The sequence below is a fragment of the Homalodisca vitripennis genome, unplaced genomic scaffold, assembly GCF_021130785.1.
Source record: "Homalodisca vitripennis isolate AUS2020 unplaced genomic scaffold, UT_GWSS_2.1 ScUCBcl_4091;HRSCAF=10035, whole genome shotgun sequence".
Classification (NCBI taxonomy): Eukaryota; Metazoa; Arthropoda; class Insecta; order Hemiptera; family Cicadellidae; genus Homalodisca; species Homalodisca vitripennis.
Window position 1 is genome coordinate 439 of NW_025780265.1, and position 72,089 is coordinate 72,527.

A 72,089-nucleotide genomic window follows, 5' to 3' on the forward strand; every position below is an offset into this window, starting at 1 on the left:
CTACACTCGACAAAACCTCTTTGCTTATTTATCATACAAACTGTGTTTTATTTTATATTGAGTTGAATTCATTTTTATTTTTTTAAGAAATCAATGTATTGCATATAAAATGATTTATTTTTTATTTTTACATTTGTCTCAGGGTAGCAGCCATAAGGACATTATGAAATTTTTCAGTAAGTTACAAACAAACGTGACCAAGGTTTTGTGACAGGTAAAAAAGGTTGGTTTCATTCATAGAAAGATAGAAAATTGTAATTAACTTGTAATATAGTCTTCATAATAAGGTAAGTAGCAAAAGAAGACTCATTTTTCTTTATTTTGGATTTTTCACTCAGATTACTGATTAAAATTAAATGTTCCGAGCACAGACCGTATGTGCAGTAGTTCTAAGGCAAAAATTTTATTACATCGAATTTGTGAAGAACTAGACTGGGACGACACCAAAGGTCTGGAATAAAATTAAATACACTTATGGCTGTAAGTAAGACTTAGTTCACTAAATCAGTTCAAATCAATGTTGCAAAGTGTATTTTTCAGCTTTGATACATGCAAACAATGTAGATATATACTATAAATTATTAATTAAAAATTGCACTGAATAAAATAATGTTGTGAAAATGTAATTAATATCAAACTAAATTATATAAAAATAAATTGACAAACAATTCTATATCACTTTTTTGGATATCATTTTTTATAGTGAAATAAAACTTCATTCTACTACAAATTGTAAGTGCCTGTCTTTAACAAACTTAGAACTATAACACACTTAATGGAAATTGATTTGTTTGTTCTCCCTGTTAACCAATGTTTGTTTGTATGGGTGTATTGTAGGCTTATACTAAAAATATAAAATATTACCACCTCTGTCTGCAGACTGGTCTGGTCAACCAGAAGAGACAGGAGAGTGTTGACATGAGTCAACGCCAGTCTTCGCAAACTGCTGACTCCACCGGTCTCCATCCTCTCTCCTCCACTGCGGCCGATATCACGCCAAACAGCTGGTTCGTAGAGTGTACCAGTTCCTCTCCTCCTCACACAGTTTGGATTTAAAATCTACATACATAAAAAATTAAAGCTTTATGAATTTATTCCTACAAATACAACCATTGAAAAAATTCTTTCTTTAATTCCATACCTGAAGTCCCATAATTAGTATAATCTATCCAAACAAGTGTGTAAACTAATCTAATGTTCTTATGTGACAAATAGCCATATTCTTTGACTTATGAACTCACCCACTAATGGACTGTTTCAAATTATGATAGTTTTTCTTAATTCTTATAAGGTTTCTCTTAGACTTAAATGTCATCACTACTAAAACCTAAAATTTATGTAACTGTTTAATATTTGTTTAACTGAAGATGGATATCCACAGTGAGACAAAAGTATTTTATAGAATTTAACTGTGTCTCAACATGGTGTAAACTGGCAAAGTAAGAGAATACATTAGTTTATGATAGTAGAGATGTACCTGATACCTACTCTATAATATGTATTTTCACAAGTTGTATATCCTAACAGGATATTTTGCTATGGTGTTTGTGTATTTGTTTGTGTCATGAGTGGAGAGAAGCAGGTGTTCACACATGTCCACTCACACACATATGTATTTGTGTAAGAAGACAAAGACAAAATTAATTTTGCACAAATTTGACATTTTTTATTGTTTTATAATACCCAATAAAAGTTACTTCAAGTATTTTAATTGTTTTATTTATTTTACTAAAGGCTTTGAAAAAAATGTACAATGACTTGATAAGACATTTCAAATTCAAAAATCAATTTCTAGAGAAAAAACTGCTTTGATAGTTTTAATTAAATTTTCAACAGCAAAATATATATATATGTATATATATATATATACTAATCACTGTGTTAAATAGAAGAAAACAAAATAACTATTTTTTCACTTCTATATTTCGGGGGATTTAATACCCCCGTCTTCAGGAAGTTTTAAATAAAAATGAATACAGAACTATAACATGTAAACAAACTGTCCCAGTTTGCTCAGTCTAGGGGGTGGGGAAGGGTAGGTGTGGGTTTTCACAAGTTAACGGCGTAGTAGAGTTAACTGTTAACGGTACTATCCGAGGGCGCCACCTTGTTTCCAGTAGTAGTGTGGTAGGAGAACGGAGTCATATGAGAAAATGTGCCTCAGATACAACGACAACATATGCTGTGTGGTGCCGCTGCTCCCCTGTGGAGATGCAATAGCTTTTACAAAATCTAATTCAATCTGAATGTCACTTCGAGATCTCTCTGTTGTTGGTTGATGTAGATGTGTGTCAATTACAACCATAGGTGAGTTATCAATAAATTCTTTCAGGTTTACTAACACGTTATTTGGTCTCCGAAGTTTATTTTTCGGAACCCTAGGTACTGATCGTACATGATCCTGTATATACCATTAGTAATATCAAAAATTCTGCAATTCCTGAGGGTACCTTTCTCCATTAATTTTCACAGACACATTTTTGATGTTGCAGCTGTCAAATCTACTAGGATCTTTTGCCTGGGTGTTTGTTCTGTTTGTCTGAAGTGCGATTAATAACAAATCTAGGATTGTACACATTTCTGTAAACACTTGTAATATCGAAGCTGAACGATGAACCGAACACCCCTCTTTTGTCGATGCATTGCCATTGAAAGAAGTTGTAGACTAAAGCATCCTTGTCACTCAGATGTTTCAAACCATCAATTAACTGGATTTTGGAAGTGCTGGTATAATCGACTATGGGGACTCGTAACACAAACGACTCTATCACAATTTTTCCATCACCAGGATCCGTTGCTGTGGACCCTGCCCCTTTCCAGTGAAACAACGCATCATTATCTTCATTCCTAGTAAATGTGATTTTCAAAAACCTCCCTTGTACATCGGGTAACGTAGGTGGTCAAAGAACCCTAATCCTAAATGCCCGAGTGTGCCGAGTGCTTCAAACTTCCCACCTCCTGTAAACGATGATGAGAAACCACTACTTGAGAGTGTTTGTTTTTCAGTGTTACTGTAACTTAACAACCCCCTTTATAGTGCTGGTGATGCCGGGGAGTTCTACTGTGTCGATCAATGTATTGTGTTTCCTCAGCTCTATTCTTGAAAACAAGAAGGCCGCGAAGTTGTCTACCAGTTTGACAGTAGAGTTAGTTTGATAATCAGATCCATTCAGATTTTTGCACATACTTTCCTTGAATGTGGTACATTATGCGTGAATCATAAAATGCGTCTCCATGATCCAGTTTGAATGTTGTATTGTTGTTGGGTGCATTGAAGTTGAGCTCTGAAACTGGCATTGCAGTTCTATACTCACTTCTTGCTATATACCGCTCGAAAGTTCAATATACAGTTTCTCCATCACTGGTTTTACCACTGATCACTGTTCTATTATATCCTCTATCTTATATATAGGGTAAAAAATATTTGCTTTCATTGCTTTATATATCTGATGGGTATGATACATCCTGAAGTTCCTAACCCCATACCGAGTTTACGTTTCAACCACATTCCTCCTGTTGTTGCTAGGCCGACCATACGCTCATTCAAGTCAGCATCATCTGAGGTAACCCTCTCCCAAGCTTTCTTTTGTAATATTTTGTCCGCCTCCCACCTGTCTTCTGTGTTTTTTATGATCCCTATACCATATATCATGCTTCTTACAAGCTTCATCGAGGGGATTAATTCCCTTATCTCCCCTAGCAAGTCCTCTTGTCAAGCTGGGTGCCGGGCCCACAGTAGTTGTTACGTATCAAGATTTCCAGTTCTTGGGCGCATGTAACTCGAATGGTAACTTGTTAATGATGTCGTTCAAAAGCCCTTTACCTTCTATAACATGTTCAGCAAAAACAGACAAACATCTGACTAGGTACTTCAACCCTTTAGGTGTAGCAATTAGGTCTTCCATTTCATCGTGAAGGAAATCAACCACAGACAGTTTTTTCATTATGAAAGTTGTTGTTCCCAGCTTCTTCCTGAGCTTGAATGTAGTGTAACCTGTCAATGAGGTCTTTGAAGTTCTTTATGTACTTATATTCGACCGGACTTTCATTGTAAACCTTTAACCCTGAACCAATTGTTGCCACTTTTCCATTCACCAACTCATCCCAAATAGGTTTTTATCATATGTTTCCACTTTTAGTCCTTGACTTGATTTGGGACGATTACTTTTGGGATTGTTTCTTTGGAAAAGCGAGTTTGTCCTCACCACAAATGTCCTTGTAAGAGTTCCAGTCTTCATCGGTGTACAGATCCTTCTCTACTATATTTGTTTTTCGTCAACAATCTCCAAAGACCCTCAGTCCCTTTGTATTTCTTTTGAGAGCTGACTAATATAATGTCATCATAATCAAATGTAAATCGGTTCGGAACCGATCATCGGCTGCTCTAGATTTTCATCGTACCAAATACCAAACTGTTTGTCGTTGGATTTTGGAAGGTATCGGGCTCCTAGAGAACCAAGTGTTACTACTTTAGAATCCATCAACTGTTTCATCGATTGCTCTTGAGGTTGTACTTCTGGCTCATCATCGTAATCTACATCCTCAAACGTTCGACGATCTGATGCTTGAGGTTGAAATCTTACCAACTGTTTCATACGGTTTTGACTACGTATCTTTTTGTGTTTCAAATTCTCTATGTTGTTGTTCCCTAATGGCTCTGGTGATTGGTTCGTACTTTTTCCCTCATTTTCACGAACATCTTCTAACTCTTTAAAATGGGTCTGAGCAAACTCACTTTGTAATTTCCGTCCGGTTTAAACTCATCCAACTTTCTAGCTTTAGAAACAGTGAGCGGTCGATCATGTGTTATTGATATGTTACATTTGGCAGACGTCTCATTAGCATTTGATGATATAGTATTTTTGTTTGAGAAAGTTTTTTTAATTCATCCTGTTCAGCACGTTTGAACTTTGCAGCCAAGACAGTCTGAATTTTTTCAAGTCGCCTTGCTTCTTTTGCATCTAGTTTATTCGCCATGTTGTATACTTATAGTAATAGATACAGCATTATTCTTCAAATCTTTCAAGTCACGTTTACACTGGAACGTCAAATTACGTTTATGAACGTCAAATTACGTTTTATACTTAAACGATCAAATTACGTTTATACTTAAACGTCAAATTACGTTTATGAACGTTAAATAACGTTTATACTTAAACGTCAAATTACGTTTATGAACGTTAAATTACGTTTTATGAACGTCAAATTACGTTTATGAACGTTTAAAATTACGTTTATGAACGTCAAATTACGTTTATACTTAAACGTCAAATTACGTTTTATACTTAAACGTTAAATTACGTTTATGAACGTTAAATAACGTTTATACTTAAACGTCAAATTAAGTTTATGAACGTTAAATTACGTTTATGAAACGTCAAATTACGTTTATGAACGTCAAATTACGTTTATACTGGTACGTTTTACAACGAAGTATTATTCAACACTTAGTTTCCTTTTTTAAATTGCACATGTATTTCCTTTTTTGTGGTTTAGCTGTTGTATTAATAGATATGAACCCATGAGGTGTTTTTCCAGCACTCAAAACAGAGAGCCTCAAACTGGTTGAAAGTCATGTCAGAACCTACAAAGTCCTGGAACACTCTCTTTGTATAGTACTTGTTCATTGTAAACAGACACAACAGATTAACATTGTTTCGTATGACCTGCATATCAACTCGACCATAGCTCTGACTCAGGTAGACACAAGAAATCCCTTTATGACGTCCTCTAATGAAATAGTCTTTTGATTTTAGTTTGCTCTTCTAGGGAGGCAGTCATCAAATACCACAAATGAGTTTGGTTTGCAGTCATCGATAGAAATGAGATCTTGACAGGGACGAATAGAAAAACGCTATTTGTCTTCTAAGGTTTTTTTCTAATCTACTGTATTGTTCACGCAGATCTACATATGCAGGTTGTTCTATTGAACGACTGAACACGTATAGATTCTTGAACGGAACTCCATCTTTGTTGTAAATGAAATTCAATAACAAGTTCGTTTTAACCACTCCCAGACGGTCCTACAATAAGACCACCGTAACGGTCATAGGTAAAAATTGGTCTTCGAATTTATCTTTGCAATACACTTGAATTTCCATAGTATGTTCTCTTACATACATTTACAATTTAACAGTTTCGCATATTCTATAATGAACCCCATGCTAGGGTTCGGATATTGTCTTCGAGTACGAAACGCTTGTCGTCCTTTGATGAAAAGTACCACTTTATGGTGTTCTACGCTGTAGCGGATTGTGTGCTTGACTCCGAATTGTATTCATCGTTTTGTAGTGCTCGATGTTACTAAAACAAACAGTCTTTATAGTTGCTAAAGGTAATTTCATTTTCAACTACAGCTTTTTTCACACCCTTAGACCTCTTTATGAAATGGTTGTCTTCTATATTGCTCGCATACATCTTGGATCGTAAGTCCTACAAACTCCTCGCATGATTCGACCATTAAGTTCATCTTTCATTTTACCCAGAACTTTTTTGTTTACGTGGGGAAGCCCATATTGGTTGGGGTTTGGGGTAGTCACTTGTATCAAATAATCCAATTAAATGTTTCATGTCTTCATAGAAGTTTTTCGTTTTTGATGTCATATATCAGGGAATCGGTATCAGTGTACACCATTTTTATGTTAGATCCATACTTCTCTTTCATTACATTGTAGTGGAAATCATACATCAGTGTCTTTGATTATGTCTAGAATACTCATACTACGTAAATAGGTTTATTTAACAAAAGTTTTTTCTTACTAAAATGTACAGCAACTAGGTTTTCTGTAAAGATGGTTCGACTCTTAAAGTTCGGTTTGCTAACCCATCTTTCCACTAAATTGGATTTAGTACCCAAACGAATGTCCACACGATTTCTCATATTTTCCATAGTTTTTCCAAAAACTGAGTTGTTCATTAATTTGAAAAAGTCTTTCTCAAAAATCATTTTTCGCCTTTGTACGCTCCATGGTATTCAGATTAAATGAACGCGTTTGCAACCAATTTGCTTTTGACAGAAACTAAGAACTCTATGAACATGTATTTTAGTTTCATAACCACAGACTCAAATAAAGCTTTAAATTTTTGTAGTGTACGACATACTTTTCTTTGCTGTAGAGAGTTGTCAGAAGCTTTGCCATTTTCGATCCTGGTGGGACTCTACGTTCTGGAGCGAGAGGTAGATCAGAGTGTACGTCGTGTAGTTTCTTCAGGATATTCCAAATCAACTTCTAATATGTAGCCTGTGGGTGAATCGTCCACTAACTTTCATTACATCGATGTCTGTACTGCTCCACTGAAAGTTTTGCATATATGGTAGTTTTACAGACATTGCCCACCCATACAGGTTGTTTGCATCCAAGTATACATGAGGTAAGTTATTTGGTTTCGATTTGTCCGTAGTCTTTCATGTAGGGATTGTTTTGCCTTCGCATATCGATGAGAACACTGTGAAATACCACCACGAATACCCTTTTCAACCATGAGTACCATATCGATGTCAGTCAATAGAGACAGTTCGACTTTTGTAATTTTTTAGCATTGCGTTTCCAAGCCAACCCAGGTGCTGTGAAATACCATGCAGGATCTAATTTGTATGTATTGAGACATACATCCCTGAAGTTTCCATAACATCTGCAAGCAGCAAGACATCGGTTTTCGTTATATAGCATTGTATATTCTTTCATGTTCTGAATGTTAAAGGCGGTCCATACATCGCGCACGCATGTTTGTAATCTTCATTTGTTATGTGTTGTTTATTTCAGTCTATTGTAAAATTCTTCTTGACTAGGTAGTGATGTTTCACTATATTTTTCTATACTGTCCATGTAGTCGTAAGGGTACACTCCTTTTCGTAGCAATAAATTGAGGTCCTTACCATTGTAATATGTTGAGATGGTGTTTGAATTGAGATCTAGTCAGATTCTTTGCCAACCTATCGAGACTTCTGTGACATGAACTTGAATGAATCGATGAATCGTAGTTCAATTCCACCTTCCACACTGACCGTAAAGGAAATGTACCGCTCCTCGTTGTTGGGTATCAATGATATGCGATTTTCGAACTTACCAAACTCTTTAATGAATAGGTGAGTGTCGTAACCTGCTAAATTATGAATGAAAACAGGAATGAACCTAGGTTTTTTGAAATTGATGTTACACTTGTTGTAGAGCTGCTCCTCTAAACAAACCCGTCAAATGGTTATGGTCTCTAACACGATCATCACCAAGATAATTTCCACAGATATGACACGTAGTTGTAGATTCAAACATTTCCTGTTGCTCTTTTGTCATCAACTGCATGGGGACTATTGCTTCACTCTTGTAAAGTTTCATTAATCCTTATCGACTCCTCAATCAATGATTTTACAAATACATGTGCAGCATCGTCTCCAAAGTATTTAATCGGTGGTTTGGAAAAGCCGTCCTCTGACAACACCCCCCATACATACAGAAGGAAATGGCATTATGTTTCTGATATATTTGATAGTGAACGACTGATGATTACCATTACAATCCACTTTACACGGTTGACATGTTGAAAATAGGTGCTAGACAGCATTCAAAGTCTGCGTAATACACAAAGGGCACTCTCATTGAGCAATTGAAATCTTTAAATCTAATTACAGTTCCTGGCTCTGGTAGTTCCAATTTCACAGCATCGTGTGTGTTACAGTCTTCTCTATGCTTGATGAGTAAATCCTCTCTCGTAAAGTGTTGCAAACACCTATTGCATATCCACATCTTATGTCCATTTCGTGAGATCTGTGAACTAACCAAACGGGACATATCTTTGATCCAGCAGTAGTGAGTGTTTTGTTTTTTCTCTGATAAACAGTAGATTAACGTGTTTTTCCATCTCGTTATCAGTTATTCTCAGCGGGAATATATCGAACTTGTCATCATAAGCATAGACATTAACAGAAATGCCACTAAGTCTTTCAAACTTTGCTATATCATCAAGTTTCATGGGGCATTCGCAATTTGCTAGTGCATGAAGCAGCTCTCGTTTGAAAGGTTCGTAATTGCTGATTCTTTCTGGATGAACCTTAACTGGATGTAAAAGCTGCCAGAATAGACCACATAAAACATTTCTGATCTTTGTTTTTTACATTAATAACAGCCTTTTTGGATTGAATCTGTTTTGGTAGAACCACATAGCTGGATCCGTGAAAAAGGAACGTATCGGTTGACTCTGATCTCCAAGTCTTTCACACTTTTTAAGTGACCATTGAGAACCGTTTTGCCTCAAACTCCTCCATCTCAACCAACATCTTAAGTTTTGCTGAGTTATAATAGTCAGACAGAGACGTTGTCGAGTAAAGAATTTCATTTTTCGTTTTTAAAAGTTCATGACTTGAGTCACCTCCACATCGTTTATTATTTTCTTGAATTCAGCATGATAAACCATGTTTACCTTAAGATTCTTTTCTTTTACAGCTTCCTGAAGTTTGTCAACAACGAGTGGTTTGCATATCTCAAGAAACATTTTTTGGATCTTTGATCCCACGTTTGTTCATAATCACATACGTTTCAATCTTCCCGTGAATGCCGACTGGACTTCTGATATTTCATCAAGTATTGTCTGTGACTCCTTTGGAGTACGTACCGGAACCAGATGAGGTGTTGAAGGTGATTCTGTTTCAGACAGAAGCTGTCTCTCTTCCATGGTAGGACTAATCGAATTCTCACTATTAATTGTACTAGTCGGTGTCTCACTAATAATCTTTTTCACACCTGTAGTAATCTTTTGCGGTCCTAGTCGGTTTTCGGATCATCGCTTCAAGAGCTATATCGTTTGTATTGACCTTCGGTTACTTGTTTGACTTCCCTTGGTCGTTTTGGGTATTTCTTTACCAGCATGTTGATGTCTGGAGTAGGTGACGGCAGTCTTGGTGTCAGTCTCGTAATGGGTAATACTTCACTCCTGTATCGAGGACCTTCATGAAGTGCTGACAAACGGATATGACGTTTCGATTGTTTGTGACGGTTCCAGTTGGATGACTCTATTGGTGTTTCACAAATCCAACACATTTTTACTTTTTAGGAGCTGGTTTGATTTCCATCTTTTTCAGACGTTCGTTATATATGGTCATACCATGCTGGTTTTTGGCACATTTCTGAGATTTTTGGTGCCGAGCCATGTTGGAAACCGTTATTTCCTTACTGCATTTTGGACATGGTTTCTTCTGGGGTTTTATTTGAGCACGTACATCGGTCGGACTAAGCACGTTGTATGTTGGGACTCTCTGGGATATGTAGTGGTGAATGGTATACAGGACTATATGGTATATGCAGTGAATAGTCTGACTTATCCGGAACTTCAAATGGTGGTGGACCAAGTATTGATATAATTTTCGATGAATCGGGGTGTATCCTTTTTTACTGGTGGTTTCAAACTTTGGAGCGTCAGCTGTAGATGGACCAATTATAGCTCTAATTTTGGAATAGAAATCTGGAGTGTCTAACATAGACAAATCAAAATCAGCAATCGCGTCTTGTTCTTCAGGTCTGAGATTTGAATAGGACTCTGGCAACATAGACATATCAAAATCAGCAATCACGTTCTGGAATTGATTGTCACTCACAGCATCAGCGTAGTTTTCCAACATAGACATATCAAAATCCAGAGTTTGTCTGTCTAACGTGGACATGCATTTCTTTGTTTTTTTTATGGCGGGACATGGAGGAGTTCCTGACTTCAGCACCACACCTTGAACATACTTGTTTCATCGAAGGAGGTTTTTCATTGAATCCGTTGGAAGAAGCATAAGCTGGTGGATTTGACGCTGACATACACTTCTTTGTTTTTTGGTGGCGGGATAGGTTAGATGCAGTAACCTCAGCTCCACAATTCGGACATTTCTTGACTGATGATCTTCGAAGACCGTCCGTAGCATTGAGAAATGCTGTTTTGCTTGCTAGCAGGAGAAAACGCCATTATTACAGAGCTGGCTACTCTCTTACTGTATGGGCGATTGACGATGGAAAAGGATGAGGTATGGATGCACTTCTTTGTTTTTTGGTGGCGGGATAGGTTAGATGCAGTAACCTCTTCTCCACAATTCAGACATTTCTTGACTGATGATCTTCGAAGACCGTCCGTAGCATTGAGAAATGCTGTTTGCTTGCTAGCAGGAGAAAACACCATTATTATAGAGCTGGCTACTCTCTTATTGTATGGGCGATTGACGATGGAAAAGGATGAGGTTATGGATGGATGAGAATAGGAAGAGGAGTAGGAAGAGGGTGGGTGTGTGGGATGAGTGGAAGGAAGGATGAGAGCATTATTAATACATTTGACTCTAAACTAGAAACATAGTTTTTTGTAACTCTTTTTCATAAAACGATCCTATTATTTCCTCACCAGACTGGTCTGCGATTTTGTAGGTAACAGGGCAAGTTTTGTTGATGGCCACAATCCGAAAAATTTCTCTTGTCCAATTTCTGCGGTATTTATTTCCAAATACATCTTTCTTTATAGTAATTCTTACACGGTCTCCAACCGAAAGTCTGGGTCTGAATACTAGACATCGTCCAGTGTTTGCGTATATGTTTCTTAAAGTTTGTTCATTGCTTGAATTCACTTCTGATGGGCTCATCTTTATAGTGCTATGAAATTTACTGTTATATTGACGTAGAAGCTTCTGTAAATGTGACACCCATCTAAAAGAGTTTTGAATTTCAAAGTGCACTTTCATTTTTTCATTGAGAGTTCTATGGAAACGCTCTATAATGGCACTTTTTTCCTCATTTTCAGTATGGTATAACTTTATTTGATTTTTGTGTAAAAACTCTCTAAATTCCTTATTAACAAATTCTCGTCCTTTATCCGTGTGAAGAAGGTTCGGGGGTTTGTGACCAACCAATTTCGCTCTTCTTAATATTTTACCAAACGATTTAGTAACCTCTTGTGAGCTTTTAGTTTTTAATGGTTCTGACCACGCATATTTTGAAAACGTATCAATTACATTAAGTATGTATCTGAATCCATCATTTTCCTTTGAAAACCTAATCATTACAACAAGGTCTGCAGCCCACAAATCATCAATACCCAAAGTTACAATTTTTCTCTTAGGGAATCGCTTAACCACAGGTTTATGAACCTCTAATGCTCGAAGCAGGATTTCTTTCCAACTTTTCTGCTTCATTAATTCCTGATAATATCCACAATACACTTACATTATACCAAACTAGTAATTTATAAGGTGCGGTGTCCTCGCGCGGCGCGGCGGTGACTGGACAGTGACGAGGCGCGTACCGATTGTTTGTATACTTATAGAAACAACACGCGGTGTCTCACACGGCGCGGTGGTGGTGACGGTTTCAGCAGTCCGCGCGGCGCGGTGATGACGAGGCGCGTGCCAATTGCTTGCATACTTACAGTAACAACGCGTTGGTGGCGGTGGTGGCGGGACAGCGATGACATGCGTGGTGATTCGCGCGGCGCGGTTCTGACCACCCGTACTCACACTCTTGGTCGCTCTCTAAACAATTTTCTGTCCCAGATTCGGTCTCACACGGTTTGTCCCAGAACCGGTCTCGGGTGCGTTGTCCCAGCAACGGCCAAAGTATACTACTTATATATATATACATATAAATACAAATAAATATAAGCAACCTATTTTTTTTAAACTTCTATCATGTTGTTCCTTAAAATATTTGGTTGTATTATTTTAAAACTTAACTACAATAATTTTAAAGTGATTATTTGGGTTGACTTTGTATAAAAACTTGTTATGAATGGATTGATTCCAATACATGATACCTGAATACCTTGCTACTTAGCAGTATGGAGATATCAATGGTTCTTGATATCACAGTTCTTTTCACTTGATTTCTAATACCAATAACTCCAAAAAACCTTTTATGACAAAATAATGATTGAAATCAACAGCAACTGTTTTCAGAGGACATGTGCATAAAAAGTATTTTCCTCTTAATTTTTTGTATTTGACAAAAAGATTCTTAATTTTATTTTAAAAAACTTATACCAAAATACAAATATAGTTACATGGTTATCATTACACACACAAAAAAGAGTACAAAAGAAGCTTAAACTCTCTTCAATAAGGCAGTTTCACATAGTTCAGTCTATATTATTAATCTTATTAATTTCAATTAAATCATACTTTGTATTTCTTTGTTGTGTTGATTTTTTTTTTTTTTTTTTTTTTGCAAGTGTTTATTTACTTATTGATATCAAGTGTAAATTTATTTATTTCTGACTACATGTTCAGTTTCGATGGTTTGACCAAGTGATTGACAATGGGACAGCACTTCCTAAACTAGTAATAAAAATAAAAATATTGGATTGAAGACAGAAAGGTATGTAACATTATTTATTCATAGACACATTGTAGCTAGTTTATCTTTATGTATAGTTGCACTTTTGTATAATTCTATAGCAAAATATTACAAACTGCTGAAATGTTAAATATGGTATTTTTAAAGATTAAATTATTTAGATTCTTTTTTTTTAAATCTATAACTTTACAAAATTGATATGCAAATAAATAATGGCTGTTGGAGAACTGTAACTATTAATATAAGACACTGCAATAATACACAATACATTTTAGCCTTTTCTTGAAACTGATCCAAATAAATAAAAAACTATGAAGAATACTCATGCCAAATACCTTGAGTGTGTAAGTTGAGGGCTAATCTGATCATATCCATCTGATGGTGTTTTAGTCCATCTTGTAGCAAGGGCAGTGGCAGTACTGCATGTCCTATCATGCCATCAACCACACTCTGGTCCTCACCGCTTACCACCAACTATCACAAACCATACAAGACATTTTTAATTTCAATTGCATATGTAAGTACTTTGATTTCAAGATTTGTATTGTACACAAAGGTCAAGTAAAACTACAAATTTTCAATATTTAAAAATTTTTATTGTTATTTTTATAATATAAAATAGCCAAATCTAGTATTTTTTGTAAAAGTTCATTATAACAGTACACAATCTATTGCCAACTCATGTTGATATCCAACGTTTTATAGATGTTATGGATATTTTTAAGGTTTTAAGGTTTATAGCTAACTAATACAATATACAATAGCTATGGCAGACCTCATGTACAATCCGACCAGGCTGGGGAAATACAGGCTTTTATTTTTTATCCTAATAAATATGGGCCTAAATAGCAAACCTACCTTCACAAGTTTCTGATGGAAGCCTAACAGTCAGAATTGTAAATGGTTTAGGAGAATGATGAGCAGAAACAGATTTCAAGATATTTTGGCTTACTTTCATAGGGTTGATATGCAGAATCTTTAAAACTTAAGGAACGAAATTATGACCCATGTGCAACCCCTAATAGAAGATTTGAATAAGGTATATAAACACCATTATAGTCCCAATAGGTGTCTATCTATTGATGAGAGTATTATACCAACTAAATGACAAAACCCCTTGATACAGAATCTCTCTAAAAAACACCATAGATTTTGTATAAAATTGTGGGTACTGTGTGATGCAGAACACATTATTGTGTGCACTTTTTTGTCTATAAATGAGTCTTTAATACAGATAGAAAACAAGTAAAAGAAACAGGCCTGGCCTACAATGTCATTATGAAACTTCTTGATATAGCTGGATGTTTGTATAAAGGTTTTCATTTATTTGTGGATAATTTTTTTACCTCTATTAGATTGGCCAAAGCTTTGTACACAAGGTGTACCCATCTGACTGGAACAGTTAGAATAAACAGAAAGGGTGTGCCTCAAGAAATAAAAACAATCTACACAATTGGGCAAAGGCAATACAAAAGGAAAATGCAACATTGTTACTTGGTTATAAACAAAGAAACTCTAAAAAATCCTGTATTATTGTTAGCAACTGCATGTAAAACTGGAGAATAAAAAGAAATGAAGGAAAAGATGAAATAAAGTATACATTACTACCAAACCTAAAATAATAAAAAAATACAATAACTTATGAGCGGTGTGAAAGGCCATGACCAAATATTACACCAATACATACCGCAGGTCAGCAAAATTTTGGAAAAAGATTACTTTTCATTTTTTATTTGAATTAATATATTTTGTAAAAACAAAATAACACCAATCCTATGACTAGATTAAACTTCTTAGTGACTTTAGTTGACAGCTTATAAGCTGAATGGTTCGGTTTAAAAGGACAGAGACACCCCATTCTAATCACCGATGTCAGTTATGATGAAAATCAAGGTGGAGGCGACACTGAAAGATTACCCTCTTTTTTTAAAAAACTTCCTAACAAGAAGGAAAGAAATTGCTATGAATGTAGTGCAGCCAGCAACCAGAATGTGTGATAAGAGGAAGAAATCTAGCTACATTTGTAAAAAATGTATAAAAGGACTACACACAAAGTGTTTTTCACTGCACAAGTGTTAGTGTAAATACCATAATAATAATTTTTTGTGACAATAAGATATCATAGAAACATTTGATGAAATCGAAAATAGAGTTATTTTTACTTCTTTTGTTATAATTTTTAATTTTACAAGTAGCTTTATAACTTACTTTTATTTGTACACATTTCCATGTGTTTTTCGCAAGATTGTGCCTGTAGAACTAAATGTGCACTTTTTAATTATAAACCTATATCTCAGTTATTTGTTAATATAACTAAGTGAAAAGTTGGAATAAAACTCATTATTATATGTACAAAGACAAAATACTTTTATTTTGGAACTAACTTTTTATTTTATGCACTGTTTAAAATGGAAACAGAACATTTTTGTAAATATTTGTTGGTAAGCAAAAATTTTCTCATTAACATTTTTTTACATATTTATTATAATTCTAGATAAATGTATATTATAGTATACTCTTATAGAAGTTTATTAAAAAAAGAATCATAAAAATCTATTGATAAATAAACATTTGGTGTAATTTTTGCTAAAGCACTATATTTTCAATAAATTATAGCCTACATGACAAATAAAGATTTATTTATTTGTGTCCCCTTTTCGAAAACTGATATTAAGTGAACTACAAATTATAATTGACCAGACTTTCACACCATCATAGCAGATCCTAATTAACCTTTCTATCATCCCACCGTGTCTCCACACTAACCAAAGGACACACATAGTAACCTATTGGATATCACCATCTGAGAAATCTGATGCATCATCGTCCGACTATGAGCAGCTCTCCAACATTATCAGTATCTGTGAGCTTGTTCCATTACTAATATTATTTTTCATAATTATTCAAAATTTAATAATTATTAGATTTCTTTCCAATTTCAAAATTGAATTGGTTCTTCTGCTTAAAAACCCAAAATCCACAATTCTGATATTGTATTTATAGATAATTTCAATTTGTTGTTAATTTTTTTAGTTTCTAAGAGTTATATTGAACTTTATCAATTTATTTTAAAATATGTATCAAATAGAATTGTTATCATACTATGTGTTAATAATAAATTTGTACCATTTGTTAAAAACATATTATTGCTTTTCTTTAAGAACAAAAATATAAAAGAAAGTTACACTGTTAAAAATAAGTCAGGACCGATTAAATAAATCGGAGAAAAACTGAGAATTTGAAGATTATTGCTTTTCATTAAGAAAAAAAGTTACACTATTAAAAATTAGTCAGGGCCGATTACACCAGTCGGAGAAAAACTGAGATTTTGAAGAGTTCCTTCAAACTCTTGGCTTTGATTGAGTGGGAGGTGGCATGTGTGTAGAGATGATTATAACAGCCAGATTTACATAACAGTTATTAAAGCAATGATGTAGCTGCAATAACAGTTATAGATAAACCGGTGTGATTAATAGTTGAATGCACAGCTTGTAGTCGTAGGAGTTGTCTTCCGCTTTAACACAATGGTTAACGCTTGAAACAGAGTTAGGTTAAACTGTTATCGCTAGCGGTTATCACTAAGTATTCAGTAGACAGCTTATGTTGTGAGTGTTATGGGAGTTAACATCTGCTTTCACACAACGGCCATCCATACGGTGAGATCAAATTTTTGTCATATCGCCTTTTTGTTTAGATTGAAATTAACAACTTCCGATTCTTTTTTTTCTTAATTAAGAATTACAATGACATTTGAGTTTTATTGAAATATTTGACAAGATGTGTTTTAAAATTAGGAATGCAAAAAGCATGAAAAACATTACTCTATATTGTGCCATTGCTACCAATTTAAAAGATTTTGAATCAAATTGTATTATAGTAATAACTAAAAATTTATTAACAGAAAAGATCAATTTGTTAAAACCATTTGAAACTTCATAACATACAAAAACAAGAACTGTATTTGGAGTAGAAGGCTAAAGAAATGCACGTACAGAACATAAATATTCATTAATATTATTTATTGGCCAACGATATGCTAGCAGTGTATATATTAATATTATTTATAGGACAACAATACATTTGCAGTGGATATATTATTATTATTATTATTATTATTAATGGGACAACGATACATAAGCAGGGGTTATACAGGGTGCAACTAAGTACTTGTCTGCGATGTATAGCGGCGCTAAACCAAGAAACACACTGTACCTTCTTCATTTTAATGGAAAAACCCCACATTTCGACTCTTAAATTCAGGAAAATAATTTTTACGCCCACAAATACCCCAAAATGGCACTTTTGGAAGGGTAGAGATGGATTTTCAAATGTAAAGATATGTAAGCTGTACTACATTTTAAAGATCTCTATTCACTGATCATTTTGAAAAAGTTTTAATATATTTCACTCCTTGTAGAAAGGTTGGTCCAAAATTTCAAAGTTATACGGTCTCACAGATTTGTTTCTGTTACCTCGTTACAAATTTTAGCAAATCCAATTTTTTTATACAAGGTTACCAAATAACTACTCTTTCTAGAAATATGTTTCAGTTGTCACTTTTCAGCATAAATTTTAAATAGTTCAAATTTAGGATATTATTCCATACTTGTAAAACCTTTAAAAAAATTAAAATAGCTAAGAATGACTTTCATTGCACCTATGAATAGCGTTCTTAACCCTGCAACTGGCTTTAAGCGATTATCGACGCATTAACTACAGTTTCAAAATGGCACCAAGCTATTTTCGACGCATTAACTATGTCGTAATATGATCTCTCACAGCAAGTCTATTTTTACTTAGTTTGAAGTAAAACATACGTAAATCTAAAGATAAAGATTCAAGGTTTCACATTATATTATAAAACGCTCTATAGTTAAGTTAAATCTTTCATTATAAAATTCTAAACTTGGATGTTTACATTTCCGATTGCCATTTGTTTGCGTAATTTCCGAACACGCTAAAATTACCGAATGTTTGTAAAAATTCCCTATCGTGAGTTTACGTTCTACACGATCGTAAGTGTCGTCATTGAAAACAGTGTATTCTTGGCTTTCAGAAACATCTTTTCAATAGCCAGTAGGAAAATAAATGTTTATAAAATAAGCGTTTGAAAAGCTCGTGTTTTGTAAAATCCCAAAATGCCTAATGCGTCGAAAATAGCTTCATTAAATTTTGTTATTTTTGTTACTTTATCGTTGTCTGGAAATAGTGAAAATCCTAGCAAAACAAAGAAGAAGAATTGCTCTAAGCAACAGTATAATAGACAACGAAGACTATGAACTAGTATTTTATTTTTGTTCTGTTGTGCAATCACCGACTCAGCCAGTAGAGAAGAACAACGCATCGCATGGTTGCCGTGTTGATTTCTTTGTTGTTATTACGCCATTGCCGGTATTAGTGTATTGCTTGCTATTTATTTGGATATTTTAGACTTTTCGTTATTCAGTACGTATAAATAAAAGTTTGTTTATTGTTTTTTTTAATTAGTGAAGTGAAAAATGTAGAGGTTAGGTTAAGTTTTAGCGAATAGGTTGGATTTTGGTGAAACTGAAAATAAGCCTATGTTCACGTAGGTTAAGTGTTTTATTATTTTGTAGACAATTTAATTTTAATTAAAATTACATTTTGATTTAAATTTATTCAAAAGTATTTATTATAAAAGTAAAAAAGTTTTTTTTTTACTTTTTTTGAAGGTATTAGCGTTTTATTTCTATGACTATCGTGTGTTCTATTTTTTTAACAAAAAAATAATAGAGATAAATATATAAATAATATTTGGTTGAAAAGAAAATTGTTAGCTAAAAAAGTTTGGCATTTATTTCACAATTTTGACTTTTGTACAAATAAAAAAAAAGTTTGTTGCCATATAAAAATATCTTATACAATGTAAACTTCTATAAATATCATATTTTTCTCTTCTACATATATTTATCTCTTAGAAAAAATATTTGTTCATCCAATAGATTCCAAAATGTCACAATGGTATACATAATAGTGCTATACAAACTTTTTTCAGATTTTGTAGTTTTTATAGATATATTATCTAAAAGTACCAATAAACTTCTTTTAGCTAAATATTTTTTTGTAATTTGTAATTGAGGTATATAAGCAAACTTTTGCATATTTTAGAATTATTCTAAAAACTTTCATATTACCTGAGAGGGTGCTATACATTTTGAGAAAAATTTATTCTTTGCTAATATTTTTAACAATCTGTAAAAAAATAAAAATAAATTAAATGATTCAATCTTTAGTATTTTTTTGGTAAACTGCATTTATTTCTAAAGACATTGATGTTTTTAAAATGTTTGTATCTTAAAAAATAGATTAGCAGTGATTAAAATACAAAACCCTTACAAAATCGCCAAAAAGTGCCTGCCATTTTGGGAAAAATGATGGCCAGTTCCAGGGTTAAAAAACAAAAATTTTGTTCTATTTAATGATTGGCTTTATCTTGGATAGTTGAGGAATTGGCACCAAAAATATGAGTAAGTATTGGATATATTAATACTATTTTTGGACAATGATACATTAGTAGTGGATATAATAATACTACTTATAGAACAATGTCACATTAGCAATGGATATATTAAAATTATTTATGAACAAAGATTTGTTAGCAGTGAATATATTAATATAATTTATGGGACAACGATAAGTTTGCAGTGGATATATTATTATTTATGGGACAACGATATGTTAGCAGTGGATATATTATTATTATTTTGGGACACTGATATGTTAAAACTGATAGCAATGGCTCAGTTGTGTAGTGAGATGATCAACACTCACGAGTTTGCTCAATGTATTTTGTGTTTTAGTATTACAGTAATTTAATAAATAGAATTTATTAAATCTATAAACTATGTAATGAATGAGTCATTGGTAATGAATTATTGCATTTTTATTTTCTATCTTCCAGTGCTTTTTAATAAGTACATGAAATTATTTACCTTCTGGATTAATGTCTCTCTTGAGATAGAACCAAGAGGCAGGAACAGGCTCGAGTTTTGCAAGAAGAGATCCAAGCTTACACTCTGCGAGACCAAGGATACAACTTGTGTGTCAGGAGCCAATATATCCACACACTCCAACTGTCCACTGGATGTGTCATACACTCTACACAGAGAAACGTAAAATGATGTATGACTGGTTGCATAGAAATACATTTTATGTTCTTTCATAATTTTTCAGTATTCCATATATAAATTTCTAGACTGTTCGGTTTTGTACTTTATATATTTGTTTTTAATCTTCTATTTTCTAAAACAATACTTTTGACATTGAAATATGTTTTATCATTTTAATATTTAAAAAAATATGAACAAAGATAGGTATTTGAACATTGATTTGACTTCGTCTCTTTGATGTATATATGACTTCCTGTAAAATGACAATAAGTATTATTATTATAAACTACATTGCATGGAGCGAGGCTATGTATTATTTAATGGAACTCTTGATGGAAGACCGTTTCTGGAGTAGACAACTTCTTAAAACTAGTTTGATGGAAAGTGATGGAGGGCACTGAAATGTTCCAAGATGAGACATCACACTAGTGTATAGTATAATCCTAAGATCATACTTATCTAGGCCTACATGTTCAGCATATGTTCCAAACCTGACTTCAAAGGGTGATAGGTGTCTCAGTCTCACAAGAAACGAATCTTGAAGTTCACTGCTTATAACTAAATGGAAAGCAGGGGTTTCTGGTTTCGCTGACAATGAGTGAAAATAATTAAGGGATAGTTGTCATCTATATATGAATGATGGTCTCCAGTTTCCACAAGAAAACTGGTCACAGGAATTGCACTAAAGCTCCAGTGCCCTGTCCTAAGGCAGAATTGTGGATTGTATCCAGCATTTTGAGAGAACTGTGTCTTGCTGGCCCATATGTTTAGTATCCATGGTCTAAACAGGAACGAAAGGTAGCATTATAGAATCAGAGCATGCAGCTCCTGTCTACACAGGGCTCTAAGAATGTTGAGATGCTTGAAAGATTTCTTCTTAGATTTTTAAGATTGGCACCCAAGTTAAACAGGTATTGAAAGTAAGATCCAGAAATGTTATGTTCTCGCAAGCAACAATTCTTTTTTAAATGTGGAACGCTTTTGCCTGTCATCCTTGCACATTGGCCATGATAGAAACTCTCACAGAGATCTATTCTGTCACTTCCTTTCAATCTACATACTGGAAACCCTTACCCTTTTACACAAGATCATTATCACTACAAATACCTTATACGTCAACTTCATGCACAAATGGATAATCAAGACAATGGTTACTCCAGATTGGGTTTATCATCAATGCCAAAGTACTTGAGTTGTATTTATATACTTCCCTTGTTATTTTTTTAAGGTTACACAAAAGCTACCATTCATGTTACCTATAATTACCCAAATTAAATTATAAATTAGGAACTGATTTCATTCTTAAAAAACAATAAATCATTTTCTCAAATAAAACATTTTATTTTTAAATATACAGGGATTAAAAAATAAGATAGAAATATTGTATGATTTTTTTTTGTCAATAAAAAAATTATAACAACTCAGTTATACTTGTCTAAACATTAGCTACATTCATATCATATTTAATACTTAATAACCACTGAAAACTAGATGAAAACTCCCATTTTAACTTTCTTGTATATTTATTTGTTTTTAAGATATCAATTATGCCAAAGTTAAGATGGACATCCTGTATATTTTAACTGTTAGAACAAAACACAAGAAACCTAATTATAATAGGCAAGGTAGTGTATTATTGTTAAGTTAGACATAAAATATAACAAGTTCAGTATATACTTTAAAAATAACAACGCTAATTTTATTCTTGTATTTATACATCACAAATGGTTAAATATCTGTTCCTTGAGCAAAAATATTGGAGACCCCTGGGCTAGACTATAGTACATTGCATAAGAATGTACGAATCACGGATTTCCTTAACAATAGCAAGAAAATCAGCCTTTAAATTGACAAAACCCTACACACGGAAAAGCTACTGACCTGTAAAACCCATCAGACGTTTTATCTGAATGGGTGGCCCAAATTCCCAGACTGTTCTGGCATAAATGAAGACTGCGAATGTCGTACACACTGGGAAGATCTCGGATGCAGATGAAGGGGATACATTCCTCCACGTTACCTAAGAAGAGTAGACACTTTACCATTACTACTTCTAAATGTTTGAAACAGGAATTCTGTTCACACAATATAATACAATAATGATTCCAGAAACGAACCTTCTTGGAATGATTTATTTACACATAACGTAGAGTAATGGTGGGAAGGGTTGATTTAATAAGAATGTTGAGTTCAGCTCTAGTTCACCTTCCACTTAGTGCACTTGCTTGTGTACCTGAGACAATGAGAACACCATTTCATCTTGATTACATTTGTTTGTAGTCCAGGTGTCTGACGTCAAAAAGATGTAGAGAGTTTGTTTTGAGCTTCTTCGTAGCAGACTATTTTAGATCTCTTCAGATGGATGTTGATTCTAGATTGCAGGAGTCAAATCTGCCACAGCGTTAGACTTCAGATGCTGCACTAAGTGGAAGGTGAACTGGAGCTGAACTTAATATTCTTATGATTTATTTGTTACACTGGTCAGTGGCCAAGTTAGTTCTTCAGAGCAATAACTTAGAATTTTTTGTGGGATCTCATTATCTAATTCTGGATAATTTAGGTTTAAAAGTGTTTACTAAAATTAAAACTTCCCCTCTATTGGTTGTTACATAAAGTTTTAATGTTAAACTGAATTATGGCTATTTGTGTTAAACTGGCTGCTGAGTATAAATGGCTGCTCAGTATGGTATGCTGAGTATAAACAGTTAACATTTTTAAATCTTTACATTTATTTTTGGCAGAAAATTTGTTAAATTTCTTCCATAATTCAAAGAGCTCTTTTTTATATTTACTATGGTTTTCAAGTTCTTCTGTTCAGTGGTCCTATAAATACTCATACTATAAAATATTTGAGAGTCTATTATCGTAAAATATATTATTTTTAAATTACAGTTTGAACATTTTTCTTAATAAATGTACAAATAAAATAAATAGTTAAAACGCTTTTCTTTTCAAGTACTGTTCAGTTTACATACTGCTTTTCAGAACAACAAGTCAATAAATATGAATAAATAAATATAAAATATGACTTAAAATTACACACAAAATAACGTAAAAAATTACTATGAACTAAATCAACAAATAATGGTTCCAACTAATCTTGTTTATATTCACTTAATTTTGTACCAACTAAAATCTAACAATGCATAAAATCCTTAATTCTAATTTAAAACTCTTATGATGAAGTTGTTTAATGTGGTTGGGGAGACTGTTTAAACAATTTAGGACTGAAAAAGTGAGCTCCTCCTCTCCAACTCCAGTTTCACTTTTGAAAAGTGGGGCAAGTGTAAGACATGGTTGGTCCCATATTAAGAGACATCTCGTACAGATACTGTGGTTTCTCATGTAATAGGACCTTCTGGATCACACTGCAGGTCTGCATTCTATATAAGGTTTTCATTGTCAAAGGGGGGGGGGTGAAGTTAAACGCTAAACGAACAGCAATTTTTGGTAGCTGGACCGTCACTCTTGTGATCTCCCAGTTATGGCAGCTATAGAAGACCAAACAAACGGTCCTTCTCAGGGCCAGACAAATACTGATTTTTTAAATATTGGCTCTCTTTTAAATATATGTTATTTTAACGCCGAGGGTCTTAGCAGATCTAAATGTGAGTGCCTAAGCAAAATTATGATAAAGAACAACGTCGATGTCCTAGCACTCCAGGAGACTCACATTGAGAATTCTAACACCTGTGCAAGAGGCAATATCCCTGGATATACACTTGTAGAAGCCATTGGCCACAGAAAATACGGAGTGGCAACTTATGTTAGGCAGGGCATAGATGATGTGTCCCCGATTTACAAGAGCTGTGATGACGATATTTTTGTACTGGTGGTGAAAGTGTCAGAAACAACTATAGTAAATGTCTACAAACCACCTAATAGACAATGGTCTGACACAGTACTTCCCATATTTGGACACCCCGTCCTTTACATTGGGGACTTTAACAGTCATCATAGCTCGTGGGGATACTCATTGGATGACGACAATGGTACGAGTTTAACTAGTTGGGCTGAAAATAACAACTTAATATTACTCAACTCAAGAGTTTCAATGCACCTGAAAGTCAACTACCCTCAATCTTATCTAAAAATTATTACGAAGTTCTAGGGACTCTGCAAAATGAAGAAAGCAATTTTTTACGGAAAAGAGAGGAGCAAACCAAGATAGTAATGTAACAATTGATAAAAATAGATGGACTTCTAGTAATACAAAGAAAAATATTGGTAAAAATGAATTTCTGTCCAGGTGTCAAATAAGAAGTGGCAAAGATCTAAATTTCAATAAATTAGCTATTGTGGATGTGAAACTGAAAGAGAAGTTAGATAAAATAAAGCCAGTTAAATTAGAGTTCTATGCCGATAGCCAAGGTAGAGGTATTCCAGAAATTATTGATAAATGTAGCAACAAAAAAATCAGCATTAACGGTTTAGTGACTCCTGGTGCTGATATAACAAAAGTTTATGGCCAAATAAAAGAATCTCTTGATCGCCCCCTCATGTTATTAGCTGGGACAAATGATATGCTCAAGAAAACACCTCAGGTAATCTATGAAAAAATGGAAAGCAAACTAAAAAATTTCAGCAAGACAAGATCAGTTTGTATTACCACAATTCCTCCTCGTTTTGACCTACAGCATGACAGCCCAATACATGACGAGATAGCAATGGCGAACAACTACATACGAGAAATTGTTTCCCGACTAGATAATGTCTATATTATTGATTTTGATTCTTTCAATAGACTGCATTTCACACGCCATGGCTTGCACCTGAACTATAGGGGAAAAAAGAAACTGAGTTTTATGATTATAGATTTTCTAAATAAAATTGATACTGCTAATATCAGGTTAACACCAATCACTAGTTTCCCTCTCTCTCCAATATCAGCAAGGTCCTCAATTATACCAACAATGGAAAATAAAGAACCAATTACAGTAATTGAGGCGAACATCATGGATGTCTTTGAAAAACATCAAGGAGACGAACATGTCGCTTTCTCACATTGCATATCGGCAGACCTAAATAATGAAAGAAGTATGAGTGCTGGAATTGCAACGATTTTTAAAGAAAAGTTTGGCAAACCCTCTATGAAAGATTGCATTACAAGTCATTTGGCGTACCAGAAAACTGCAGAAGGTGCTGAAATATTTAGTTTAATTACAAAAGATAAATACTACCAAAAACCCAAAATTAGCAATTATAACCTAGCTTTTGAAGATTTAACTCGAGAATTTAAAAAAAGGAGTCTAAAACAACTTATTTGTTCACCAATGGGTTGTACAAGAGATGGTATTGAACCTGAACACTTTGTTGCTGAACTGATTAAGTTTATTAAAGTCAGTAAAGCTTCTGTTTACATCGTCACATGTAATGAGTACGCAAAAAGGAAGCTTCGAAACGGACTATCCTATTCCGCCTTTGTGGAGAAGCTAAGATACACCATCTCTTCTCACCGTGAACTGTGGGAGAAAGCTGATATGTCCCCAGCTGCAATACCGATATCTTCTGATGGTCTCGCTTCAACCATACTAACACATCCAGCAACTCCCAGTGAGATGACAGCACTTTTGAGTTCTGCTGATGAGATGTCATCATCTGTGACCTCAGACGGGGAGACAATGGAGCCTGCTACCTTAGTTGATAATACAGATGCTCACTTCACTCCGACAGTATCTAGTGGTAACATTTGTAATAAATGTGCTGGTGATGATATGGTCAGTTGTGTGTCATGTGCTACAGGTTCACTAAATAGTACGCCTATAAATATAGATTTTTTAGGAGTAAGACCCATAGAAATAAATTATGCTTAGGTTTAAGACGTAACCAAAACACAAGTAAACAAAAAAAAAAATACTAATACTAATCTGAATACTGTCTCTAACTGTAACGGGTCAAATTCCAGTGTTTTGTTTTTAAATATTCAAGGTCTAAAAAATAAAATTTCAATTTTGGATAGCTTTTTAACTGATAAAAATATTTTTGTGGTAGGTTTGTGTGAACACTGGCTCAAAGAGGAGGAAATTAAACTAGCTGCACCTGATGGTTATACCTGTGTCAGCGCTTTCTGTCGGTCAAACCACATTCGCGGGGGTTCGTTGATTTTTACCCGCAATGATGTCCAAAGCAGGACATGTGATGTAAATCAATTTGTTTCAGAAGTAAACTTTGAGGCAGCTGCAATTTTTATTGATAGTTTAAAACTTATAATAGTGTCACTTTATCACTCACCATCCGGAAACCCACATATCTTCCTTGAAAATCTTGACAAGTTGCTCTCTTTCTTAGCTAGCTGCCCAAATTACACCTCTATCATAGGGGGGGACTTTAATTTTAATTTTGACGTCACCAAAACTAATAACATGTCAAAACAGTTTTGTAATGTCATGCGCCAGCATGATTTTTATTACATAAACAATAAAGCAACCAGAGGTGCTAATTGTCTGGACAATGTTCTAGTAAATTACCAAAGAGAATTTAAAATAGATTGTGACATTTTTAACTTTCCTTTCTCTGACCACAATGGTCTCATAATACATGCACCTTTTGGTTCAGTAAAGAGGAAAAAACAATTAGCGGAAAATAGTTCAGATTCTGTCAGTTATTACAAATTATTTGTTTCTAATAATGCCTGGGCACACTTGACAGACAAACTAAACACGTATCAGTGGGATGGCATATTGAGTATGAATAAACCAACTGCTCTCAGTGCTTTTCAAATTTTTTTTAAATTGCTAATAGACAATATCAACTATTTTGCCAAACTAAAAAAAGTAAACCAGAATAATTTATCAGTATTAAAACATAATTGGTATACTAATGATCTAGCTGACATAAAAAAAAGATTATTATTTTTGAATGGTATAGTAAAAAATTCTAAATCGGCCTCAGAACCTGAAATAAAAGCTTTTTTAGACCTGAAGAAACATTATAAACAATCAGTAAAAAATGCAAAATTAACTCATAATACAAAATTAATAAATAATAGCAGCAACAAATGTAAAACTGCCTGGAAAATAATAAAAGATAATGGAAAAATGAGTTTTGTAAATAATTCTAACATTGGAATTTCACCTGATTCATTCAATAATTCCTACATCAATTCTGTAAATGAAATAAAAAATAAAATGGGCTGCCCTAGATATGGTTCAGAGGAGCTTATTAAAAATTTGCCAGTGAATTCTCAAAATTTTGCATGGCGACCAATTACTCCTAATGAAGTAATTACATTAGCCAGCAGTCTTAAAAACTCAAATAGTTGTGACATTTATCTAATGTCCAATAACCTTTTAAAAAATATAATAAAATCCATTGCAAGTCCTTTGTCTTACTGTTTTAACTTATGTCTTGTGGAGGGAATTTTTCCTGACGAGTTGAAGTTAAGTCGGATATGTCCGGTTTTTAAGAAGGGGCCCAAAGACAAGCCGCAGAGTTATCGCCCAATTTCGATTATTCCCGTTTTATCCAAAATATTTGAAATGTTGGTTTATGACCAGATAAATGCGTATTTTGAAGGAAACAAATTTTTAAGTAATTCTCAATTTGGATTTAGAAAGGGAAAATCTACTATTGACGCTGTAGATATGTTGGTGCAAGATGTGCTATCAGCCTTTGAGAACAAGGCTTTTGCTCAGGCCACCCTTTGTGACCTGAGCAAGGCTTTTGAATGTGTAAATCATTCAGAACTGTTAATGAAATTGAACTACTATGGTGTTTCAGGGTCACAATTAAGTTTTTTTAAATCATACCTTAGCAATCGAAAACAAAAGGTTTGTATAGATGGAGAATGGTCCAAGGAGTTAGTGGTCTCATACGGTGTACCTCAGGGCTCTGTACTGGGGCCGCTCCTTTTTTTAATTAGTATTAACGATCTTCCAAATTCGGTTAAAGGTAAAACCTATATGTATGCTACATTTTTTAATTCTAATAAAAACCTTGAAGAACTTAGATCTCTTTGTCTAAATACTTTAAAAGAGGCTTCTGAATGGTTCATGTCGAATGGATTCCATTTAAACGAAGAAAAAACACAAAAAATCTCATTTTCTTTGAGAAAATTTAATGAAAACTTTCTAAAAGATAACCCTTCTACTAACGTAAAGTTTCTAGGAATTTATGTTGACAAGACTCTTACTTGGGGACCACATATTGATTATTTAAGTATTAAATTATCTCGAGTAATATTTTTATTAAAGCGGTTAACTTATTGCATTCATCAAAATTACATTAGATCAGTGTACTTTGCAAATTTTCAATCGGTATTCAGATACGGAATAATTCTGTTTGGAAACTGCAGTAGGATAGAGGAAATTCTCGTGCTACAGAAAAAAGCTGTCAGAACCATTTCTGATGCAGGGCCCTTAGAACATTGTAAACCCATATTTGTAAGCTTAAATATTCCTACAGTGATCAATGTGTATATCTTTGACTTGATCCTGTATGTTTTTAAAAACTCTGATATGCTTAAACCAAGCAGTCATAAGTATGACACAAGATCTAAAAACCAGTCAAACATTAATTCTTGTAGATTGACTAAAACATTGAATAGCCACATTGTCATCTCACTAAAAATATATAATAAATTACAAAACTTAATCATTAAATATCCTGAGAAAACCTTCTGTAAAAAGTTGTATAAATGGCTGATAAATAATCCCTTTTATTCCATTGACGAATTTTTTAATTTGAATATCATAGACTTTTGAATTAATATTATTCAAGTTTTGTATAGTTATAATTTTAATTAGACTTAGTTGTACTTGACATGCTTGTATGTATACATGTGAATTATGACTTTGTCAATGCTTCCCTGCTTAACGGCAAATAAATTATTATTATTATTATTATTAATACATGATGCCAAAGATGCCCACACTTTTTATTCAGCCCGCTGGTGTCGTGGTTATACTCCAGACCTATGTTTTTGCTCTTGTGCCCGCTCTCTTAAGCCTTTAGCAGTTGGGAGGAAAGTTCTTGGTGCCTTTCCTCATTCTCAGCATAGGCCTGTGCTTATTTCAGCCGGAATCAAGATTCCTCTTGTAAGATCCTTATCTCGGCCTCGCTGGAATTTTAACAAAGCTGATTGGAAAGCCTTTACATCCAGGCTTGATGATGGCATCAGGTTCATCCCTCCCACGATAAGAAACTATGACCGGTTCACAAAGCTAGTCCTGGCTACTGCTAAACTGTGCATTCCACGAGGATTTCGAAAGAGCTATGTGCCAGGTTGGAGTCAAGAGTGTGAGGACCTTTACAGTGAGTTCAATGACACCAGGAACACAGAAACAGCTGATCGGCTACTACAATCTTTTGACAAAGCAAGAAGAGAAAAGTGGGTACACACAATGGAAAATCTTAACTTCACCCATAGTAGCCGTAAAGCTTGGTCCCTCTTGAGAAAGCTCTCCACCGGCAAGCCTTCGACGAACAGTTCTTTGTCACATCCGAAACCCTGTGCAATAGCAAAGCGTATTGTTGCTTTGTCCAAGTCAGTTCGCCACCCATCTGACAAGCTGGTTAATTATAAGTTAACGAATTTAAAAGAAGTCGGCAAGCTCCTTTCCTTCTGCGGCTTCTTAATTCAATGATTAGCGACAGGCTTATAAAAGTATGCCTTGGCCGTGAGGAAAGTTCTTTCAGGCAACTTAAAAATGGCCTTCCACAGGGCTCAGTACTTGCTCCTTTGTTGTTCAACGTGTACTCTGCCGACATCCCAACAACGTTATCCAGAAAGTTTATTTATGCGGATGATATTGCCTTAGCCTACCAACATAATGACATAAAGAAAACAGAACAGGCACTCACTGATGATCTTTCAGTCCTCACAGATTATTTTAGAGCCTGGAAGCTAAATCCAAATCCTACTAAAACTGAAGTATCATGTTTCCACCTAAATAACAGACTGGCGAACTACAAGTTAAATGTAACTCTTGATGGTGTCAAATTGAAACATAATGAACATCCGCAGTATCTGGGAGTTACCTTAGACCAATCTCTCACTTTTAAAAGTCACCTTCAAAAGACAGCAGCAAAGCTGAAAACAAGGGCTAATATAGTACAGCATCTTGCTGGATCAACTTGGGGAGCCAACGCAAAAGTACTGCGTACCACTTCTTTGTCCCTTGTGTACTCCGCTGCTGAATATTGTGCTCCTGTGTGGCTTAATAGTGCACATGTGCGAGAGGTCGATGTCGTTCTTAATAGGGCCATGAGGACAATTATTGGAACTCTCATGGCAACACCAACACCTTGGCTCCCAGTGCTGAGCAATATAGCACCACCTGAGATTAGACGCAAAGAGGCTCTTCTGAGAGAGTTCAATAAGATCGTGTCCAATCCCGAATTGCCCATTACACGCGACCTTCCTCAGCAAGATAGCCGGCTCAAATCACGCAAGCCATCACTACGAACAGCATCCCAGTTGATAGAGGAGAACTTTACGCCTAATGCTAACTGGGCGTCATCCTGGGAATCATTCGATGGACGGAACAAGTTCTTGATATCCGATCCTACGAAAGCAGCGGGTGATTGCGGCGCAAACTCTCAGACAATGGAGCACATTGTAAACGACTGCCCTTTGCGATTGTTTTCTGGTGGTCTGGCTGGTCTGAGTGGTTTAGAGGATGGGTCTCTATACTGGCTCAGTAATTTGGATTTAGCTTTGTGACGGGAGATCTTAATATTATTTTTAATTTATGACTCAAGAACTTTGTTCTTACGTACTTTTTAATAATTGTAATTGTTAATTTATTTATTTATGGATAGCTGCCTTTGTCCCCCATACGATATATATTGGCAAGGGACCAGCAACTTCAAGAAAGGAAACAACCTTTCTTGTTTCTTGTTTTTTGGAGCAAGATAAAGCACATTGCACTTGCCCACATTGAGTTTGAGGCGATTGCCATCAGACTAGATACTTTGTGTTGATGACTATAAATATTTTGAGCTCAACATTAAAATATACTTGATTATAAATTGTTGTTGGTTTATTATAAGTAAGTGCCTAGACATATAAAACTATGTGTGTTAAATTACTTTTTGACAAGCTTAAAATTAACTAAGTACAACTTTTGTACTTGTATTTCTTGAAAAGAACCACAGATTGTGCAAGTTACAGACCTGAATCATTTCTTCTTCTCTTAGTCAATTTCTCTAAATATGAAAACCAATTTGTGCTGGCTGAAGTAGCGTTGGCGATGGAAGTGATTTTTTTACTTGATACACCTTCTCTCCTTAAAGAATCTGCCCTGCAAAAATATAACACACAATTGCACACAAATGGCCATTTGACTTTCTTTTTCTCCCTCTCTTCCTTACCCTACCACAAAATTACATTATTTTAAATATAAATCAATTACATAAATCATATTATCTTAACACACTAATGACCAAAAATGTCTTCAGTTAGGCGGGTTTTGGTAGTTGTGTTGGTAGTTTGGGAGGTAATATGACCGTGGTAGATGTTCATAGGTGGTGGTTTATTGGAACAGGGATGTAAATTTGGGGATGGATGGTAATTAGATCGAGCCTCATAGTTTAATGTCAGTTTCAGACAATATGTGCGAAAATAAAGGAATTATTTTGAGTTACCTTCGTAGTTTAACATCAATTGCAGAAGATTTTACAGAAACTTTTTATTGTATTTATGGAAAAACAATGATGAATACTGAGGTATTCTAGGGTGGGTGAAGGAAAAATTTGCTTCCTCCATATCCTCATGTCCCAAAAGTTGTTTACGAGTTTGGATTGTCCTAAAGTTTTGTAATTAGTTGGCATCTCGAATATGTTCATCGTAATGTACCGTCGTGATGGTAACAATATCCACTTCATCATATTTGACCATCAAATTCTTCAATAAGGTGATGCGTTTTAAGTAGTATTCTGCCCTATATCCTAGCCGACAATATTGCTTGATTTCCAATTTGTTTAAATTTCTCTGTATATTGAAATTCCAATATTTATTTATGTACGCAATCTTTAATTTTCCCATAAATAAATAATCTTTTTATTGATTTGCCACAATTAGGCCTACAGGACTCAATTGGACATTGAAACACATTGGACACATTGAAACACAACAGGACATTGAAAATAATTTTAATGCTTTCTTGAATTTAGTGTTATCAGAAGAAGTGTTACATGAAAATTGAAGCTGGTTTAATAAATTTTTTAATTTATCAGAATTTTGATAGCGTTCCGACTTTTGTTGTTAAACTTTGGTAGTGAAGATTTCAAATGGACGTTTTGGCGTCAAAACAAATAATCCTTATGATAGTTATAAGTTACATATAACGTCTTCATCAGTAAAACAATTTTAACTTTGAATTTGCATTTTAAGTACTGGTTCTTGCAGTTGGGGTTTCACATGGCCACCTGACTCGCTATGCGCATGTGCAACTTGAAACGTGTCTGTCACTTTTTCAAAAGATTGCTCAATGAATGACTGGTAGCCACAAGTGGCCAGTATAGGTATGGCACATGACCGTAGTCCTGCAGTGAGAATGGTCCCATATTTTGTAACACAGCTAGCAAACATCCAGCCATGTGTAGAGCGGAATGGCTTAAATAAAAACATTTATTTGAAAAGTAGAGTTGGTTTCAATGTTACTATGAATAGTTTTATTTTTCCATACTTTAATTTAATTATTTGCTTATATCCAAACATTCTTGAATCTCTAGACAACTCTATCTGAGAGTGTTTACCTGGAGTAGGTGGACATTTTACTGACTGAAGTCTTGAATGATGAGACACTTTCACTGCTTCCAAGAGCACTGCACAGAACAAACATTTAAAAATATTTGATAAATGGGAAAATGGTTTAAATGTATATGCAAAAATGTAACCATATATACAATATCAAAGATACAATTTATTCACAACATTACATTGGTGGATTTATTGTTGAATTTTAAATTAGGAATAAAATCATGTTCAACAGATAATATCTAGTTCAAAAAAACACATTTATTTCTTGTATTAATGTAAACTTTATAAATCTCATAAACAGCTTTTAAAAACAATAAGAGTTTTACAGTTTTAAAAAAGCTATTGTCAGTTGCTGCATTCCAAATTTTAAGTATCTTATTAAGTCTTATCCACATTACAATTACTGTTGAACTGTTCTGAATTATTATACACTATGTTAATACAATTAAAACATGCATTTGTTGTTATTACATTTAACATTAATTATCTTTCATGCATTTGACTTTTCCGGTTCAATAAAAGTAGTCTTTGCCTTAAAAAAGTACTTTAATTGGTAAAGATAAGAAAACAACAGGAAATCAGAAAAACTTCACTAAATGGAGTAACGGAAAAAGGTATACAAAATAATTTAAAACAAATACTGATATACTAGCTTCCTAGGATTAAGGTGGGAGTGTAGAAAGTTAACACAAGGTAATCAACATTAGGTGATTCTTGTTTGTTCCTTAGTAAAAGTTTTCTCTTTGTATAGTTTTTAAGCATAATTACAGTACATAATTAAGGTTTTTCTTTATTTTTCCATTTCATTTTTTGTTTTTACACATTTTTTAACTTTTTGTTATATAACTCATAACATTGCGTTATTTTCTTGGAGTATTGAAAGTAGATATTGACATTACAAAGCAAATGCAAGACATTTTCGATAATTTTTATATTTACAAATTAATTAATGTTAGTTTGAGTTTTAACAATTCAAAACTTCATGTTTCTAAAAAGTTACAATACTTTTAGTTTTATTTTGTAGTTTTTAAAAAACAATTTTTATCTATCTAAATGTTTTTGGGATAAATTATCATTTAGTTACAAACAACTTTGTACTTATATTTATTGACACAGGTTAAATACAGAGAGGGCCTAATTTCACCTGTCATGCAATATACTTCAATACAAAGATATTAATAATTACATACCTTGTCTGCGGTTGATACACACATTCAGACAGTGCTATGGCAGCAGAAATATCTATGATGTAAACATCATTGCTATCTCCCAACAGGCACACTTGATTGTCTGTCACATTGATACTCATTTTACTGAAGTTCACACTTCTTGGTACTGCCATATACATGTCATAAACACCTTCCAGGATGCCATTTTCAATATTATACATATCTATTTTCTATAGGAAAAAGTATTGGCAATTTAAATACAGTTGACAACCTCTTAACCGACCACTTACGGCATTGAAGCTTGGTCGGATAAGGAAAAAGATGGTTAATACGAAAATAAATTATATACGATCCCCAAATTGAGTCTAATGTTATAAGTTACGATACCATGCATAAACTCAATGTCTGATAATACGAGTGTCACCACCACTGTACACTTTGGCAGCGAACATATGAAAGTATGTATCATATTTACCTCATTACATTTCAATTCGCTCACTGTATCAATTAATTGTCAAAATACAATATAGTAGACTCACAAAAACTATAAATAATGCAGTAAACAATTATTGTACTACACAAGAGATAACTCAGAGCCAAAACAGTAGAAATATTGACTTTTTAACTTGTTCATTATTATTGCAATAAATGCAGCTGAAAATACATGTAACTAACTTCCTGGAAAAGCAGTGGTTAAGCTGATGGATGGTTGATTTGAAGTCATTAAGAGGACGTCAACTGTATAACTAAAATAACTTATTCTGACATTAAAATAAAAGTCAAATCATGCTTATTCACTTTTGTGAACAATTTATTTTATTAATTTATATTGTAGTAGTTGAATAGTAACAAAATTATACTATAATAACTCAATTTATACTGAAAAGATATGTTTAAATATTGATATTAAAATTAATTAAAACTCTGTTGTTTACTCATTCATCAAACAGAAAAAAATACAATTTTATTGGAAATTGAAACCGATGAAATAACAATTAATAATTAATTAATTAATTATTTAATAATTCTTAAATTTGAAACCTCCCTGAGAAATTACTAAATTCACAATATAATTTCATCTTTTCATTATATTACTATTCCATAACTCGTTTTTGTATATAAGTAAATAGCAATCAATAGCTTATCAATTTTATTTTATTTTATAAGCTTTTTAAATTATTTTGTTTATTAAAAAATGTATCCAGTAAACATAAAACTTATCTAAACATTCCATTACAAATTATGTTTACATTATCCTTTTAAAAGATAATACGTCTCTTAACCTAATTCACATTTGCAATACAAATTGACAAGCATTCAGATGACAACACTATATATTGTATATAATTATGTATCTCCCTAATACAGCACACCAAATGGTTACCCATTTACTGTGCTACAGTCTCTATACAACATTGTCAGGGTGTTCAAACACAAGAATTTGTATTGTCTGCTTGTTTATGAAACCATTAAGGTGCATATGATATTCATATGAAAACCATACATTTCTCAGAAACTCAGTTTCTCCATAGCACTTTGCTAACATTAAAGCGCAGGACTGGCCTCTCAATGTTTCGATCAGTTTAGTTCATATCTTCTAGGGAAAACCACCAATGTTTTGAACATTCTACTCAACAACGTATTACTTATATTTAGATTCAAAGATGTTCAGTTTAAGTTTCTTTTCTGTGACTGTAACACTTACTGAACATTTCTTCTGTAGTTTTCATTTGTACAGACATTAGTTAGACGACCTGAACAGCCCTTTCTCTGAGTTAAAACAATACCTGACCTTTGAAATTTTTGACCAACTTAATAATCACAGCATACTAGGCTGGTTTTTGTGAACATTTTTCTCAAAACACTGATAATACTTCATAACCATGCAATTTGTGACCTACTTGGCCCACCCACAAATCCCAAGCAAAAATGATGCTCAATAATAAAAGCTTTCTATGTAGTAGTTAGCACCATGTCAGCAAAAGCTAACATCAAATAAGAAATAAATAATAAACACAAAAACACTGCAACAATTAATAGTTGACAAAGATAATTGAGAAGACAACTAGAGCTGATTCAGTTTCGTTACTGTTTATTTTGGTGCATATTCTAATTTCTGAGTCTTTCATAAGAAGTATATATATATTACAATAAGGTTTTTGTAAATAATTTATAATCCTTTAGTTATTTGTTCCGTGAATGCAACTACAAACATTATAGTCATTAATGCTTCAAAATTATTGAGTTTATTTTTTTACAATATTTAGTTTTAAAATATTGAAATTTTGATTAGATTTCTAGTTAAAATAATACTTAGAAAACTGAATATTAATGAATTCAGAACTTTTTTACAATGCAGTATTATATTATCATTTGTGTGCTGCAGTCAGTTTCCCTCTAGCCTGCCGGATACCACACATATCCCTGAGGCTGCTTATATCAATGTGGGATTACTCACTGATGAAGCTCATACACAAGATGAGTACTGTTTGATTACAAAAGTTTTAGATTATTGCTGTATATGGATCAATGGTTAAAGCTGAGTATTTCTGATAGCAAGGTATTTGCTTTTGCACTACTCAATTTACAGAAATGCTTGATTGAATAAAAATTGTTGAGTTGTTTCTGTTTGTATAAAAAACCATTCTAAAATTTAAAATGTTGTATGCATTAACGTAGGAATATTCTGCAAGGCCTGTAATTCATGTTTCTTGATATTGGTTTATCTTGTGAGAATGTTCTGCTTCTACAATTTTTCTATACACCTCCAATAGTTGGGCATGTGACAGATTTTCAAAACTCTCACACTTCATACCAAACTATAGACTTATCCTAGTTACGGGTGATTATGAATACAGATTTATTGATGAAGAATCATAACTAATACCAACTAGTATATAAAATAGTGTTTGTTTTTGTTTTTTATTGCCACTTCTGTGGTATGAACCTAAACCAAATAAATTTTTTTTCAATATTTTATGACACTTTCATATGATATTAAGCAAGACCGTATTTTTCAAATTTTTTTATCACTGTAAAATTTCATTTTTTAAATACACAAATGCCCATAACCCAAAAACTTCAAATGTTAAGGAGGGTGTCCACCATTTCAAATTGAAGGTCATACAAAACTGAACAACTTTCACACCTAAAGTTCTTTTCTATCTCTAACCATTACACAACTGCGGTAAACAAACTTTTTTTATGGGTACCAAGTGGCACTCGGCTCCTAGACTATGTCTTTTAAATAATTTGCACATGTTTCTATTGGAAAATCCCTGTTTTAAATTTACCAGACTACTTCCAAAAATTGTCAAAACGAGCTGAAAACTTTTATCGTTAGAGAGAAGAGTTTTATTTTTAGGCTTGGGAAAACGATAGTATTATTTTGTTATTAAGTTTAAAGGTTATGTTTATTTAATGATTGTTTTTATATCTTATCATTCAAGTTTAGTAGAAAAACAATTATAGTAATTTCACTGAGACATTAAAGTTATCTAAAATGTTACTCATCACATTTAACAGAATAAAATTTAAAAACTCTTATCAAAAAAAACTTGCTTGGTTTATAATTGCTTAAATTAGGGTATAATTTCACTCTTGTGCTTATTTACAAATATAACAATTCTATGATTCTACTTTTTAAAACAAAATAAAGTCAACTGATAAAACTCATGTCTACTCACATGGCCTCTAGTTAATCTGTTATTTACTGATAGGAAACCATTTCAAATTATCTGTGGCGTAATGTGAAAAAAGTTGGTTTTGGTAAGCAGCCATCCTTGTCCCCAATTAACATTTAAATGGTTTTGAATGAGTATGTTTTAAGTCAGCATCAACAAAACGAAAGAAACGCTACGCAAATTTAGTAGTCCCATATCACAGAACGGTCTTGTATTCTTGTAAACGGTGTATTCTTCTTACACTTACAACCATCTTTAATCTGTCGGTCAGATATTTTCCTTACAAATAGAAATTAGCCCTTGTCCAATCTTTAAACAAGACCTCTTCACTTCACTTTCCTTCACTCTTCACTTCCACAGGACTACATATCAATAAGCATTCTTCCTGCCCTCCCTAAAAGACTAGAGAGAATAGTGCACTGTCAAGTTAATTCCAACAGTCTCATAATATTCTCAACATGTATCAATCTGGCTACTGGTGATATCATAACAGATCATATTCACTTAGCCATAAATAAAAGACAGTACACTACTTTGGTTGTGTTTGATTTTCAGCTGACCCCACTCTGTTATTAGCCAAATTAAAGAACTTGAGAAATTTTTGAATCAGTTACTTTTAATTGTAGTATCACTAGATAAAGGAATACAACATTTTCCAATATATATATATATATATATATATATATATATATATATATCTTTCTTTTTTTGTGAAGTGCCTGATGATGGAATTTTTGATTCAGAAAGGCCTTGCACAAAATAAAAAATTATATTTTGTAAAATGTTGTATTCCTTTATCTAGTGATACTACAATTAACCGTTTTTCCAATGCTCCAAGATTCTACATTCAGTTACTTTTGTTTGAAATCTTATTGGAAAATTTTTCTTTGTTGTGTAACACAAAAATCAATACTTGAACCATTTCTATTTGTTTATGTGCCAACAAGCTAAGTACTGTATTGACTTTTACCAATGCTAATGGCACAGTATAACGGGTACAATGGTTATCGCAAGATAACCAGTTCAAGCAACGTCGAGCATGGCTGCTGCGTGCCTGGATGACCGCTGAGCAAACCTGTCTTTGCAAGTAGCCTGCCTGCCCAGCCGTTGATGGTGGTTCGGAAGTCACCTTTAAGCCGTTGGTCCCCAGGTTTTTTGAAGTGAAAACTTCTTTAGGCGCGTTGAGCGTTTTGGTAGAGGGTAAAATCCTCGGTTCGCGTCACCGACATGCTAATGATACTAACCTGCATGAAAAAGTCAGTCTCGCTGTGTTTTTTAAACCGTAGACTTGGCCGCGGACTACTAACCTGCATGAAAAAAGTCAGTCTCGCTGTGTTAAAACTGTCCCCGGCGGAGTATGAAAACAGACTGCGAAAATCAGTGACCTTTACGGCTTCCTCTCGCGATTTAAAAGTGAAGCCAATGTCGTTACAATTCTGTAAGATGCGTCAAATTAAAGCTCTTAATATTGGCAATCTATTGGTTACATTTTTAAATATTAAAAAAATTTCGAAATAATTTTGATTATTGTTTACATTTTACATAGCGTTTTACAATGACAAGAAAAAAGTAGTAAGCGAGGATTTTTTTTTATTTTTTGGTCAGACAAAATTTGTCAGCGAGAAAGTTGTGTGAAAATAGATGAATATTTTTTTTGTAATTTATCATTTTTTTATTGGAAGTTTAGTTTAGCCTGTAGTAGTGTATGAAGTGATGAGTGAACGTTTCTGCCGGAACTGTAGTTGGCGCATTGGCTCACTGATACCATATTAACTCAATAAATTAGTTTATTGTGCAATAAAAATACCTTTACGAAAGAAACCAAGTTAATTTAACTAATTTATTAGTTTTAAAAAATATTGTGGGTTTAATTCTTATTGCAATTATATACTTTATCACGTAGCAATAACTGTATTATTTACAACGGTGTTCAACTCACTGTTGTTCATCGGTGTTTACTCCATTTATAAATGAATAATGAAAACAACGAATATATTTTTTAAACAATTTTTAATATTTGTACGAATATTTGTATTTAAAATTTAGCATTATTCATTTTAATTATGTTTTTAATATTTAACCTCTTTATCATGAAATGAGTATTATTACGGTATAAGATTTATCTTACTAGCGTGGTAAAATAGATTTCTAGTTATTTGATAATATTTTTTCGTGGATTTTAAAATTGGAAAATTAAAAACCGTCACATTTACAATTACAGATGTACTGCTACTATAACGTATTGTTAATTACTCTCAACTTAATTAATAGTTTCCGTTTTCACTTCTATCGGCAGTCCCACGACTGCTATTGTTTTTATTTATTTATTTTATTTTGTAACACATAATTTTACATAATCATGGCCCCCACCAAGTCAACATGACTTATCGGTGTGGTCCATAATGAAACTTAAAAAAAAAGCGAGATACAAAATTACAGTTTTCATTAATTATTTGTTTTGATCAGTTTATAGTTCATGCTTTTTCAAGAAAATGTTATATTGTTTCCTTTGTGTGGCTGTGGTGCTTCTATAAACTCCAGATAACTCCAGATTTTTAAATATTGGCATTTTTATATAGCATTAAGGGGATAATACATACATTATTCGGAGTATAAATAGATAATAAATTATATAACTGGATATATAAACAAAATATATAAAATATTGCCCATCAACAAATAACATTCTATAAATAGTTAAATATAAGCAACAAATCTCTAAACATTCAACAACAATAACAAAAATATCAATAAATAACATGAACCATCAAACAACAACAATAACAATAAATATTTAACATTATTTACATCCTAGTTTTAAACAGAAATCTGGTTGATCACAGAAGTAACGAAAATTTACCCACTCATTCACTTCATTTGTCTGTGCATGTGTGTGTGTTTAGATGTTAGTCTAGCTAGATGTAGTTCATGCTAAGTAGTCAGCTCAATGTGTGCTATAGTAATCCATCTCTGCACTGCCTCTCTAAAAAACCCAGAAGTTTCTCAAGCTTTCAATTTCATCTGGAAGTAAGTTAAAAATAATATGGAATATAAAAACTCGGGTAACCTCTCACCAAACTTTGTGGCCATTCTCGGTATAGAATATTTTGTGGAGAGTCGTGTGTTGAAAATCCTTGTTTCTTTTTGTTTTGTGTTCATTTTTATTAAAATTATCCATAATATTTCTGTATGTATATAAACTGTTTGGGATTCATTAAAGTTTTAAAACCATTTCATTGTTTCCAAATAGTCTTATCAAACACCTATTTTGCAAATTTCTTTATAATGTTTAAATGGGATGTAGCAGCTGCACCCCAAATACCAATACCATATCTAATGTTGGATTCCACCAGCGATTTATATGCAACCATCTTTACCTTATTATTGGTAACTTTATCACTCAACATACATATAGCCAGCAACACAAGGATTCAACCTTTTATGAAGATCATAAATGTGTTCATTAAATATCATTTTCCTGTCTAGAGTCAGTCAGTCCCAAGGATTTGAATTTATCCACTAGCCTTATATTATCACAGTCACAATTAATGTTAATATTAGATTTATGTAGACAGTCACAACCATGTAACTTAACAATAATTTCTTCATTGGCTGACATGTTCTGGGGGCAAAAATGCATCATGGCTGTCTTCTGTCCGTTTATAATAAGTTTTTTATCATGTGCCCATTTAGTTAAAATTTTAAAATCTCTATTTAGTTTCTCAGTTGCACTGCCTAATGTGTTAAGTGTTAGAGAAGGCTTTTTTTAGCCCTAACTTCGCCTGGTAAAATAAGACATCTTTACTTTACTTTTATTAGTTTCACTTATACGCTAATGACTTTCCGATTTACGGTCAGAGTAAGCCAAGTGAATTGTTTATGTTATTAATGGGTACCTAAAACAAGTAATAAAATGGACAGAATATCATGGACCTAGACTAACTTGAACAAAACATAAATTATTTACTCTTGACTAGTGAACACAACTGATACTAATGATGGACAGCAAACGGAATAACGATATCTTCGATACCATAATGTTCTAAGTTTAGGATTTACTATTTACTCTATGATGGCATGAATAAATTAATAACTAATAAATAATAAGATGCACCTAATAAATATATAACTTATGCCTTTTCATTTTTTTGTGTGTGAAAAACTCATCTCTATTATTAATACATTTACACCATTGATTTATTACCAATAGCTAATACAACATTAATCTGTGGTAAAAGGATACATATAATGCCAACATGATTAAGACAGTAGATGTGACGTAAACTTGAGTTGAAACATTTAATATCAGATGGAAGATTGACAAAGTAGTTATGTAGATCTTCAGTGAGAGATGTCAATTGATAACTACACAAAAATGCTAAACTGCATACAACTACTTGGTTTTTATTGAGATAAACCAAAGTCCTTGATTCCGAAGTAACCGCTGATGCATCTGAAAAATATTAACGCAAAATAATTTTCTTTTATCAAGCACAGTAAATAAAATACAAGGAAAAACATGCAAAACTGATACTAAAAGTTATATAAATCTCTAATAAAAATGTATATAACAACATGTTTGTGGGGACACAGCCCCATATGGAGAAGTTGAGTAATAATATAGTAACTTTACGCTAAAATAGTGTAGTCAAAAAACTTTCCTTGGATTTCAATAAATATTTACAAAAGACAAGATTTACAGCCAAACTAATCTATTCGTTCTTGAGCTTTGTATGTGTGTGTGTGTGTATACAGAGTTCACGAGTGTTACAAATTTCAGTACCTGATAGTGCTTATCATTTCAAACAAAAAATGTAGGTACAAAAATGTGTCGTTTAGCTGCTGGCCGCTATTCTGTATTGTTTATAAAAAAAAATTAGCAACTCTAAAACCAGCACAAGTACAGATACCAAACTTTACACATACGTAATGATAAATAAGAGGACAATTTTGAAAATAATCGTGTGATCTACTTAAATATTTAAAAAGTGGCAAAAACTGTTGAAGGTTTTAAAAGTCAAATAAGAAAATATATAGTATTGTTATAACAAATTTACAAGATAAAAACTATTTTTTTTTTGCAATTTTTATTACAGTTGCAATGGTATGTTTTCAACCAAATCCGTCATCACATAAGTGAGCACAACCACTTTAAAGGTGTGCTTGCACAAGCCGGAACCGGAAGCAAAAACATCTTTTCAGTTGATAGATGTCAGCTGTTTTGACATGTTTGTTAGTCATTAAGAAAGTATTCCTTTTTTACATTTTATTCTATATTGCTATACTTACCACAAACATTTTCAATTTTTACATCTGAGTATAAAGATTGAACTGTATCTCCAATGAATAACTCTTTTTCTTGAAAAACATTTTGATCAGTTATTTTATAGACAATTATTATCTTAGATTGTGATCTTGTTAGAAGAGCAAGCCATTTTCCGTCATCAGAGAATAATGCACTGCAAATACAAAACACTGAATATAAATATTTCAAAATTAAAACCATAATAGAATCTATAGAAATATTCATACAGTACAATTTAAACATGTTTAGACTATTCTGTTAATGTTAAATGTTGGTGGAAGATTTAAGATGTGATTCTTAAGCCTAAGAAATCCATTTACCAGAAAATGTCTTACCAAATTAGCTAATCCTATTACTCAGACTACATGACTACCATTCAGCCTATTTCATGGTTCTTTCCAAAGCATGGCTAAAATGCAACAATGATAATATAATTTTTAATCAATGTCAAAACAAGGTAATTAATTTGTTGCAACAATCATTATCATGTCATTTACCAATGTTTATTGTGTAAGTATTGAATCTGGCTTAAAGACAAGGTAGGAGTACGTGACACCAACCTACCAAGCTTTGCTAAGATTGCTGAAAAATTTCAAATCTATGGCTCATTTTATTCTTGAGATGTCTTGCACACAGATTGACAAATAACAGAAAAGACATTTTTACATGTGCAGACAAAAGTGAAATTGGTCAGACTACTGAGTGTGAAGCTGAAATGACGCTCAGCCAAATTCTATGGTACTGATCAGTAAAATATAAAATACCAAAAAACTTCAATCACTTCAGAGCTACAAATATTACAACAGTGATCCACACACACACACACACACACACACACACACACACACACAAACAACAGCAAACTTATCCAACCATATTATTCTACGTTATGGGCAATGGACACTACTATAGGAGTATACTATAAATTTAAATTCCTATTAATAAGAATAAGGAAACAACACTACATATTTTCTATCCGTTTTGACACAATAATAGAATAACACTTTTAAGAGCACTCATGGCACTAACTTTTACATTGAATATATAGAAAAACATAACTCACAAGAACCACAAAAGGGAAATAACAATGTCTATTTATTTCAATGACTACGCAACCAAACGTAATTAATCAGGAAAAGCAACACCGAGATGACCATAAAAAGTTGTGCAATGGTAAGCAGATCCGAAATACAAAGGAAAAATTATTAATAAACCACCAAGGAGGAAGAAACTGTGGCAAATTTGATGAAAAGTACTGAAAATCTCTTTTATTTATTTATTTATTTATTTTCACTTATTTATTTCACTTCACTTCCAACGGCAAATCCATTATACAATTTCCATATCATAATCTAAATAACTTAAACATTACAAATAATAAATGTAAAAAACTTACCAGGCTACGATTTACAATAAGAAATTAAATACATTGATATTAATATATATTGATCTGAACTCTATGCGCAAAAATGATCACCGATTTACTAGAAAACTCCGGTTCTGACAAAATGCTCAAGCATATAATCAACTGGTCATAATAGACCAATAATATATTCAATAATTTTATAAGTTTTGTCACAACCAATCAGTTACTATTACAATTTATTTAACAGCAAATGAATGTGAAACAATAAGAATAACAACAATAATAACATGATAATATAACAATATATAAATAAATAATACAATAAACAATAACTATAATATATATATAATATAACATAACAATAATTACATGTAAGCGTAAACATTAGATAAGACAACAACTTAAATATTAACGTTAACCCCAATAAATAATCCTAAAATAATATAACAATAGTAAGGTATCAGGTATCAGGTCACAGATCACGGGTGTGTGTGTGTGTGTGTGTGTGTGTGTGTGTGTGTGTGTGTGTGTGTGTGTTAACTTCTGTTAGGTCAAAAAGGCATGTTTTCATCACATAGAACATTATTGAGGTCCTTTTCTGAATGAACCTCTGGTCGCCGTAAAAAAGTCCAAGTGCGGAGCGATTTTATTTTCCTAGGATTTGGACTCTGTTCATCGTGCTGTGGCATTCGTAATTACTGCTCAGACTTCTTCTCTCGAATAAGTCCCCTAGACCTAGTTCCACTGAAGCAGCGTAATCCTATGTGGCCAAGGATGGCTGGACAATCCACCAGTCCTGTTATGACCCCGTATAGGAACAGTGCATCCTGAGAGTTCCTCCTGCACTGAAGGGAGTGAAGACCCAGCAGCCCTTTTATTTCGTTAAGGGGGACAAGCCTAAAGGGAAAACCCATTCGACACCCAACAAAGCCGCAGGAATCTGTTTTGGACGTTCTCCATCTGCTTCACGAGGCCCACTTGGTTGGGTGTCCACACCACGCTACAGTACTCAAGGTTGGGTCTGACGTTGGCACACAATACAACACCTTCAAAGTCCGCAAGTCAGTCATAAATCTGGAGGTTCGACTCAACAGCCCCAGCGATCTTGAAGCCCTCAGACAAATGTCATTAACATGGTGTGTTGATCTTAAATCGTGGGTTAAAAACCACCCCAAGGTCCCTGACGTCAGCACGACGAACCAATACTTTTCCCCGCCAAGTAATAGTCATGGTTAATCGGGTTCTTTATTTTGTAATAAGTAACGACTGAACATTTGTCGATGTTTATCTTCATGCTGTTTTGCTGACACCATTCCTCGACAGCCGTCAGATCTCTCTGGAGATCCGCGCAATCACTCTGGGCTCTGATGTGATGGAAGATCTTGACATCGTCGGCAAACAGTAGGTGTTTTGTCTTCATCTTCTTGCCAATGTCGTTGATGAACAATACAAAAAGCAAAGGTCCCAGGTGTGACCCCTGAGGCACTCCTGATGCTGCAATAAACTCACGAGAAAGTGAACCGAGATACTTGACCATCAGCCTACCGACCCACACAGGTAGCTGGCGAAACCATCTCAACAAGGGGCCAAATCACTCCATAGGCCTCCAATTTGGCAACCAGATGCTTGTGGCTCACCCTGTCAAAGGCCTTGGAGAAATCGATATAGACAACGTCAAGCTGACTTCTATCCGCAAAAGCTCCAACGATTTCCTCTTGGATAATCACAAGGTTACTAACCGTCGATCTTCCCAAAGTGAATCCATGCTGTTCAGGGCACAATACGTTTTTGAATAGTGGATTGATCCTGGCTAATATAAGTTTCTCTTGAATTACTTAACTATTATTTAACTTATTCTTGTCTATCTAGGTTAGGCTATAAGTTTCATGCAAAATTTAAATTCTAAGACATACCAGTTGGTTTTTTTGAGATTTATGTTATTAACTTATAACGCCAATTAATTGTCGTCCTAAATAAAACAATACATATCATGAAAGTTTTAGGGGGTGAAAACGAAAAATAATTCAGTTTACATAATATTTAAATTAGAACTATATTTCTAGTCAAAACATATGGTTAAGTTAATTTACAATATTAGTTTCTCAAGTTATGTTAATCAGCGCACAGTAATGGCCTAACACATTTATGATCAGACCAACTAGAATTCTCTTCTGTTAATCTACGTATTATCTTGAGGGAAGTTTTTCATTCGTCACCATCAGTGCAAGAAGCAGGGTGCAGATGGACAAAGGAGACACTTGTGTTCGCCCCATGTTATTTTCTACTCTCAGAAGGTTGTGGTAATAAAAAATACTGCCGTTTTTATGAGCCAAGCACTCTGAATTCATAATTATTATTTTACAAACCCAAAGATTGAAATGGCCAAAAAAGATTTCCACAAGATCAAGTGACACACAGTGCATATGTACATAACATGTACATACATGTAATAAGGAAATATTGCTCTACACAAGCTCATATCATGTACATGTAGGACGATCTTGCATGGAAAAGTACCGATCAGGAATGGCCCTGACCATCATGGCGGACTTTGATGGCCTGTCCAAACTTCTAGTGGAAAAAGAAATTCATCCCCGAATTAGTAACTAAATTCAAGATCAGATCATGTAAGCACTCGTAAAGGTTAAATTTGACTTTTTTTCTATCTACAAAATACATACGAACCTACCAACCTGTATGTTATAATAACAAGTAATAGATAAGAACAGAGAATTACTTTGTTCATTTGATAATTTTAAAATAGTTTTTTAGGTTAGCCTATTTTGCTTTTTAAAGGCCTTTAATTATCTGAAATATTATTTAAAATGTTCACCTTGTAACATATTTAAATATTACAAAAAATTTGAAGTAATATATCCTATAACAAAAAAAGTAGATAGGGAGATATGATTAAACTATTTACATCATTTTACGGTTATTTTGTCTTTTGTGACACCTGTTTTGTCTCAAATATAATTCAAAACTGTCAATTTGTAATATATTCCAATATTTACAAATATTGAAAATTGTTGATACAGTAATTGTAAAGAATTACTGTATTAACAATTGCTGGCTTGTCTGGGTCACTTTGGCTGTTATTCCTGTCTGATTGGACCTCCCCAGGATTTGAAATAGGTTAAAAAACATAAAACTCATCTTTTGACAATCCAGCTGTTAAATTTCATATTTACCATTTTTTATACAATCAAATGTTACATACAAAAAATTTTAATACATCACATGTTAAAATATATATATATACTATTAAAAAATCATTTATGGGAAAGTTAAAAATTACAAAAAAATAGCCTTTAACTACAGAACATTTGTACTGCAACTTGTATTATTATTATTATTATTATTTTATAGTCTAACATAGTTATTGGTTAATAAAATTTATTGGACCAGGTTTAGTTAAGCCACATTAGCTAAAAAAAAATTTAAACCAGTTTAAAAAATTTAAACCAGATTAAAAAATTTGGGAGGGAAGAATAGGTCTACCAACTGCATTTGAAAGTAATTCAAGAGATTTTCAGTACTTTTCATCTGTTTTTCATCATTTTTGCCACAGTTTCTTCCTCCTTGGTGAAGTTTATTAATAATTTTTCCTATGTATTTCGGACCTGCTTACCATTGCACAACTTTTTATGGGCACCTCGGTGTTGCTTTTTCTGATTAATTACGTTTGGTTGCGTAGTCATTGAAATAAATAGACATTGTTATTTCCCTTTTGTGGTTCTTGTGAGTTATGTTTTTCTATATATTCAATGTAAAAGTTAGTGCCATGAGGGCTCTTTTAAGTGTTATTCTATTATTGTGTCAAAACGGATAGAAAATATGTAGTGTTGTTTCCTTATTCTTATTAATAGGAATTTTAATTTATAGTATACTCCTATAGTAATGTCCATTGCCCATAACGTAGAATAATATGGTTGGATAAGTTTGTTGTTGTTTGTGTGTGTGTGGGTAACTGTTGTAATATATTGTAGCTCTGAAGCATTAGTGATTGCAGTTTTTTTGGTTTATTTTATATTTTACTGATCAGTACTATATCAATGATGTTTTGTTTTTCATTTGTCGCCATCATTGTGGCACACCACCAGAGATGGCTGAAGGTAGATAGATAGATAAATGCAGTTGTTCTAAATATTTTTGGCCTTTCTGAAATTTATCAAAGACAAAAGTCAGATCCCAAAAGGGTGACCGGGCTCTACGAGCTTTCGGATCCCAAAAGGGTCATAAACATCAGTCTGATTTGCAAAATGCGATACTTTGGCAAGATAATGTTACTGTTTACTTTTTACCATCCACATCCTGTCCTAAGGTGTGCGTGTTGTAGCGAATATCTGCTGCTTCTACGAACGAACTCCTTAGCTGAAGAGACGAATCGAAGTCGAAGCAGAAAAGGTAATTGTAATATTAACGGCCGGAGCGGCAAAATACGAGTTTCGCGTTATTAACTTATTAGAATCGTCCTACAGAACAAAACAATACAAGGTTTGATGGGGTGGAAATGAGAAATAACGAAGTTCTACAACATAAAAAATGGAACAACTGTTCAAGCGTGGAGCAATATTTCCATGTTCTACAACCACATCGGGCATCACGTGACCTTTTTGTGATCATGATTCAACCTCGTGATGACGTCATCGGATGCGGTGCCATCTTTGCAAACCTAATGAAAAATAATACTGAATGAGCAGAATTTTGATCCAAATGAACAATGTTTTTCTTAAATTTCGAGCTACAAATTAATTAGTTGTTATCGAGTTGAGACGAGTGCCTCCGGCCTTCAGCCTTCGGTGCTGCCCCGCGCTGATGTTAATGAAAGAAAAACATCCCTCGACATAGTACCTATCAGTAAAATATCAAATTCTAGAGGGCAAACTTTGGTGCGTTGCAAAACGCTGTGTTCGTACAAAAAACGTTTTAACTTTCCCTGATCTTCACTTGAAACCGTGAAACTAAGTAACGTGTTCTCACACCCGTCACATAAAAAAGGATTATCGGAGGAACAACTAGCCATAACGGTACTGTCACAACTGGCCTTCTGCGCGTCTCCCGCAAGCTTGCCACTGTTATCACGTGGACTTTGAACCTTCTCATCGCTCGGCAGCCTGTAGGACGGCCTTGCGGGGCTTGAATTATATGTTTCTTGCTTTCTGAGAACATCCTTATGACCGTAGTAAAATATGAAAAAGTTTGAGGTTGACCAAGTAATTACTCAGAATTACCAATATTTACAGATACCCAGACACAGCACACAAACAGAACATTAAAACGTTGTTAAGAACTTAACTATTTATGTATATACCCTCTAAAATCATGTTATTTGTCATTTGCACCCCCTAAAACCATATATATTTTTTGTTCAGGAGGATGAGCAGAATACGTTGATAACGTCAAATTCGTGATTTGCCAGGTCGACCTTTAATCTTATAATTTCCGCAGAAAATCTTGTTTATTGCAGGCTGATAAACTTTTTTTTCTCATACACAGTTTACATGACTTCAACATTATAAACACACATATTTATGAAAGTTCCAAATACTACAGTACTCGAGAAATAAATCTATAGAAAATAGAGAGGAAGTTGTCTCTATAATGGTTGATGCCGGGGGTGTAGGGTGGAAGTTAGATGAGTGCTCAAAACCAATTGCCTCACCATTTACGTTTAATCAACAAAAAATGCCAGGAGCACGCACTGGAGTGTTAATGCACTGCATATGCGGTATGTGCCACTTCTAGGACTCTAGGGTTAAAAAATATTTTACAGTAAACAAAATAAAATAATTGTTTTAAAAATTCTCTTAAAAGCATTAAAAACTTACCTTTCAACCTCTTTAAATGTATTTGTCCAAATAGCATGAGCCCCTTCATGACCATAATCAGACTGTTTTGAAAGACTATACAAAACTACCTCAGTTTGATTTGTGCAAAACAATAAATGTTTAAGTGATGGTGAAAGTAAAATATTTCGTGGGTTGGATTTAATTTCAAATGGCAATGTAGCCAACAGAACAGACCTTCCTTCCATGGATTTGAGAGTTATCAAGTACACAAATTTAAAACCCTAGGACTTCTTTGTTAACTAACACACTATGGCCAGAAACCACATTTTTATTAACTTGCTTAATGATATGTCTAAAGGAGCACTGGTATTTCCAAAAACTGAAGAGAATATAAACTTTGAAAACGTTCTGGAAATTAAACTACGTAGGAAAATGGCAACTTGTGCTTTTTAGAACAACCATTAAAATCATTTCTTATCAATAAGCGTGACTCAAATTATCAACAATTCTTTCAAACACCAATCATCAAGAATAAACACACAAACTACAACTAAAGATTAAAGAAGTAGTGGATCTTGAACTGTCAACATCAACTTCATCTTGTCTGTTTATACTAGAAACAGCTGATAGATTTGGATTTGTGACAGTCTGTGATTGTAGACTGTATACCATAGAGTATAAACTAAACTATTAAACACTGTATGATTAGTATAGGTAGAACCTGTTAAAATGTTCCTGCGTTCCTGTGTTCCAAGCTACACGTGATAATATGTTACAATTTAACATCTCATAACAATGTACTTTTTATACAAACCTTTATTTTTTGCTCAATATTGCGCGTTGTACACAGAACAAACTAACTGGTATGAAGTAAATTAACAAGTAGGAAAGAACATTATTGGGATCGTTTGAAGATACCCTGTAACTTAAGTTTAAGATGTTTAAGTTTATGATACTTTATTAAATGTTTGAGTAAAATATCCTTCTTAAGGAAGCATGCACTAAGAAAGTCTTGGTTTCAGACAACGTCATACGGTTGGCTCTAAGAATGTCACTGCTACAAGAACACGTGTAAATTTGCCTAATAATTTGCCTTAGACGTTATCCAAATAAACTAATTGAATAAGTCACAATTATTCATTGAGATAATAATTTAAATGTACCACAGACAATAATAATTGCATAATATAACTGCAATGATCTATAGTTTAACTGACCATGTTACAGTAAAGAGAGTGAGTCTGCTAATTTTCCTGACTATAGACTGTGTCCCAGTGAAAACAAACTTGAAAAAGGTAGTCTCTGATCACCTCTACAAGCCTGGAAAAAAATCAGCTGGGGTTGAAAAGGAAAACACAAAGGATGTCGGAATAGTTCGTTGGTCGGAAGAGGCCAAATTTAATATAGATTAATTCTATTTTATTATTATAGTAATTACCTCATTGTTATGAATTATATACTGTGAAGTAAAGAGTTAAGCAATTGAACATTAGTGGCAGTGTTGCTATACCATATGATTTACATATATTATAAAATATATTTCAAACAATAATGTTTAATTGCTTAAGCTACAGATAATGCTGTTTTATAAAGCATTTAACTTTTACAGGCAAGAAAAATGGAAGACCTGCAGCAGAAACGATGCATTAAGCAAGCTTTAAATGGAAACTTTCATAAGAATACACATCTTCAGATAGTTTTAATATAAATTTAAATAATTAAATCACTTTTACTCTGTCGTATAAGGAATTATTTTAATTTAATATAAATTCGCCAAGACAATATTAAATATTAAGTAGTTCTTAAATTTTTAGTTCTTTGGAATTTGACCATCACTATGTAGTGAGAAGCTAAGTTGTATATTAAATTCTGAAATATTTGTTCTATTTAATGTGAGTGATCATGGAAAATAAAGTTGGTTGAGTAAGACTAGAAAAATAATTCGGCAACCGGATAAACGGAAGAATACAGTTGCAAAACAGATGAGGTATGTTTAGGCATAATATGTTGAAACTTCTCATTATTCGTAGCCCAAGCTTACAATGGTAATTAGATTAAGCATGCCGTCGTCGTAGTCCACAAAATAAAAACTTGTCATTGAAATACATTTCAAAACGTTATTAAAGAGCATGTATGGTAAAAGGGTCCACCGAAACGTGTTGGAGGACGAATAGCTACAGTCTATTCAAATAATACTCTCCTGCAGCCTTGTCAGAGTTATATAAATGTAAGCACTACACTAAAGCTTTCAAGTCTTCAAGACTAAAAATGCGACAATTACTGGACTTCCACAATGAGTTCTATAAAATAAAAGTGAATGTAAACCAAGACGAATTTCTAGTAAATTGCATATCTACATTTCCCATCAAAAGGAGGCAAACTAAGGACTCAAGCAGGACACCGAGGACCTTACAACTGAAAATTCATATTAGGTACTTTGATGATTGCATCTATTTACCTGTCTGCAAACAAGCGTTTTTGAAAATATTAAACTTGACCAGAGCAAGAGTAGACTATGTTGCTAAAGGCACAATGCCTACTGAAAAAAGATAGGTGATAGTTAGTCTCGCTTTTACGAAGAAAGAAAGACATTCAAAGGATTTGTCGTGTCACTAACAAGTATTGAATCACACTATTATCGAGGCAAATATGTGAGTAAATATTTTCTTTAGAACTAAGCATCAACAAGTTGTAAAAAAACGTTCAATAAAGTTTCTAATGATTTCAAAATAAAGCCAAGTTACTTCAGGCAAATTTTTGATAGAAAACCACACGCCAAATTTCCAATCCCAGTCCCTGCTCCGGTCTCAGTCAGCCAAATGGGTGGTCTCCCAGTTATATGCCAGAAATTCGCCGATATTATAAAATGCCTGAGTTGCTAAACAGCGTTTTAAGCGAGTTTTTACTGCTTTAATCATTGGGAAATTATTAATAGAATCTGGCAAGCTGTTGACGAAATGTTAGGGCAAGTATTCAAAAACTACCGCCCTGTGTCTTCCAGTTTCGCAGTTTTCTCTGTCCCTCGCCTCATACCTATCAAGGTCTTAAACTCTTGCCAAGGCGCATTTAGATATACAAAACAATATGTGGTTTCCAAGATATATAGACTGGGTTGTGTCAACAGTTGCAGCATTTTGAAAGCTTCTTTGCACAACTCTCTGTGTTTTAAATTTGCAATAATTCGAATAGCTTTATTCTGAAGCCGGAATGCCCTCGTGAAGCCTGTGTTAGCACACGCTTCCCAAAGCACTACTCCTCAAGAGAGGAGTGGGTAAATGAGGCCATAATACGCCGGCATCAACACCTGAGCCGGGCAGTATTTAGCTGACGATCTCAAAACACAAGTGCCTAAAGGTTGCTTGGCACATACAGTATTGATATGATCATTCCATGTCAAACCTTGATCCAGGTGTATACTAACGAATTTTGTTAAATGAACGTCTTCCAGGAAGGAGTTTGCCAGCATTGCGGCAGGACCACACTGTAAGTCTGTAGGGTGCAAGTAAAAATTGAAAACAGGTCATATTAAGACATTTTTTGTGAGATTGATGGAGTTGAAATTTTGGACGCAATTGTTGAGATTGACAAAAGATTGGAGTTTCAGATTTGATTGTGTTTTTGAGCTGAAACAGAGTCGTATCATCAGGATACTGTACGAGTAGCCCGTGCAGTAGTCACGGCCCTATGTCGTTGACCTAAATAAACAAAACTAGGACTGGACAGAGAATTGAGCCCTGAAAAATTCCATAGCTCAGATTGATTGAAGTGTTGGAAAACTGGTTTGAAATTTGAACTTTTTGCGTCCTTTAGCTGAGAAAAGAGCTCAGCCATTTGTGGGGAACTCTTCGAACGCCATGTGATTCCAGTTTGTCAAGAAGTATGTTGTGGTCAACACAGTTAAACGTTTTTTATAAGACGAGAAACACACTTTTAGTGGAATTTCGACATTATAATTCCTCTACAACTATGTATATAAGACTCAACACTGCGTCTACGGTAGATGTACCCTTCCTGAAGCCAAACTGTTTATTTGAGAGTTGGTTGTGTTTATTAACAAATTGCAGCGTTCTCGTCAAAAACAGTTTTTCAAATATTTTGCTAAATTGGCAAGATTGAGACAGGCTGATAAATTTTAACAGAAACATTATCATTTTTTTTAATTGTGATTACTTTGTAAACTTTATGAAGAGAAGGGCTGTCCTGTATTTCAGAATACGCTTAGAGATCAAGAATTAGCCACTAGAACATCAAATTCAGATCTTTGATTTTTTACTGCGAGCTGCTGAATAATTCGCACAAGCTCTTTCTCATCGTCATGTGCCAAAACCATTGAAGATAGTGGAATCTGTCATGGGTGCAGTACAATGGGGACGATGCGGCCAACAGCCCCGCCTATCAGCAACGACGTAAAGAATCTATTAAAGTTATTATGAACATCGATCGCATAATCCACGAGTCTATCCCCAATATTTATTTTTATTGGTTTGTGTTTTCTGTTGTTAATGATGCCCCAAACAGTTTTAGAAACATCTTTTGAGTTTTGAATTGATTTTAAGACATACCGTACACCTTTGCGGCTTACATCATATTTCTCTAAGTTCTCTTGTAAATTTAGAAGAATCTTTTAAATTGCTCAATGGTTAATGTTTTTATAAATTTCGAAGTAAAACTTGAGTTTTTCTCTCGAAATTAAAATTCCTTGGGTGGTCCATTTTGTTGTATGCTTCCTTGGAACAAACTTCCATTGCTTTTTCAGGGCAGTATTTGTTAATGTGATAATTTAAACAATCGTTAAGTGTTTGAAACTGCTCAGTTGATCGAGACTATTTTAGAAAATTCCACTTTTGTTTTGAAAGAAAAATTCTTGAGGAGAGCGATGTTTTCTGACCTCGCGTCTCTTAATATTTTGGTAATTTTGGGTTCCCTTTGAATCTGACTTCCACTTATTATAACCTCTTGGCCACATTGCTGTGTTAACCACAGACACAGCGATATTTTGAATGTTGGAGATGACATTATCAATGATCTTTTGCGTTGTGTCTGTCACTCGGGTTGGTGGCTTAGCAAGCAATTGAAGACCAGACAACATTAAAAATATGCAAAGTTTTGTTGATAAGTGGTTGTACTTCAAGGTATTGATGTTGAGCTCACCCATTAAGACGAATTTACGATGGTCAGGTATGTCAGTAAAATTTCGAAATTTGAAAGAGTTGTCTTTAGTTGTCTACTGGGAGATCTGTAGATGCCAATGATGATCATTTTTGAGTTGTCTGTTTAAATTTTGACTCAGTTGCTTCGACATCTTTTTCAATTGGTTTTTTACCAAAAATTGGGAAAAGTTGAAATTGTGTTTGAGACAGATTACCACACCTCCTTCTTTAGAAGTTTGTCGGCAGAACGCAGAAGCCAGTTTGAAATTTGGAATGTTACACAGACCGATGTTAGTGCTGTTAAACCGTTTTCGGTAACGACACGAACATCAGTCTTGAATTCTTCACAAGTCAGTTGAAGTTCGTCAAGTTTGTTTGTAGCTCATTGGGCCTTTTGATAAAGCCTACTTATTTGTTTTGAATCTTGTAGTTTTGAATAAGTCAGGTGGTCTCCTAAAAAAGAGAACCATCTGCCTTTGTATGTAGATTAATCTGTGAATCAAAAGAGGATTTCACGCAGGAAGTCCATTATGGAGAGCCGTTGGTGACGGCCTGAGCGTAACTCTCATGGTGCATGGAGGTCGGTCTCGGTGGGGCGGTGAGTGGTCGTGGGATATAACCTTGACGATCAAGGGGATATAATCAGGGCATGTAATAATACAAAATTTCTTTGTTATGAACTTGAACAGTTCTTTCTCTGTACCCGACATTTAATATTGGTGTCAAAGATAGAAACCTAAAATTAGTACATCCCGCTTCCTGTTAGCTAGGGAACGTTGCAAACGCAAGAAAGTGCTGAAATCAAATTTTGTCACCGACTTTAACATTTACTTTCTACTCATTTTGTTGTACTTTTTGAACAGTACGGTGTAAACACGAAACATAAATGTTAATTAACAACTTAAAAACCATAGTTATAACATATGTAAATCTGGCAACATAGAATAAGAAACCACGCCATAGATTAATTTAAAATATTATAAATTAATTAATTCAGTGTACATGTCTTATATGAACAGCGAATAGTTACGTATAAAGCAAAAGTGTACAGCATAGCTGCATGCATAGTTGTAACACTAAATAATTCAATTCTATTAATAATAACAATTCAAAAAGTGCACACTAGTGTTGTATATTTTAGCCTGCCTAGTAATTGCCAATTGGTGAAAAAAAAAAATAAAAAAATGTTGTCGTGTGTTCACTTTTGCAACACTGTGATTGTTCCATGCCGTGCTTGTTTGTATTGGAATTAGAATAGAGTGATAGTTTCAGCTGACGTGTTTTTAGTATCTCGTTTGTTTTATGTTTTGTCCATGTTGAGTGTTTATTTTAGTTGTGAAAGTAGTGTTTAGGTTACATTTATCAGTTTAAGATCAACATGAAGGTAAAGATCCTGACAAGAAATCCCGACCACTACTTAAGAGAAACAAAGTCAGATATATTCAAAGGTAACACACTTATTTATGGTGAAAAGTTTTTAACTTATAAGTCACTAATAGTCCAACAAACTAATGGGTAGAATCAGCAGCCTACACTCGTTATTCGGTTGTTTTTATATAAAGGAAGAATTCGATATTACAATTTATTTAACAGAATATGATTTCAATTTATCACTTATAGTAATTTTAATGTTAACAAAAACAGCAAGAAGTAACTAATACTTTGAGACTTTGGAAATGGTGATGAATAATGAGGAAAATATGTGAGATGTTTCGTGTAGGGTACGATTTAAGTTTTTTTATATCGAAGAATGTAATCATCGATACCCTAATATTTGCATCTCAAATCCTACACTATCAATCGATATAAAAGTATCTATAGTCCTCAATAAATTAAAATATGAACTTTAATTAATTGTGATCAAACAAATTATTATAACCAAAATTAGGAAAACTGAAGACGACCATATTTCCTCCTCACAGTTACAGTTGTTTCTTTCCCACAAATTTCACATAGTGGGTTTTTCGTTACAAGTCCAACGTGTTGAAGTCACAAAAAACATGTCTTAGGCTATCATATTTCAAAGCAATGTCGTTTAGTTTTCTAAAATTGACTGTCATTTTTAATAATAAAATGTTACTTATAAATAATTGAAATATTACATTACGAGTATTATTTGAAAGTGTTTACTGCTGTTGATGTAGATTATTTAAGTTAATGGTTAAAAATAATTAATCAGTATCGATTGATTATATCTATGGTTATGATTAAGTAATATCGTTTGCCAATTTCGATATACAAAAACCGGGTCCACTTATCGTACCCTACCCGATGTTTCTCTCAAGTGAGGATATTTGTTTAAGTAGCGTCAACATGTGGATTTGGTAACCCATGGGGAGAATTCTATAAGGTTTCTTTGATATCTAGGTCTAGGCCATAGCCTAGTTGGTTTTGTTAGGTATCTATGAGGTTAACCGTCGACCCGGCAAATCATGAATTTGATGTTTCTAACGTATTTTGCTCATCCTCCATAACAAAAATATGTATGGTTGTATTCTGTTGCTAGGATAAGTCCATGTGTTTACTGGTTAATCTTAGTGTCAAATAGTAACACTTTTTTGGGATAATATTTGATTTAGCTGTGTTACCTAATTTGATCTAAAACCTCTGAATAGTTGCCTAAAATAGTGTATTATTTATTATTTCTAGAAAGTTTTCATATGGCCACAAACTATTTTATATCACACAAATTAAAACACATTTGAAATTTTAGATTATAGGCTACCGCAAATAGTCATTGATTTTAGGGGATAGGAAGAATTATTATTTCTGATTGGGCATTGGTAGACTTTAATAAGTGGCCTGCACCCATTATTTGATTGTTTTTACCGATTGTTTGGTTGCACTTTACTTTAGCCATGTCAGCTATGACAATATCAAATAACTTTTATCAATTTTTTTAAATGGTATATTTTGATTCCCAGAAAGAATTTTTAGGCAGTCGCGATCCATAATTGCACAATAACTGATGATATGTTGTGAAATTTTGGGTTATATTTCAAATAGTTCAGTAACCTAGGGGACCAAGGGGAATTGGGGTTTCTGGGTGGGGGATAACAAGCTAAACTTCAAACTTATTTATTGACACAATAGAACTCTGTTCAGTTTTTTGTGTAATTCTCAAATACAGTTGGTCAATAAGCAATAAATATTATATTTCTAGCAGTGGAGATATAAATAGATAAAAAAAACAGCATTTATCTAATATTAGCCTTTATAAAATATTTAGGAAAGCCTGTCTGTACTGAAGGGACTTCAGACCCACCAACCTTAGGTCTTTAGCTCATCAAGGTCCTCCCGAAGGCTCGGCCCGAAAGCTCTTTGAACCAAGTAGCTTTTTAAGTGTTTTTTAAGAGATTTTGATTTTAAGTTGTCAAGTTCCTTTAAATTATGTGGTAGCGAAAAACAATTTAGGTCCAAAAAAGAAAACTGATTAGGTACTTTGTTAACAACAGACAATATCTATCCACTACAAGATTTTCTTTGTGTCTTGTATTATAATTGTGTTCAAGAGCTGGACACGTATGTTTGTTTTTAGAGACAAAAATTTCTATGTGGTAAACTAGCAGGCTGGCGTGAGTGATGGTGTCACTTGATCGAAAGAGCTATCTGCAACCATCCCATCCCCTAGACGATCCTCAATATGTCCTCTTCTGGATGTAGAAAATTCTGTTACAGAAATTAGTCATAGTCATAGATCTTTATTCAAACCTGTAATATTATAAATACAGTCAGAATAGTGTCACAAATACAGATAGACTAATATCATCACAGATACAGGTTAACCTATCTAAAATCTTATGTTAACTTAACATAAATATTGTTAATTTAAACAACTAAAATCAACTCAATTTTTATTTTTGTTTAATGGCCCAAGCCCTCAAAAAATTCTTCAAAAGAATAAAATGATCGTGATATGAGATAATTTTTTAATTTATTTCTAAACGGATTGATTCCTTCAATTTTTTTATGTCAATAGGAATGTATTGAATAAATTGTGTACCGGCGTATTCAGTTTTCTTTTTAAACAGCTCTAATTTATGATTTTCAAAAATTATACCACTCCTAGTATTATATCTATGAGTGGTATAGTTAGGTATATTTTTAAATTTTGTGTAAGTTATTGTATCGTATATGTATTGACTGTAAACAGTTAAAATTCTTAATTGTGCAAATAAATATTTAACGGTTGCTTGCCATGGTAAATTTAGAATTAACCGTATTGATTTTTTTTGTAGTATAAGAATTTTTTCAAGGTTTTTATTTGAAGTAGCTTCATATACACTGATCCCGTAGCTTATATGGGAATGTATTAAAGAAAAATAAATTTGTTTTAAAGTATCCTGGTTACAATTTTGCACTACAGAAGGCGGAGGAGGGGATAATCAACACCAAAAGGCTAATAAAGTAGAAGAAAGTTTTAGAGGCCCAAGAACAGGTTCTACCTCTATGGTGCAGTTTGATTGTCGTTTTTCCTCTGTGCTCTCAAACTTGTTTGCCTATAGGCATCGTATTTGCACATCTGGTCATTAAATTATTTTTACCTGTTTCGTGATCAGTTAGATTTGCTACGTAGTAGATTTCATAATAAAGACGTTCTTCTTTGTGTTTTTCGTCGCCATTAGCTATTTTGTATTTGAGTTGGTTACAATAGATTGGTAATTGTTTTTGGTTACAACATTAGAGTTATTTTCTATAAGTGTATTAGTTTTACTTTTTGACAAAATGTTTGTTGATTGTGTTAGATTAAAAAGATTTGTACTATTTATAGTTAGACATGGAACTGCATGTTTCTTTTCTTTGTTTACATTGTCGTCCTCAATTTCTTTTGGTTTATATAATTTTTTCTTTCTTTTCTTCGGTTATATTTGTTATTTTTCCTCTCATTTTATTTGAATTATGTAACCGTTTCTTGTGTAGGCCAGATGGCCTCTATATATATACCACTTTTCTAGTTGGATCACATTGGACTAACTGAGCACTCAAGTGATCTGAGCTGGAATTTAGGTACTATCTCGAGAATGGTTTTCTTTTTTTGCTAGAATAACTACCAGGTAATTATTTACTTTAGCCAATTTGCAATATTTGTTGTTTTTTTTTTTCAAAAGAAAAATGCTTAAATATTAAATTAAAAAAACAATAGATTACAATTGCATTTCAAAAAGTTTTTTAATCTCATAGTACTAATAGATAAACGGAATAATAGTAATGCCTCTCGCCATCAGAATGAAAAAACATCTTGCAAGATAGTACCGATCAGTAAAATATAAAATTCCAAAAGTCGGATCACACTGAATCACAAATATTACAAAGTCACCTACCTTATTAAGCTTGTCTAAAATAACGAAACAACAGTGTATCTTCAGCTAGAGGACAATGGCCATTACAATTGTTGCACACGAAGAAAATGAATGTAAAATTTCATGTCGAACTAAAAACTACATGTAGTAGAACATCATTCAAATACAATCAAAACACTTGATAGAGCACCCACTACATATTGTTTGTCTGTAGATCAATAATTTTTTTCTCTTTTAAAAAGTAAATCCGTTGTTTTAGAAGCTTACTATCACACAAACACAACACAACTCGAATACAAAGTGGCTAACGGCAACAATAAAACACAAGGACCCTTTGTTTTGAAATGTACAATGCAGAAAAATGGAACACAATTATTTAGTAACGAGATGTGCAAATACGATGCATATTGGTAAACAAGACAGAGAGCATAGACTATGATTATAATAATAGTAAAATACATTTATTTTTAGAAGACTTTTACAAGTATTAATAACGTCAGTGTTTCAGCACAATGTCAAGTTTATTCTTATAACTAAAAATTACAGATAAATTATTATATTTTAAAATCATACTATTTGTATAATTAGATGTGTGTTGAGATGTAAAAAGAGTTGTTAAAACTACGCTATTGATTAGTTAAAATTAATTATTACAAATAAATTACATTTAAAACAATGTCATTAATGAAAATAAACAAACTAAAGTCCAACAATTAATAAAGTATTTATAAATTAACTAACAATAAAAATATATAAAAAAAAACTACTAATTAGAAATAAGAAATAAAAAGCATCTAATAAAGATTTGAGATTAATAACAGTAAAGACAAAAATAATTTTCAAGAAGCAATTGTCCAACTTCAAAATACTATTGAAAGTGTAAAAAGGATTAACCAGTAAGGATTAATCCATAGAGCTTTTTTCTGAAAATTAAGTCAGGATATTTATCAACCAGTGGCATTAATGTATTTAAAAAGTTTAATGAAACTACTTTGTGACTGTTTCATGGTTTTACTAAGATGATTAAATTCAATAACTAAATTATTTCAACTCCTGGTGTTATAGTTATGGATATAAGATCTGAAGTTTAAATTAACATGGATTATTGGTGGGAAGTGAAAGTTGAAATCTTTACGTTCAGTTACGATTTTTATTTGTCTCAGGCAAACAAGTTTGTTATTGGGTCATTTAGTATTTCTTATTATTAGTGTATTTTATGTTTCTTGCATAAAAATATATGATGTAACAATAGTAATATTGTTGTTGACTTTAAAAAAAATCAGGTGGCTATTTATAACTTGTTGACCTAGTTTATATTGCAAAATATTAAATAAATAATATAAATTGCTTGTTATTCAATTGCACTGAAACTGTTTACTTTTTCTTTTAGCTCCCCGCAATTATGACCCTAGTTTACATCCCTTCGAAGCTCCTCGTGAGTACGTTCGTGCATTAAATGCTGTTAAACTAGAAAGAGTATTTGCCAAACCATTTATTGGCAACTTGGATGGTCATAGAGATGGAATATCATGTTTAAGAAAGCATCCAACTAGATTGGCATTGCTGTCAAGCGGTGACTTCAATGGAGAGGTATGTAACAAACTTTTACTTATTTTACAGTATGGTTAACTAAATTGAAAAGCCCACCCACCTCTATATCGTCAATGTAATGATGCATACTCTTTGACTTTATTCAGTAAACTATGAATGACTATAATATTGATGAGTGTTCTATGTGACTTTTAAGAGGAAAATTATCCTAAAGGCAACTGAATGTTATGTATTCTCTCAGGTGAGATAGACCTTTTAAAAAAAATACAGAACACATTACAGGACTTAAATTAAGAAACTTTTAAGTTGTGCTAAAAGAAAACTAAACATCAATATCATTTTATATTCCAAAAGTAAGACAAAGGCAGCTTGGTCTGTGGTAAGAAGTGAGTGTCATACAAACAATACTATAACAAATTGTCCATGTCCAAAATTAGAGAAAGCTAATAATATAACTGGCTTAATAACATACCTAAATTTAATAGAGAAATAATTTAATTCCTTTACTACCAATGCAGATTGTTAATCTACTTTATTAGTAACTAGTTGTTCAACATTTAAAGAACATTTTTAGCAACTAGTCACTAGTTATCTAATAAATGGAGGGTTAATGAAGAATTAATAATGAGTATGAGTGACCTGGATATATAAACAAGAATTATAGTTTTACCAAAGCCATTGTCATATCATCAATTCCTCTTGAAAATTTGTTTTACAAAAGCCATACAATATTGTTTTTACTGCGTTTTCAACAGCTTTAAAAGAATCTCTCATTTAGTTTTTTGTTTTAATGGGAATGTCACTGTTTTAGAATGGTTTTTTGGAATTACTAAATTATTATCAACACCATTTACAGAAACCATTAAAAAATTGCTGACAGTGCTTGAATCTGATACAGTTTTACCATATGCAACAGTATTTATATTTTAATTTGTTTTTATAGCATGGTCAACTTCAGACTTTATAATAAGCTTAATCTATAATTTAACTTCTTTTTTAGCTGTTAATGTTTTTGTTTTAAATTAGCAATTTAGGTTCAATTTAAAATTTTTTTATTTCATCATCATTTGAAATCCATTTATTATTGCTATTTTTTGTATTGTTAATAATTTGGGAAAACTAGTTTTAAAGGCATAAGCAAATATGAAAAAGGAATGTTATATTTAGTTTCAGTGGTAGCCATTAACAAAATGGTGCAAATGGTGTTGAAAACTTTTACAGTCAAATAACAAAAATATTTGTATAGTTATAATAAATTTACAAGATACTAACTATTTTGCATTTTTTTAACAATTCAACAGTACTTTTCTTAATGAAATCTGTCAACGCATAAGTGACCATGATCCAACCTTGATCACTTTAGAGGTATGCTTGCTGCTCAAGCCAGGAGCAACAAAACATTTTGCCAGTTGAAAGGCATTAGCTGTTTTGCATTATTTATAAAAAATGATGAACATTTTATATTTATTTATAATTTATAATTTATTTATATTTTGAAATTTTTATAAAAATTCAAAAAAACAATGGTATTTTTTTTTATGAAAGCCATCAACGCATAATCAAGCACGACAACTTAAAAGGTATGCTTGCACAAGCCGGAATCAACAAATAGCTGTCATTTTTCATCTAGTTTTGATTTGTCATGCTTTATGTTAAAGTTTTCAATATAAGATTTGTATGTTTTGTGAAAGTATTTAATCCAATGTATCTGTTAATTCACGTTATTTTTTTAATTCAGTCTTAAAAGTTTGTAACTAATTATTTTGGTAATGTATGTGTTAGTCAGACACTAAAGAAAGTTAACAATAAAGAAGTATATTTAATACTTTACCTAAATTGTGTTTCAATTAATTGGAGGAGTAAGAATGTTCAAATGAAAATGAAATACGCTTAATATTACTAGAAGATTGAATTGTTAATTTCATGCCAGGAATTTAGATCATGTTTATTTCCTAATACATTTTACAATACATTAATTGTATTTAAAGATTCATATTTTCAGGTAAGATTATGGGATTTATCACAAAGAACATGTGTTCACAATATTCAAGCACATGATGGTTGTGTACGAGGAATCACCTTCAATCAAAGTGGAACCCATCTGTTGACAATTGGAGATGACAAAACAATTAAAATTTGGAATGTGGATGATAATTTTGATAAAGGGGAAGAGATCATCACCACAGTTATAAGTAAGGTAGGTTCATTTGATATTATAAATATGCAACTTGTGTGGTAGGCCTAATATTAACAATAAAACTTCGTAATCTGAAATCATTTCTTTTGCTTGTATTATTTTGATTACATTTAGAGTGCAAATGTCATTGTTTTCAATATAAAGGGTCTCCCAACAACAATGGCGGATTTAAAGTGTTATGAAACTACCATATATTTCCAAGCAAAATTTACAAAATGAAATATTAATCTTAAAGTACAGTATTTCCAATTACTTATATGTGAAAAGTTCCCACCTGCAGCCTGCTAGACAATAGACAATATCCTTTATTAGAATTTCTTCAAGAAATGTTACAGCGTCAAATTTAAGTCAAATTAGTATAATAGATAAGCTTCTTCAGTGTTATGTGGGGTCTCCCCAAGCAAAGAATTCATTTAGGGTGTAGAAAGCCTTGTCTAGCAGCCATCTCTGTAGCTTCCTCTTCATCCAGCACAGGGCCTCCAGCTTTCAAGTGGTCTGGTATCTTGTTTAGCATCTTCACTCCTGCATACAACGGTTTCCTTTCATACATGGCTGTTCTGTGACCTGGCAGCACATAGTTTCCTGCATATCTGGTGTTGTATTCATGCACGTCACTTTGTTTAGGAGGCTCTTTGGTCACACAGTAAAGGACAGTACTCTAGGATGTAGATGGAAGTGACCGTCAGGATGTTCAGGTTCTTGAAAACATCTCTACAGCTTTGTCTTGGACTTAAGCCTGCTATTACTCTGATTGCCCTTTTCTGCATACCCAGGACGCGGTTGAGATTGCCCATAGTGGATCCACCCCAGACAGTAATACCATAGCGTAAATGGCTTTCAAACAATGCAGTCCTTGTTGCCTCAGGGGTACTAGTTGCCTTGATTCGTTTTATGGCATAGAGAGCTGACCCGAGTTTTAGGCAAAGATTGTCCACTTGATTATTCCAGGATAAATTTTCATCAAGTATGACACCTAGATGTTTGATTTTGTCAGCTGCTGTCAGGTTGGGCATTTCAGATACTGTAGACTTTTTATTCCCAAATGACATTTGCTTGGTCTTACTTTCATTGAGAACTAAGTCATTTTTCATACAGTAGTCTTGTGTCATATTGAAGGCAATAAAAGTCTTCACTTCTAGTTGATCTACGTTTTCTGTTTGCAGTAAGCAGCACAGTGTCGTCCGCATAAATGACCATCTTACTGTATTCCTCTAGATGTTCTGGAAAATCATTGATAAACAGCACAAACAGGAATTGGCCCTAGGACAGAGCCCTGGGGAACTCCTCTGTTAGTCGGTACCAATTCAGATCTGACAGTATTTGTAAATCCTCTTGTGTGTTTTAGTTCTACCATTTGGCTTCGTCCTTTTTAGATAACTTGCAAACCATTTTAGTGCTGTTCGTTGGATTCCTAAATTTTGTAGTTTAGCTAGAATAAGATCATGTCCCAGGCAGTCAAAAGCCTTGCTTAGGTCAAGATACAGGCTGGTGATAGTGTTGCCATTTTCTATGTTCTCAATTATATACTCAGCAAGGTCTATCAGTGCAGTTGTGGTTGATTTTCCAGTAACGAACCCATGGTTGGCCGTCTGTCAATGATTGGTTTTGACTAAGATGTTCCTGGAGTCTTACTTTAACAATTCTTCTCAATAAGTTTGGAGACAAATGAGAGCAGTGAGATAGGTCGGTAGTTAGAAATGTTTTGTAGGTCCCCTTGCTTGTGTTTTGGAAATACCTTGGCTATCTTCAACTTGGATGGAAAAGTGCCCTCTGCCATGGACATGTTGACGATCTTCACTAGAGGCGATATTAGCTCATCTGCACATGTTTTTCAGGATTTTTTGAAGATATTTCATCAATGCCTGAGGATGTGGAGTTCTTTAATGATTGAATGGTTCTGCCTATCTTGTCAGGTGTTGTTGGACGTAAAGAAGTAAGAGTATTGTCTGTGGTAGCTGGAAGATTTTGAATTATTGGTGGTGTGTTATATATTTTGTTCTGTTTTAGTGTTTCCTCAGCTATGTTTACAAAATAATAATTAAAGCGATTTGCTACATCTGTAGGGTCAGTACATTTTATTCCATTGTCATTTAGTTCTATTGTAGGATTGTTGTCAAGTTCTTTCCTCCCTTTCCTCTCACTATTGATGGTGTCCCATATGGCTTTGGCTTTGTTTTCTGCTTGTTCAATGTATGCAGCACATGTTTCCTGCCTTGCCTTCTTTAATTTTTGGTCGTAGGATTTCTTTTTATCTGTGGCTGTCTTCTTGTCATCGGGATGGCCAGTTAGGAGAAATCTGTCTTGCGCTTTTAAAAAACTCCTTTTTAATTGTCATAATTTCTTCATCATAACCTCAGTCGTTTACCCCTTTTTTGTGTAGTTCGAGATCTTTTTTTTGGACATGCATCGTCAAAGTGCAAGCTGGAGCATTTGGTTGAAAATTAAAGTACGCCTCTTCCACATCATTTGCTGTCAAAACAGAATCCCAGGTAACAAGGGAGAGTTCATTTTTTAAAAAACAGCAGATTGTTGTAGTTAAAATTCCGTCTTGAAGTGTATGTCATTTCTGCTTTCATTTTTGGAAAGTCCAGTGTGCAGTATTGTCCTGTGTGGTCTGATAGACCTGTGTGAGAGACCAGTACTTTAATCCTGTCATGAATGTTTGAACACACCATATCAATTGAGGACACTGGAGGTCTCTGAGATTCTTGTGGCTGGGAGATCAAGTCTTCTTATGTTGTAACCAGCCAGTAGCGCATTTAGTACAACGGATTCTCTAGAGGCCTCATCTAAACTGTCAATGTTAATATCCCCCATGATAAGTGTGTCATTTCTCTGAGTAGGAAGGCTGTCGAGGGCATCTGCCAGAACTTGTAGTGATGTATCAAGGTCAGCACAAGGTGGTCGATACACTCCAAGCAGGAACAAGCTCTTTTTGTTTATGTGTATTTTTACTGCTGTTACCTCACATACCATTTCTAAGCTGTACTCTTCAATCTCTAAATTTTCAGTTTTGTTGGCTATATTGTTATGCCTATAAATAACAACCCCTCCTTTGATATGTTCTTTCCTTCCATATGCACTGAATAAGTGTGTAATCAGCCAACTTGGCATGGTTTATTACATTGCTTTTCAGTCCATGTTCTGTAAGAATTACAAAGTCCGGGTTAGTGCTATGCAAAAGGTGTTCCAGTCTTTCAATTTTGTTTGTCATCCTGTCCATATTTTGGTGGAAGAAGTTAAGCTGATTTGGAAGTTTACTTCTTGAAATTTATTTGAACTTGTTGTTTTGTGTGTAGAATTAGACTGTTTGCTGGGTGGGCCGAGTTTACAAATATCCTGGTTTTGAATTTGCTCGTTTTTCTTGGGTAAAGGTCTAAAAAATTCTTATTTTAATGTATTTGGCCATCCCTCCATTGTTTTGGTGGTGAATAGTTGTTTGGGAAATCAACCTGTCCTTGTGTTATTATGTATTGATTATTGTGCGCAGGGGTGAGTGGTTGAAGAAGGTTGGTCAAATGGATTTATGTAGTAGTCTTGTGAGTTGGTCAGTTTTTTGGTTTGGCTGGCTCCCACACTCTTCTGTAAGGGTTCTGGTCCGGTTTCAGTAGAGAGAGACCCTGTGTCACTGACTGGAAGATCGTTCAGTTTTTGTGACGAGGTTTGTCTGGATCCCCACTCTTCTGTAAAATCTGGTCAGTTGTCGGAGGATGACTCTGAGTCATAGGAGAAATCATTTCAGATGAAGTAGTGAAGTTTGGCAAGCTTCTTCACTTACCATGGCCGGCTTGTTAGCAGAGTCTACTGTCGCTTTGGAATCTTTCAATTTTTGAACTTGACAAATTTGACTAGTAAGTTGTAAGTCTTGTAGCAAAGTTCTCTATCACATTCTCACACACACAAGGCTGTATATCATCTACAACGTGATGAATTTACCCCTTGAGGACGTTGAGAGTCTGTAGACTATTGACATATACCAGCAAACCCTAGAGAAAGTAATACTAAAGGGTTAGACTGATTAGAGACTAGTTCCGATCACCAGTTTTTTTTTTTAATTACATGTTCTGGGAACTGTTTAAGTAGCGAACTGCTGTTGTGTGTCCAGCAGTACCGCAGGTCGTGCCGTCCTCTTTAAACCAGGTGTATTCCAGTTCCATCCCTTCTAGCTGGGGCTGTTAATATTCACAATTTACAGTCAAGGCGTCTTGATTCACGTTCCCAGAGAAGTTTGAGCCAGGGACTCAATTAGCCCAAACTGTATCTTCTGGTGGATATAACGGTGAATGAGTATGATTTTCACCTCCCCAAATTCTGAAGTTTTGCTTATTTACTTATCCTACTGAGGTAAAAACGGGCTTCATTGCTAATGTTTTTGAAAAAACTTAATTTTCATCTTGATTTTTAAGGACTTAAATAAACAAATTCAATCCGTTTTTACAGTATTTCTCAGCTTGATTTCATTTTAAATTTAATTTTGTTAGAGCACAAGCAAAGGTAAGCCTAACTTCTGACAATGCTGATTAATCCATTTTCTCGGATTGTCCTCCACACTAACATTTACAGCCTCAATATTTTAAGCGATCTGTCCAGGTACGCTCCTCTTATATAGCTTGCTATTAATATATAGTACTGACAATCTAAGTTCAGAACTGGGGACATCTATGGTACTATACCCAAATTAATAGAGTATTTATTACATGTGTTGCAGACAGTTTTGCAAAGCATCAGCTACAATCAGGGAGGTGATAAGTTCGCAACGTGTGGTGATGTTTGTCATCTCTGGGAGGAGTCACGCAGTGAACCAGTTCGCACCCTCTCGTGGGATGTGGACAGCATGCATTTTGTTGCTTTCAATCCTGTTGAAACACATTTGCTTGGTAAATCATCAGCTGTTTTATACTATTCTAAAGCTTTAACAAGGTCGTTTATGTATTATTAAGGATCCAACAGGATGTTTATTGAATTGTCTGTATTTTCGAGTTGTCTGTATATCTGTCTATCTGTGTGATAACTATTGATACAAGGGCATACTCCCACTAACAGTTTTAAGTGTTCAAGGTTTTTATTGAATTGAAATGTAATTCACATGAATGTTTAAATAATTTAAATTAATATTACGTAGAAAAGTTGTATAGAATGAATTATGCATTGTAAATTTAGTCCCACGGATTGACAGATTTGTTCTGATGATAGTACAAATTTAGATACTGAGTAAAGTTTCTAGTTCTTTAAAAGATTTAACTATTGATTCATATGATTATCTAGGTTGTTTAAATTATAAAATTTCTGCTTAATTAGAAAGAGATTGATAAAATAATGTTTTATATTAGTTCAGATGAAGAGGTAGGTGTGCACATGATCAGATTCTTAAGCAGACCAGTTGAGCGTAGCCTGAAGGGATTTTAAAAATAAGAATAGCAATATATGTTAACCAAGGACATGTTCATGTAAAATTTCAGCACAATCAGTCCAGTAGTATTTAAGTGATTAAGAAACACACACAAACACAGAGACAGACACCATTAGATTTTTATATAATAGTATGAATAGATAGTCACTACCTAAATTGTTCAAAGGATTTTTAACAAATTCTTGCCTTTTTAATACAACATTTACACACAATGCTCTTTCTTGCCAAATCAATAATCTTTCAAAATCTGTTTACTTGTTGCACCCTAAAATATTATTCCAAAACTGATGCTTGATTTAATATGGTTGATATGTGAAGTCAAATTATTTGAATACATCAACATTGCAAAAGTTTTTAAGCAATCCATACAACTACAAAAGTAGCAGAACCGTTGGTTTACAACATCAAAATGAGCATTTAAAGTTAAATTAATATCAATCCCAAGAACTTTTACGTTTGTTATTTGTTTTGTATCTCTGTCGATTTATTATTTTCAAAAAGTTATTTCAGGACCATCCAACAAATGTACTATACTTCTCAACTTTTGTTTTGGAAAAGTTGAGAAGAAGTTGACTTATTATAAAAAAAACATGTAAATTATCTAAGCTTTAAAAAGTAAATGAAAATTTAAACCTTTATGCTATAATAAAAAATGTAGTCAATTTTCATAATTACTTTTCTTAAAGATGTGGCTTTGAAAAAATTACTCTATTAGAGTAATAATTTTAACAATAAAGAACAAATGCATATTGATTTTATAGAGATGTTATTAAATTTATGTTAAACCTTAAAAATGCATTATCCACAAAAAGTGTTAACTTTAATTTTATTAATAACATTATTCTAATTTTATAGTATAAATAAGAGACAGAAATTAAATTGGTATACTTTACTTATTATTAGACATGGTTTTAATGAAAATCTTGTTGTACAACAATTTGTATGTTTCAGCTACATGTGCGAGTGACCGCAGTATAATTTTATACGACACAAGAGAGGCAGGACCAATCAGAAAATTGATTATGTCAATGCGGACCAACCAGCTCGCTTGGAACCCAATGGAGGCATTCACTTTTACATGTGCAAATGAGGATTATAAGTAAGTATTACAGTCACTTTAATGTTTTTTCAAAACATATTGAGATTAAATTGGTATTTAAATAGGTTTTTATATACCTTTAGTCAGAAAAAAATATAGTGCTTACGTGTGTTGATAACACGCAACATACATCATACATCATTACATCATTATCAAAGCAGTACTAAAATTGTTAAAATTTCAGAACAACAAAAATAAAAATTGTTTATGTAGAATATAGTTACAACATGTAATATGGTCTTAAAAAAGAATTAAAGAAATTTGAGCTTGAATTAACATTTAAAACCACCAACTAAATTAAAAATCTCCTAACATTTACATAAATATGACAGAAAAGCTTGAAAAAAGGAATGTATAGGATGCGGACCAACATTTACATTTACATATATCCTGGTCAAACAGGGCATAGTTTCAAAACCTGTTATAGTGAGCATAAGCCTGACCGAATGAAAGCCAGACAAAAGGTCTACCTGGTAAACTGTGACCACGCAATAAACAATATTATTAACAGACTTGAGGTGTTACATGTGTGTTCATAGGGTGGAAAATTAAACATGTTGGAAGAATTTGAGATATACCAAATCTTCAAAGGTGTGAAAACACTCTCTTCTCGATCAATTGATCCTTGCCTAGCTGATAACAACAGTGGTAATAGCGGCCGTGAATGAAATTACTTAATTCTGTTGAATTGCAGTCTTGTACTTGTCTACAGCCGAGCTGTACCAGTAGGCCTACCAAACGTTTTTGAAATGTTTTAAAAATATTTTAATTTTGTGCTCATGTATTTGTCCATGTATTTTTCATTTACGATGATGCCCAGTGCTGAAACATTTTAACAATGTACTATCTTGATGATGGTGTTGTAACATCAAAACGTAGAAGCACAAGATTGTTTGTTGGATGCTGACATTGTTTATTAATAAACCATTA

General features: G+C 33.4%; 2 protein-coding genes across 2 annotated transcripts in view; one reads left to right on the forward strand and one right to left on the reverse strand.

Annotated features, from left to right (window-relative positions):
- Positions 1-864: 864 nt before the first annotated feature.
- LOC124372830 lies at positions 865-51,057 on the reverse strand (the record flags this gene model as incomplete). The annotated part of the gene is made up of 10 exons (XM_046831235.1): positions 50,492-51,057; positions 43,279-43,448; positions 42,233-42,442; positions 34,328-34,529; positions 33,134-33,202; positions 31,550-31,677; positions 22,316-22,454; positions 20,258-20,423; positions 13,640-13,778; positions 865-1,004 (listed from the first exon to the last, which is right to left on the reverse strand). Coding segments are annotated over exons 1-10 (1,569 nt in total), but the record flags the coding sequence as incomplete, so codon positions are not given.
- Positions 51,058-56,846: 5,789 nt separating this feature from the next.
- LOC124372829 (DDB1- and CUL4-associated factor 13) overlaps positions 56,847-72,089 on the forward strand; it is a gene marked incomplete at its 3' end in the record, with an annotated part of 18,919 nt that continues 3,676 nt past the window's right edge. The window contains 5 exon segments of the mRNA XM_046831234.1: positions 56,847-57,050; positions 62,293-62,492; positions 64,456-64,650; positions 69,359-69,527; positions 71,012-71,159. Coding sequence (XP_046687190.1) covers positions 56,981-57,050; positions 62,293-62,492; positions 64,456-64,650; positions 69,359-69,527; positions 71,012-71,159 — 782 coding nt within the window.